General features: G+C 39.8%; 1 pseudogene; it reads right to left on the reverse strand.

The window, feature by feature from the left end:
• LOC107769669 (chaperonin CPN60-2, mitochondrial-like) overlaps nucleotides 1–779 on the reverse strand; it is a 1,756-nt pseudogene extending 977 nt beyond the window's left edge.
• Between the last annotated feature and the right edge of the window lie 71,310 nt (nucleotides 780–72,089).

Below are 72,089 nucleotides of genomic sequence, written 5' to 3' on the forward strand. Positions count from 1 at the left end.
TAGTGGGTCGTCGAGTTCACATTTCTGATTCTTCTGATTTGTGATGAAGTATGGTGAAATGTAACCTCTGTCCAGCTTCATCCCTTCAACAACTTCCAACTCATTGAACAGTGTCTTTCCATCTTGAATAGTGATGACTTCCTCCTTGCTTACTCACTCTATAGCCTTTGCAATTGGCTCACCAATTTCTCCTTCTCCATTTGCAGAGATAGTCCCAACCTGTGCAATTTCCTCTGATGTGCTGATCAACCGTGCTCTGCTTTTCAGGTTTGTTACAACGGAATCTACGGCCATGGTGATACCCCGTCTAAGGTCCATTGCATTCATACCAACTGCCACTGACTTGCATCCTTCAGCAAATATTGCTCGGGTGAGGACTGTAGCACACGTGGTACCATCACCAGCAACATCATTTGTGGCATTGACAACTTGTTTTACGAGGCTTGCACCAACATTTTTTATTTTGTCCTTGAACTCAACACTTTTTGCGACAGTGACACCATCTTTTGTTACTTTGGGTGCGCCCCAACTTTGTTCAATCACCACATTACGTCCCTTTGGACCCATAGTGACTTTAACAGCGTCAGCAAGTTCCTCAACCCCTTGAAGCATCATATCCCTAGCTTCAACTCCAAATCTAATATCCTTTGCAGCATAATTTCTACTCCAATTTAACCTGCCACCAATCTGTGGGTGCTGGTTCTTGCAACTCTGGCTTTGGAAGCAAGATTTGCTACAAAACGATACATTTTTTTTGCAACTGAGAAAATGTTGGTGAGAGAGACTAGAGAGAAGTGGGCATTGCCTTTTATCATTTTATTGATCTCCACAAACTTTTTTTTGCATCTACACATGTGATTGCTTGCTCCATTGTCCAAATATCACGAACTACAATCATCCTTATCTTCTTCCTTGAGTGCCAACAACAACGTTGACTCATCTTCTTCTTTCTTGTCATCAACAAGGTTAGATTTCTCTTCAACTTTGTTACGACATTCCCAAGAATAATGGCCAAATTTATGACAATTATAATACTCAGTTTTTTATTTGTTATACCTTTATCAATTATTTTCTTGATAGCAGCTATGTCTTCTTCCTTTTCTTTGTCCACGACCACGACCTCTAAATGTTTGGTGGATTTTAACTTCATTGTTGAAGTTGTTACCATTACTTCTTCCTCTTCCATAACCTCCACGACCTCGTCCTCATCCTTGTCCACTCCCTCAATAGTTTTTTTCACTTTCATAATCCTTAAAGGATGCATGAGTTTTAAGATGTTGCTTCAGTGACACTTCTTGTCTCCTCTAAATTTTTTCTTTATGGACCTATAAAGAACCCTCCAATTGCTCCACCGTCATTGAGTCTAAATCTTTAGACTCCTCAATAACACACATCATAGAATTAAATTTAGTTGTTAAAGTGCGAAAGATCTTTTCCACCACGCGAACATCTTCTATGTCTTTCCCGTATCTTCTTAATTGATTCACAACAGCCTTCACTTTTGAATAATAATCTGAAATGTATTTGGATTCTTTAATTTTTAAAACTTTAATATCAGCCCTTAGATTTTGAAGTTTTACCTTTCTTACTTTATCAACTCCTTGGAGAGAATTTTGTAAAATCTCCCAAGCTTCCTTTGATTTTGTATCATCTGCCACCCTCTCAAACATCGCATCATCCAAACATTGGTGGATGATCGTAAGGATTTGTTGATCCTTCTTCCTTTTCTTTGCCAAGACATCTTTTTCATTTTGAGGCAGAGTTTCCTCATTATCGGATTTTGCATACCCTCTATCTACGATTTCTCATACATCTTGGGAGCCAAGAATGACTTTCATACGTAGACACCATTTCTCATAATTTTCTTTTGTAAGACGGGAGTACTGAAAAGACAACGGACCATTATTCCTCATGGTTCTGATATCATGTTGTTGGGAAAAAATAATATTTAGCCCCGGAATAATACCCATGATAATAACAATACCTCAAGAGAGTAAAACGACACCAAATCTTTTAACGGGGTAAAATACATTATTCAAGCGGAGTAATATAATACCACTATAATATATATTACAACTCGATAGTGTCAAGAGACTACTACAACTTCGAAAGAAATAACACTTTTTATTTTATAGACCTCACTACAATATTATTCCCACTCTATTTATCTCACAGACTACAATCTGTGGATGACTCTCACTGATTTATGTTTCTCTCTGGTTTTGGTGTGTTGAACTGAACAAACAAAGCTCCTATTTATAGGAGTAATGACCCCCATAGAACCAATCAGGAGATTGGATTTGATATGCAAGTTGGATATTGTAATTTGCAAATCTAAAACCAAATCTGTTACACAACCAATTTGCTGGATCCGCCTACCTTGCCTTTTGTTTAGCCAATAACATTTTTTCTTTCTTTCTTTATTTTGTTTCTTTTATTTAGGGACCCATCAGAAGATACTGTAATTTCGTTTCAGAATAGTAGTTGAAAAAGTTTTCGGATACATTATACTTATTTTCAATTTAGATGACACATTTTATTTATTAAGAATTAATTTAACTAAATTTTAAAGTTAAACTAAATTAGTTCAACTTAATATTTTTAAATTAAAATTTGGATATTCAATAACTATACGAAAAGTATTATACGTTGTAATTTTTCTCATGTCAATATGATAAAAATATATATTTTAAAATATTGGTCAAACTTTACACAATTTGACTGTACATGTCATTTAAATTGAAACATAGGGAATAAGTGTAATGCTTTTTTCACATTTCCTTTTAGCTTGTTGTCTCTTTTCAACTTTTTGACAAGTGAGGTCCAAAAATCAAGATCACCCACTTTCAATGCCATTCTTGCAAATCACCCAATAGTTTTTGGCTGAAATGGAATATTGTTGGAGATTAATTGTCTCATTTTCCATGTGATATACTAATAGTTTTCTACAATCACGAATTTAAAGTTTTAATTTGACTCATGTACTCAATGAAAAAGTAAATAAATAATGATAAAAAAGATTGTTTAACAAAGAATTTAAAGTCTGGATTCTTGGAAGATGCAAGAGCTGTAACCTCTCTCTCGTCCTACTTACTTGTCACTTTGACCTTTTTACACACTGTTTAAGAAAATATTATTAAGAATAAAAGTTAGTATTAGACTAAATTGTCCTTATTTATTCTTTGATCCTCAATCTTTTTAATTCTTATAAGAATATTTATTAGAGTAATGAAGATAAAAAGAAAAAATTGTTAATTATTTCTTGGTTATCTAATTCTCTTGTTAGGAGGTTGGTTGAACAGTAGAGAGATAGGAAGAAAGACCTGCACATGATGTTTATTGACCTAGAGAAAGCGTATGACAAGCTTCCTAGAGAAGTTCTCTAGAGGAGCTTAGAGGCAAAAGGCATGTCGGTTCCACACATTATGGTGATTAAGGACATGTATGATGGGGCTAAGACTCGGGTTAGGACAATGGGAGGCGACTCTAAGGATTTTCCGATTGTTATGGGGTTACACCAAGGTTCTGCGCTCAATCCGTTCTTATTCCCCCTGGTGATGGATGTGTTAATACACTACATTCAAGGGGATGGGCCATGGTGCATGCTATTCACTGATGACATAGTTTTGATTGATGAGTCGCGAGCCGGTGTTAACGAGAGGCTGGAGGTTTGGAGATAGGCTCTTGAATCTAAGGGTTTCAAGCTTAACAGGACGAAGATAGAATACCTGGAGTGTAAGTTCAGCGCTTAGTAAGGGGAAGCAGACATGGATGCGAGGCTTGAATCACAAGTCAACCCAAGTAGAGGCAGCTTCAAGTACCTTGGGTCGGTTATCCAGGGGGGAGGGGAGATCGACGAGGATGTCACACACCGTATTGGGGTAGGATGGATTAAGTGGATGTTAGCATCTAGAGTATTGTGTGACAAGAGAGTTCCATTGATATTCAAAAGTAAGGGTCACAACCCGGATTTTTCACCCTCAGGAGTCGTGATGGCGCCTACTCGTGGAAGCTAGGCAAGCCAAATATTGTAAAATCATTACCTTCCTTTTATTAACCATGTTCAACAATTTGAAACAATAAGTGATTAAATAGCGGAATAAATTAAATAACCAGAAATACGGAAGACGAAAATCTTAATAATTCAACCAAACACTGCTACATAATCTGAAGTACAATACTACCCAGAATTTGGTGTCACAAGTCACGAAATATCTAAGAATACTACAAATAAGTTCTGAATGAAAATACATAAGTTTATCTCTGAATAAGTAAAAACAGAAAGAGAAAAGGAAGAGACGCCAAGGCTCGCGGACGTCTGCATGACTACCTCAGGTCGCCTGAATGGACTGAAGACAGCACCCTCACTGCGGTCCAAACGCTCCGGTATCAGTATATGCATATAGTGTAGAGTGTAGTATCAGCACAACCGACCCCATGTGCTGGTAAGTGCCTAGCGTAACCTCAGCGAAGTAGTGACGATGCTAGGGCCAGTCTACCAAATAAACCTGTGCAGTTAAATATATACAGCGGAAATAGAAGCAGATAATTACAACTAAAGTTGGGCGGGGGAAACATGCTACGGGGAGTAACAGATAACAACAGAATAATAGTAGAGAAATGTAAGGAATGCCATAACTCAATTACCAGCAAAAGATAAGGAAATAAGAACAAGTACACATGTAATACTGTTGCAGGCGTGCAACCCAATCCCATTTCATATAGTATCGTTGCAGGTGCGTAACCCGCTTCCATTTCATAAAGTACCGTTGCAAGCGTGTAACCCGTTCCCATTTCATATATTACCGTTGTAGGCGTGCAACCCGCTCCCACTTCATGTTTTACCATTGCAGTCATGCAACCTGCTCCCATTTCATGTATTACCGTTGCAGACATGCAACCCGCTCCCATTTCATTTATCAACATCAATCATAAAAGAATACCGGGAAGGGAACAATAGCATAATAACAATATCCCGGCAAGGGAACAATAATATTACAACAACATCCCGGTAAGGGAACAATAATATCACAACAACATCTCGGCAAGGGAACAACAATATCACAACAACATCCCGGCAAGGGAACAATAATAAAATTCTCATATGAAGCACGAATAAACCACAATGGAGTGATAAAAATTACAATACAAGACTCACAGGCATGCTTGACACCGGCGTATAGATACTCGTCACCATGCCTATATGTCATACTCCACAGTTAACACGTAGCAAATAAGACACGACTTCTAAAGTTAAGGTTAGACCAAAACTTACCTCAAACTTTCACGGTCAACTAAAGCCTCAAACACCGTTTTTTCTTTAGAATTCGCCTCCAAATTACTTGTATCTAGTCCAAATTAATTTAACAACATCAATATATACTAAAGAATTCATACCCAACGCTTAATTATATGTTTTCTATCATTTTCCCCAAAAAGTCAAAAATCGACCCTTGGCCCGCTTGGTCAAAATACGAGGTTCAGACCAAAACCCGATCACCCATTCACCCACAAGCCCGAATATACAATTAGTTTCTGAATCCGACCCCAAAAGAGGTCTAAATTCCAATTATTCAAAAAGCCCTTAATCTACCCAATTCCCCAATTTCTACCATTAAGAATCATGATTTAGGCCTAGAAATCTAGTGGGTGTTAATGGAAATTGAAGGAAACAAGTCTAAGAATGCATACATATGGCTTTGTGGTAAAATCCCTCTTCAAAAATCGCCCAAGTTCGAGTTTAAGTGAAAACGTTATGAAGTTTTGAAGAAATCCCGTTTTGCTACTATTTTAAAATAACTGGGCAGGGAATCTATGCGCTCGCACACGATTGGATGCGTTCGCATAGAACAAATGGTGACCCCCAGAATTAACTCTATGTTATCGCGGACCTACCTATGCAATCGCATAGAACAAATGATGACCCCCAGAATTAACTCTATGCTATTGCGGACCTACCTATGCAATCGCATAGAACAAATGATGACCCCCAGAATTAACTCTATGATATCGCGGACCTACCTATGTGAATGCATAGAACAAAAACATGGACGCCAGCAAACAGCAAAAACACCATATTTTTTAAGTTCGAATCACCCCGACGTATATCCGAAACTCACCCGAGCCCTCGGGACTCTAAACCAAACATGCACGCAAGTCTAAAAACATCATACGGACTTGCTCGTGCGTTCAAATCGCCAAAATAACATCTTAAACAACAAATTTAGCATAGAAATCTAAGAAAAATTTCAAAACTTTCAAAGCATCAAATTTCACAACTACGGGTCCGAATCACATCAAACGACTTCCGTTTCTTACCAAATTTCACAGACGCATCTTAAATGTCTTATTGAACATGTACCGGACCCCGAAACCAAAATACGGACCCAATACCATAAATTTCAAATATAATCAAAATTTCAAAAACTCTTATATTTTCAGTAAAATAATTTCTTTCAAAAATTCATTTCTCGGGCTTAGGACCTCAAAATTCGATTCTGGGCATACGCTCAAGTCCCATATTTTCCTACGGATCCTCCGGGACCGTCAAATTACAGGTTCGGGTCCGTTTACCCAAAATATTGACCGAAGTCAACTTAAATTCAATTTTTAAGGCCAAATTAACATTTTCATCACATTTCCACATAAAAGCATTCTGGATATGCACCCGGACCATGCACGTAAATCGAAGTGAGGAAAAAGGAGGCTTCTAAGGCCTCAGAACACAGAATTTACTCGTAAATCAAGTGATGATCCAAAAGGTCATCACAGTAAGTTCTATAAAGCAGTGGTTAGACTGGCCATGATGTATGGAGCTGAGTGTTGGCTTGTTAAGAACTCACATATCCAGAAGATGAAGGTAGCAGAAATGAGGATGTTGAGGTGAATGTGTGGGCATACTAGACTGGATAAGAATAGGAATTATGATATTTGGGAGAAGGTGCGCGTGGCTCCCATTGATGACAAGATGCGTGAAGCGGGGATCAGATGGTTCGGGCATGTTCAGAGGAGAAGCCCAGATGCTCCGGTAAGGAAATGCGAACGGCTGGTTGTGGAGGGCACGAGAAGAGGTAGAGGGCGGCCTAAGAAGTATTGGGGGGAACTGATCAGGCAGGATATGGCGAGGCTCCAGATTTCCGAGGACATGGCACTTTATAAGAACATGTGGAGAGCGAGTATTAGGGTTGAAGGTTAGGAGGTAGTTGAGTCTTGCCTTACGTCATTACTTTGAGAGACTAGTTTGGTAGGGATACTATTTTGCTTTTGCTTTGTATCTTTCTTTTTGCTTTCATGTTGTTCCTATTTTTCCTATGATTTCTATCATGTTACTAATATTATCTCCTTTTGTCTTTTTGTCTTGAGCCGAGGGTCTTTCGGAAACAACCTCTCTATTCCCTCGAGGTAGGGGTAAGGTCTGCATACACACTACTCTTCTCATACCCCATTAGTGGGATTTCACTAGGTCGTTGTTGTTGTTGTTGTTATCTAATTTTCTAAAAATAGCACTTTTAGAAATACAGTCAAACTGACCGCAGTTAATCGACCGAGTTCGGTTGGTCAAAAAACAGGCTGAAAATCCGACCAAAGTCGGTCAATTTTTGAAATATTTTTTTTTCAATATTTTTTTTACAAAATCAACCAACTTCGGTGGAATTTTTTTTTTTTGTGTAAAAATGCGGGAAACTATTTTTGTATCTCGCGAAATTTATTTTTCAAGGAACTGACCAACTTTGGTCGATTTTTCATTTAAAAAAATTAAATTAATATTTAAAAATTGACCGAAATCAATCGATTATTTCGGCTGGTCATTTTAAAAAACCTACCGATTTTGGTCGATAATTTTATTTTTTTAATATAACCAACTGACATACATAGTGATTTTCGCGCGAAAATGCAATTAAAGAGTATAAATAAAATAAAATGAACTCAAGCATGAACCAGGTCTATACATAGTGAACACAGACACAGGCAAACTTTGAGCACAAGGAATGCAAGTGAGGGAGATAAGCTTAAATAGTTCTATCTGATATCTCCTGAACGAAAAGGTTGCATAAGTGATAAGGAGAAAGACTCCTTACTCGAGAGAGTTGTATCCTAGATAAGGGAGGAGTTAGAAGTTGAGGATAACTAGAACTCTTCCACTAAGGAAGAGTATATCATTGGAACTCTAGTTATTTCCTATTCTACTAACTCTATATATTTCAAGATGTTCTCATTTTACATGCATGCACAAATGCTGAAGTTAAACGTGAGTTGAGAGCAAAATAGCAAGGCATTTTGCAAGCAATTCTTGTGTGATTCAAGTGTGCGAAACTGAAGCTACATGAACTAGATAGAAGAACTAGTTCCAAGCGTCTGTATGATATTCTAGTTCAATTGTAGTAGGGCATTTCAAATTGTACCTTTCAGCTTTATCTAGAAACAATTGTATTAGGTACTCTGAGTATTGTATTAAAGTTAGAGTTAACTTGAAGTTGTCGCAACAGTTAGAGGCTGGTCGCCACAACGGGATTAGAGGTAATCCTTAGGTTTATAAAGAGTTTTGTAAATATTGTTTTGGCTCAGTGATCTAATGAAGTGTTGGGGAAAATCCTGCTGAGTAGTAGGTTGTGATTTTTTTACTTTTTAAGCCAGGTGTTTTCCACGTAAAGATACTTGTGTTCTTTACTTTCCGCATTTATTATTTTCGCAACAGTAGTAAAAGGAATACATAGAAGAACTACATCCTTCTACAATCTATGCATGCGAAAATTTGACACCACACAAATCACCCCTCTTGTATGGCATTGAAGTATAAAACATCAGCAGCCTTCGTAAAGCTGCTAGTGTAACGTGTTCCAAAGAGAGAGTTTAAGTGATTAAAAAGTATGGCCTTGCATATGAACTCTCAAACCAAGCCCAAGCATTTTTTTTCCGAACGAAACTAAAGATTTTAGAATTTAGACCTTTCTATATTCTTTCTTTTTTGGGAAAGAGATGGTGCAGCGTTTCGCTTCTTCTTGTAACCCATAGCAGCGGTACTTGAAGCAGAGTTTAGGGATAGTAAAAGTATGTTCATACAGTAGCAATTCACATGATGTCTTGGGTGAAATACATCTAAATCCTGCAAAGGCTTTAAAGGACTTAAATAAGGCAAGTCTTTGCAAATCAAATGAGGCTACAAATCAGATTATTCAAGGTGAAGTGTGAGCGGTAATTTGATTAGCTCGAACGACACGAGAAGTTGAAACTATGCTCAAAACTCGAGTTCAGTTAAGTTTTCTTCCCTAGGTCGATGGCTTAGATAGATTGTGCATATTATATGTTTGCTTGCATTTATTTTCAGAATAAACTACATCTATATTTGTTAACCCTTATGACGGAAACCAATTAAGTTGTATGATGTGTTGTAGTTATTTGCTTGTGTGCAATTATTTGCTAGCTGACCTCCCCTTGCGTGAGTGCCGCAAGGGACAGGGTTAGCTACCCCACCTTTGTAGGGACTATTGTTTGTTGGAGAGACAAGCCGATACTTCCCCGCCACGTGAACTGGAGCGCAAGTACTGTTACGCAACGCCTTCCTGATGATCTTTGGAAGGGCAACGTAAGGCTAAGCAACCGATGTCAGTGCGGTTGCTGTCCGCCAATGAGGTCCTCGCCGCACGCTAGACTAGATTGTCAGTGCCGTGCGGGAAAACCAATGTCGTGGGCAATTGCGGAAGCGTGAGAGAGAATTGGGTTTTGAATGATGATGATGATTTTATTGCTGAATGAAAATGCTGATTACAATGATGTGGTGTCGAGGGGAGAGACACCAGAAAATGCTGATTGAAATGTTTGATTGTTTGGTCCCCCTTAATAATGCTTAAAAAAAATAAACCAACATTACAAGACTAGTCCTAATAAAGCTGTAGAAGCACACTGAAATGAAAATGATGAAAACTAGTCTATGATTACAATGAAAAAGACTTAGATTATTACAAGGAAAAACTAAGTCCGCTGGCAGCATCTTTGGCTTGCGGGTCAGGGTCTGCGCGCGCGTTGCTGTGGGCGCGCGCGACACTTGATGTGCTGGCCTGAGGCTGGGCACTGGTGCTTGGCATCAGGGTCTGTGCGCGAGGCGCTGTTGGAATGGGCCTGCAGCTGGGCGCTGGCGAGGCATCAGGATCTGCGCGCGCGGCATTGTCAGGGCGCGCGGCGCTGTTGTCAATGGCCAGCCCTTGGGCGCTGGCGAGAGGCATCGGTGGGGCGACAGAGGCACATGCGCGCTTGTCACTTGGCGCAGCCAAGACCACGGGGCCGACCATGGCGCTAGGCATTGTGAGGCTTGCTAGGCCGCCATGGGGCGCGGCCAAGGGGTCATGGGGCATGTCTGGAAAGCAGCCCATGACATTCTCCCCCACCTGAGTTGGCGCCGTCCTCGGAGCCTTATGATGATGATGATGGTTGTTGGATGGGAGGTCTGCGCCCCTCTGTTGTTTGAGCTTGCTGTTGTAGCGAAGCAATGATTTCATGCGGCTGACATGGAAGACTGGATGGATCTTCCACCAGGATGGAGTTTTCACCTGGTATGTGGACTCCCCAATGCGTTTTTCAATGGACAGGGGCCCGATGTATTTTTGTTGCAGGCGAGGGTCATGGGTCCTTTCTGCAAACAAGTACTGCTTTGGGATGCGTAGCATTACTTTATCCCCTGGTTGATGTTGGGAAAAGCAACGCTTTTGTTCGGTGAACCTTTTTGCCCGCTCTTGGGCCCTGGTGAGATAGCTCCGCACTATCTCCATGTTGCGCTCCCATTCGCTCGAGAAGTTGGCAGCTCGAGGAGATTTCGGCATGGTTGATGCATTCACCGTTTGCGGGAGAAGCGGTTGCTGTCCGGTAACAATTTCAAAAGGGCTCTTGTTTGTATGATGGCTCTTTTGAGAATTGAAACACAGTTGAGCAGCATCCAGGAGCTTCACCCAATGTTTCTGTGATCCGGTTGCGAAGTTGCGGAGATATTCCTCCAGCATGTCATCGAACCGGTCTGTCTGGCCATCCGATGGTGGATGGATGTCTGTGTTGTGACTCAATGTTGACCCAAAGCACCTGAAGAGATGGGTCCAAAAGTTGCTAGTAAAGCGTGAGTCGCGCCTACTAACAATGTTCTTGGGCAGGCCCCAATGTTTGACAATGTGCGAGAAGAAGAGTCGAGCTGTATCTTCTGCTGAGATGTTTTGCGGGGCTGCTATGAAAGTTGCATAGTCTGAGAACTGATCTATGACAACCATGATGGATGCAAGATTGCCGACTTGGGGCAATCCCGTGATGAATCTGAGGGAAACACTTTCCCATGGTCTCTGAGGGACATGTGATGGCTGCGAGGGTCCCGGCTGTGATGAGTGATCCGACTTGTCCTTGTGGCATGGCTGACAAGTCTTCACACGATGATGAGCGTCACCAGTCTTTTGAGGCCGATGACATGATGGCTGATTGTTGCTGCGAAGGGTAGCCTGAACCTGGGGTTCATGTCTGTTGACTACCTTCTCCAACTGCATGGCCGAGATGTTTTCAGCGGCCATCTTTATGGGAAAGCATGGTATGGTGCAGGGTTTGGCCCCTTTTTCTCCCATCATCAGGAGCATGTTGGCATATGGTACCGGAATGGTGTTGGTTTGCCTCATGAACTCCAAACCCACTATGATGTCGAAGTCATCTATGATTGCGATGCGCAGGTCGATGCTTCCTTTGTATGGGCCAAGTTTCACTGGGACATTTTTAGCTGTTCCACCCAATGTCTGGGGTGGTGAGTTGATAGCCTTGACGCGGCCTTTGCTCTTTTGTACCACAAGACCTAGGCGCTCTACTTGCGTTGATGACAAGTAGTTATGGGTGGCACCCGTGTCTATCAATGCGTGAAGGGGCTTGCCGTTCACTTCCAATTCGACGAACATTAGGGTCCTCGCTTGCTTAGGAGGTCCTTCGTCCATCTTTTCTTTCCCTTTCCTGGTGATCGGGACTGATGTTTTCTTAGGAGGACATGCACTGGTCCCCGCTAAGGCATGTGGGATAGAGCCAACAATTGCATTGAAGGCGCCTACCTGGTTGTCTTCTGATGTGTCTGATGCATCTGTCTCATCCTCGACAGTCTGATGAGCATTGACCTTGATGTTTGGGCATTCATTGTTCCAATGTGCCCCGCCGCAATGACGGCATTCTGAGGGAGGCTTTCTCCCCTGATTGTTGTTGATGGATGCAGCACTGTTGCTGTTGGAGGGAGGAGTCTTAGTTTTGGATGCACTCCGATCTCCCCACTTTTGCTTGGGCCACCATTGCTGGGATGGTGCCCGTTGGAATCCCCCTCGGACAGACGGCTGGGGCCTGTCGTTCTGAGTTCCCAAATGATAGTCGCCAAGGCATTCTGCAGCTTGAATGGCCTTGGGCAGGGTGTCTACCCGTTGTCGCTGTAGTTCCATACGGGCATGAGGTTTCAAACCTTCTATGAATGCGAAGAGTTTGTCTTTGTCCCCCATGTCGCGTATGTTTAGCATGAGTGCGGAGAATTCGCGCACGTACTCCCTCACTGATCTGGTGTGGCGGAGGTCCCGTAGCTTTCTCCTTGCGTTGTATTCCACATTTTCGGGAAAGAACTGCAGGCGTATGGCTACCTTCAATTCATCCCATGTCTGGAGAGTATCTTCACCGGCCTTGATGGCTTCGTATTTGACCCGCCACCAAAGTTTGGCATCGCCCTGAAGATACATGGCAGCAGTCGCTACCTTTTTGGATTCCTCCAAATGGCCGACGGCATCGAAGTATTGTTCGATGTCGAAGATGAAGTTTTCCACTTCTTTAGCATCCCGGGATCCGTCGTATGGCTTTGGCTCCGGTATCTTAAGCTTTTGTGGAATGGGGGTGAGGTTTGCTGCACCCCTGATGTGATGATCGCCTTCTCGAAGTAGGCTCTGTAAGGCAGCATTGACAACATTGAGCTTGTCAGTCAAGTCGTTTATGGTTTGCTGCATGGCAGTTAGTCTGTCTGCCTCATGTTGCTGATGGGCTAAATCGTCGGCACGCTCCTGTTGGAGGTCCTCAAATTTGCCATGAATATTGGCAGTTTCAATGGCTGTCGTTTGTCGGTCCTCGTCGGAGTCACGACTGATGCTTGCAATGTCATTTTCGGCCTGCCGCATTCGGCGGTCCAGGTCGTCCAACCTTTGCACTAGGTTGTTGCTTTGATCAGGCACCGTTTCTACGATGGGTCGTAATCGGTCAACCGTCTCTTCTAGGGATGCTAGACGCTCCCCATGATTCACCATGGTCAGAAATGGTGATGATGGCAAATGTTCCCTCGTCCGATGTCGAGCCTAGGCTCTGATACCAACTGTTACGCAACGCCTTCCTGATGATCTTTGGAAGGGCAACGTAAGGCTAAGCAACCGATGTCAGTGCGGTTGCTGTCCGCCAATGAGGTCCTCGCCGCACGCTAGACTAGATTGTCAGTGCCGTGCGGGAAAACCAATGTCGTGGGCAATTGCGGAAGCGTGAGAGAGAATTGGGTTTTGAATGATGATGATGATTTTATTGCTGAATGAAAATGCTGATTACAATGATGTGGTGTCGAGGGGGAGAGACACCAGAAAATGCTGATTGAAATGTTTGATTGTTTGGTCCCCCTTAATAATGCTTAAAAAAATAAACCAACATTACAAGACTAGTCCTAATAAAGCTGTAGAAGCACACTGAAATGAAAATGATGAAAACTAGTCTATGATTACAATGAAAAAGACTTAGATTATTACAAGGAAAAACTAAGTCCGCTGGCAGCATCTTTGGCTTGCGGGTCAGGGTCTGCGCGCGCGTTGCTGTGGGCGCGCGCGACACTTGATGTGCTGGCCTGAGGCTGGGCACTGGTGCTTGGCATCAGGGTCTGTGCGCGAGGCGCTGTTGGAATGGGCCTGCAGCTGGGCGCTGGCGAGGCATCAGGATCTGCGCGCGCGGCATTGTCAGGGCGCGCGGCGCTGTTGTCAATGGCCAGCCCTTGGGCGCTGGCGAGAGGCATCGGTGGGGCGACAGAGGCACATGCGCGCTTGTCACTTGGCGCAGCCAAGACCACGGGGCCGACCATGGCGCTAGGCATTGTGAGGCTTGCTAGGCCGCCATGGGGCGCGGCCAAGGGGTTATGGGGCATGTCTGGAAAGCAGCCCATGACAGTACGCAGGGTCATTATGTGCAAAACTTTTTAAAAAGTTATTTCTTGAAAATTAATTCAGTTTTTAACTTAAGTTTTAAATAATAGTTTTTGACTTAGCTTTCAGTTTTAGTTTCACTTATCAGATAAAGACTCAATTTTCAGCTTCAACTTTAAGTTATCAGTTTATATTCAATTTTCAGAATTAGTTTCAGCTTTCAGATTATTCAGTTCTGTTATGTGAAACGTCTGCTCTACGTGCTGCACTTTATTATATTTGTATATCGCCCATGCTAGTCTTGTCCTCCGCTGAGGGGGTTATCAATGAGACTTTTTGGGTATACTTAGCCCGTTTGAGCCTGCCATATCATGTGGCAGGCGTTGAGTGCACATGTGATAAAGTTCATGACTAGAGGCAAGCTTTCAAGAGTCGGAGTGGAGGCTCTATTGATAATTCACTCCAGTGGTAGCAAATTTTTTCTCGAAATTTTATTTATTTTAGATATATATATTATTCCAAGAAAATGTCGCAAACTTTCATGTATTTAGCTTTCAGTAGAGGTTCATGACTTGATAATGGGTTTAGTTTTGTAGATATTTATCATTTGATTCGTGATTCAATTTCCTTCAGACAATTATGTTTATAGACTTTAATTTATCTATAACTAACAGGGTTCTCTCAACAGGTGAGGTAGGATGAGAGCCATCAGGTCCCACATGGGCAGATGCTTGTCTAACGAAACGGTGCCACGCGATATCGTTTCGTAGAATTTTTTTACTAAATATATGTATAAATACTACGAAAAATGGATAAGTAGGAAAAAATGAAACTATTTAACATGAATTGTCTCTTGGTGTATTAGTTTGTGCTTGATTTTGTTCTAGAAGGTCAAAGGTTCAAACATCAACTAGCTTATTTTTTTCCAAATATTTGAGAGAGCATGTATGGTTAAAAATTGTGAAAGTGGAATTGAACCGAGAACCTTTTATAACTTGATTTGGATGAAGTTTGATATGAAATTGAAAATGTATTTAAACATGAATTTTGGGGCATGTTTTGACATATTTAAAAGTCCTTTTTTTCTCCCCTTTTTCAGCTAAAGAGTCCCAAATGGCCATGATTTGGCCCAAAAAGAGGTCTTAAGCTTTGGAATTTGAAGTTTGAATTTTTAAAATCTCTCAAAAACTAAATTAATTCTATAAACTAATATATATTTGAATTTTTTTTCGCCTTCCAAAATTTATGGCCAAACGCATGCTAAATGTACACAACGAAGATCAAAAAGGTTAATATGGAAACAATTTATTTGGCTTGATACTTTTTTTTAGTGAAAGTATCTTGCCTTGATGGTCACTGAATAGCAAAGCTTGCGGCCATATTGAACGAACAAGATGCTAAAATACTGAAGGAAAGTAATTTTACTAACAGCTTGTTTGGATGGTTGTTACCCGTTATATTGTATCGTATTGTTATTTTAAATACGATGTTTGTTTTGATTGTTACTTAAATTTTATTGTATCGAATAGTTAAATTTGTAGTTACATAACGACGAAATGTGTCACTTTATGTAATGACCGATTTGGTGTAGTCATGTCGTTACCTTGTCTTTTTCTGTCAATCTCATCCTTTATTATTATTAAATAATTTTATTTTATCATTTACCCTACCTTTTTATATAGTAATTTTACCCTGTATCATAATTATTCTTTATACAGTCAGATCTTTCTATAACAACATCTCTATGTAATAACACTTCACTTTAAAAACCAAGCTTTTTCGGAACCAATTTTCATGTTATGATATAATATATGTTCTTTTTAACAACACTTTACTATAACAGCCAAAATATTTCGGAACAAACGAGACTGTTATAGAGAGGTTCGACTGTAATATTACAAATTTATTCTTTATATTATTGGTCCGTGATATCATGAAACGATGACAAACGATACAATCTATTCAAACACTGTATTTTTCAAACAATACAGTACAATACAATACATTACGATACGATACATTATGAAACGATGCGTAACAACCATCCAAACAAGCTGTTAAGAAAGAGTTTGAAAAGATATTTTTTTTGAGTATTAAGTTCCAAAGTCCTTCAACTCTTTTGCTCCCCTTGTACCTCTTCAAAGTTAGTTTTTCAATTTCATCAAAACGTGTTTTTGTGTTTTTTATTTACTTACCACTTTTGTTTAAACTAATCGTTCCAAAATACTTGCTATCACTACTTAAAAAAAGGGGAAACCAACTGCCAAAATCAACCAATGTTGGTCGGTAATAAGCAAAATTTGACCGAAAACTGACTGATTTGTGGCAGTCGGTAGAGCCAACCGACCGACTTCAGTCAGTATTTTCCGATCGATTTCGATTTTAACTTCTAAAAAGGAAAAAAAAATCCGAAAATATCGACCGAAGTTGGTTGGTATTTTTAATTATTTAATTAAAAAATTCACCATTTGAAATCGAACCGAGGTCTGTACTGTGGCATGATACTATTCTACCACTAAACCATTGGTACATTTTGTTTAAGATTGTCTTTTATTTTATTTATACTCTTTATTTGCATTTTCACGCGAAAATAACTGACCGATGTCACTATTATTTTTTATGATAATAAACTCTATAGTTTTCATAAGAATAACCCCTATTTTAACTCAGGACCAGGTTCATTAGGTTATAAATATCTCAGTCCAAAGTGAAAAGCACAACCTATCTTCCCCTTTTTGGCATCATCGAAAAGTTGCATAATTATGTTAGATAACCAGATTTTAATAAATATTACTCATGGCTACTGGGTCTACTTCAAATGCAATCATAGAGTCAAGCCTCACTTATCAATCTAATGATATTATCCATCTAAGAAGTATCAACAAACAATTAGAGCACAAAAACAGTTGATTATCATTGATACTAGTCATCCACAAAGCATAAAGAGAAATAAAGATACTGGATTATGAGCAAAAAGAACAAAAAAAAATCCACCCAGGTCACTGGTTTGTCTAACTAGGCTAGAAAGATCTTAAGGCTGGAAAGGACCAATTTCTTGGTTCTTGGCTTGAAGCAGTTTCAGCATATCATGAAAAATGCCTTCATTCTTCTCCTTCTCATTTGCAAGCTCAGCTCTGAGAATATCTCTCTCAGTTTCTACTTCTGCCAACCTCTTCTTCAGCCTTTCAATTTCAGCATCCTTAGCCCCTCTCTCTTGCACCAAGGCTCGCACGTTGCAGTTCATAGGTACCTTTCTGGATGAACTAGGTTCTTTGGGATTAGTGTGGACATCATAGTCACAAACAGTCAAAGTGTTTTCCCCAAAATGGTCCTTGCTTGTACCAACTTTTAATTTCTTGATGGGTACCTTGAAGTGTGCGAGTATAGCCCAGTGAGAATGAAACTATAGGGTATGGCATGAGTTTTGGTGCCAGTCAGAACCCTATCAAGAAGATGGATAATAAACTCAAGCCAATTGATTTGCCTTCCACTGTCCCGACATTCCATAATGACCAGTTCTATGAATGTGGCAATGTGCCTTCTTTCTTGCCTGGGCAGCACAACCTTGTTAATAATTTCAAACAACACTTTGTGGGGTGGCTTCATCTCACTTTTGTATATAGCCTTGGGTTGAAGCTCTTCTTCATTGTCACCAAACTTTATTGTAATGGCAAGTGATATGGGGAGGTTTTCTACGCTTGGCCATTTTAGCTTTTTGTAATCATTATACCCTTCAACAGATACTCCTAGAATTTATCCCAACTCTTTGTCATCAAAACTCACAGTCACCCTCTTTACCACACTGGTGAGTCTGCCATTTTTTATCTCACAAGTTGCCATGAACTCCACAATCTCAGTTCTAGCAAGCTCTCTCTCTCTTCTTCTTCTTCTTCTTCTTCTTCTTCTTCTTCTTCTTCTTCTTCTTCTTCTTCTTCTTCTTCTTCTTCTTCTTCTTCTTTCATCTCATGTTTTAGAACTAAATTCTGTGTTTCGAAGCCTAAATATCTTAGTTTAGCCTTTCTCGATTTGCATGCACAGTCCAGGTGTTTTTTCGGAAGGCTTATATGTTAAAAATTGATAAAAATAAGAATTTTTGCCTTAAAAGTTAAATTGAGTTGACTTCGGTCAATGTTTTGATAAAATGGACCCGGATCTGTATTTCGATGGTCCTGATGTGTCCGTATCATAATTTGGGACTTGGGCGTATGTCCGGAATCAAATCCCGAGGTCCCTAGCTTGAGATATGAATTTTTGTTGAAAATTCAAAGTCTGAAAGTTTAATGGTTTTTTAGAATTGGCTGATGTTTGATCTTGTTGATACCGGGTCTATATTTTGGTTTTGGAGCCCAGTGTAGGTCCATTACTTGTTTTTAATATTTGGTGAGAAATAAAGTTAGTTTGACGTGATTCAGACGTTCAGTTGTGAAAATAGAAGTTTTAAAGCTTTCTTGAAAATTTCATTTGATTTGGTGTTCAATTCGTAGTTCTAGGTGTTATTTTGGCGATTTGATCGTGTGATCAAATTTGTATGATGTTTTAGGACTTGTGTGCATGTTTGGTTTTGAGCCCTGAGGGTTGAGGTGAGTTTCGGATAGGCTACGGGCTAATTTGAACTTAGAAAATCTAATTTTCTGCAGTTGCAGGTGCCTTCTGGTTTCCTTCTTCATGTTCACCAAGATACACTCGCGAATGCAAAGTGTAAACTGGGTTGGGAGGTTCTTCTTCTACGCGAACGCGAGACTAAGATCGCGAACGTGGAGCACTAGGTGTGACAACCCGGCCAGTCGTCTCATGAGTTACCACTCCGTTTTCCCCATTTATGCTTCCTTATGCTTTGTTATTCATGTTTTTTGGTATCGGGTTGGTCGGATCGAATCCAGAATGATTTTGGTAAGGATGGAGACACTTAGTCTCCTCTAAGAAAGTTTAAGTTGAAAACGTCAACCAGATGTTGACTTATGTGTTAGAGGGCTCGAAAGTGAATTCTGATGGTTCGGTTAGCTTCAGGAGGTGATTTGAGACTTAGGAGCGTGATCGAAATGAGTTTTGGAAGTCCGAAGTAGATTTAGGCTTGAATTGGCGAAGCTGGTATTTTGGCGATTTTCGGTTGGTAGGTGAGATTTTGATATAGGGGTCGGAATGGAATTCTGAGAGTTGCAGTAGTTCCGTTGTGTCATTTGGGATGTCTGTACAAAATTTCAGGTCATTCAGACGTGGTTTGATAGGGTTTATTTTATCAAAAGCGAAATTTAGAAGATTTTGGAATTCTTAGGCTTGAATCTAATGTAATTTTGGTGTTTTGATGTTGTTTTGGGAATTCCGAGGGTTGGAACAAGTTTGAATGAGGTTTTGGGGTATGTTGGTGCCTTTGGTTGAGGTCTCGGGGGCCTCGGGTGAGTTTCGGAGGGTAGAACAGATCATTTGAAGTTGAAGAAAGTTGCAGGTATTTTACTCTTCGCGTTCGCGAGTGGACCCTCGCATTCGCGAAGAGTCAGCGGAGGAAGGTGGAAATTTAGCCTTCGCGTTCGCGAGGCAGGCTATGCGTTTGCAAAGGGCTACGAGATTGTGCATCATGTTCGTAGTTATGGCGTCGCATTAGCATAGAAGGAATTGGCCAGCTGGGTTTTCAGATATTTTGTTCATCGCGTTCGAGAATGTCTGTCTGGGTAAAGCATCACGTTCGCGATGGGGTGGTCGCGATCGCGAAGAGGAATTTTGGTCATCGAAATTTTTGTGCTTCGTGAATGCGAGGCGTTGACCGCGTTCGCGAAGAAGGATTTTCAGGCCTGGGCAGAAAGTTTAAAGGGTCATCTTGTTCGCAAATGTGGGTTTATTTCTTCCATAGTTGGTCGTTTTTGGAGCTTTTTGAAGGGGATTGAAGAGGTATTCAAGGGAAATCACTTGGAGGAAAGATTCTTGGACTTAAAACTCGTTTCTAATGTGAATTCCACCTAAATAATCATGGAAATTAAGCCAAAAATTGAAAAACTAGGGCTTGAAAATTTAGACCTTTGATTGAGGATTTGAAGGACCATTTGAGGTCGGATTTCAGAACTTCTGATATATATGAACTCGTGGGGAGATAAGGAATCTATTGATGTAAAATTTATTAAATTTCGAGACGTGGGCCCGGGGGTCGGGTTTTGGTAATTTTGGGATTTGTGTCATATATTGATTGTTTTTGCTTGGGCTTCGTTCCCTTAGCATATTTTGACGTCCTTGTTCTGATTTTGGATAGATTCGACGCGAGTGGAGGCCGATTCGAGGGGAAAAGGCATCGCGAGCTAGATATTTGACCGGTTCGAGGTGAGTAATGATTGTAAATGATGTTCTAAGGGTTTGAAACCCTGGATTGCATATCGTAATGCTATATTGAGGTGAGGCACACACTTGATGACGAGCGTGGGGTCGTGCACTATTAGGGATTGTGACTTGGTCTATCCCGATTGATGGATTTACCGCATATTTGACTGAAATCTATTTGTTGTCATCATTATTTGGGTTGAATGCCATATTTGGGCTTCGTGCCAACTATTTGAACCCTTCCGGGATTTTTACTGGTATTTTCCTTACTGTTTTGACTTTATACTTGAACTCAATCATGTTATATTTCACTGTTTTCGTACTCAGCCATGTTTACTCTATTTTAACACTTAAATGATCTTTTAATTGATAATTGGGCTAAGAATCACTGTTTTACTGTTGCCCGAGGGGCTTGTGAGGATTTTGACTGAGTAAGGCCGAGGGCCTATGTTGTGAGGAAACATTTGATACTGATATGAGGCCGAGGGCCTGAGATATGTACGCCACAAGGTGGCTTGATTGATATGAGGCCGAGGGCCTAATGATGATGCCACGAGGTGGCTTGATATTACGTTTGGGCCGTAAGGGGCCCCTCTAGGAGTCTGTACACCCCTAGTGATCGTGAGTACCCATTATGATGTGAGATTGAACCCGAGGGGCTGGTATTGTTCTATGTGATTGCCCGATGGGCTGGTACGGTTCTGAGATGTTGCCCAAGGGAGGATTTGTTGATACTGTGCCCGAGGGGCAAACCTTTATGTGTTTACTTTTGATAATTGACTGTCAATTACCTGCTTAATTATTGAAAAAGGCTTTTCATGAAACTACGTTTGAGTTAAAGAGTTTTACCTATCTTTTACTGGTTTACTGATTTAATTGTTTTACTGCTTCATTATAGAATTCTTTATGCCTTACGTGAATTCTTGCTTTCAGTCTTTATTTACATTTGTTACTCACTGAGTTTGAGTACTCACTTTACTCCCTGCACCCCTGTGTGCAGATTCAGGCGTTGCGGATACTACTAGTGCGAGTTGAGAGCTCCCGATAGATATCGGAGTCCACAAGGTAGCTGCTTGACGTCCACAGTCCCGTGTTTCTCCTCCTTTATCATTTCTATCTATTTTCAGACATTTGTACTAGTTTATAGACTTAGCAGACTTGTACTATGACTCATAGATGTTTATGACTAGTGACACCTTGGTTTAGGGCTGTGTTGGGGTTATTTTCAGCAAATTATGTTTTTAACTGCTTAAACCTTGGTTTAATTGACTATGCTTATTAATGTTTCTTAATGTTTAGTTTCTTAGAAATTGAACTGGGAGTAGTTGGCTGGCCTTGTCTTCACGAGAGGCGCCATCATGACCGAGTCCGGGTTTGGGCCGTGACAAGTTGATATTAGATCCTAGGTTACATAGGTCTCACGAGTCATGAGCAGGTTTAGTAGAGTCTCGCGGATCGGTACGGAAACGTCTGTATTTATCCTCGAGAGGCTGCAGAACCTTTAGGAAAAACATCATATTCTTGAAATTCTTGTCGTGTGAACTTGTTGATCCGAGTACTATACTTTTGTTATTCTATTTTTTCACAAATGGTGAGGACACGCGCTACTAGTCAGGATGAACGACCACCAGTACCACCAGATCACCAGAGGCCGAGGACATGGCTGTGGTTGTCGTAGGGGCAGAACAGCTAGGGCAGCACCTGCAAATCCACCAGCTGCCCCAGTTCAGGATTAGGTCCCTGTTATGGGCGCTCCAGTAGCACCAGCTCATGAACCAGTTGTGCCCATGGTGATTCCGGGTCTTCAGGAGGCATTGACTCAGATCTTATCAGTTTGCATTGGCCTAGCTCAGGCAGTTTTAACCACTACAGCGGCATCTACTTCTCAGGCCGGGGGAGACAATCAGACTCATGTCGCTCACACACCTAAGCAGGTCGTGCAGGGACTTCAGACGCCGGGGGCACATCCAGCCCAACCGGTTGCAACTGCTCAGGACTATGTAGTTCCTGCTATGCCGGAGGATGAGCAGTGTAGGTTGGAGAAGTTTGGTAGACTGTAGCCTCCGACCTTTAGTGGTGCAGAGGGCGAGGATGCCCAGGGTTTCTTAGATAAGTGTCAGAGGATCTTCGTACAGTGGGTATTCTGGAGACTAGCGGGATCGCTTTCACTACTTATCAGTTTTCAGGAACTGCCTTTACTTGGTGAGAGACTTTTGAGAGGCGTAGGCCTATTAGTGAAGCACCCCTTACCTGGTAGCAGTTCTCTGTTCTCTTTATGGAGAAGTATGTGCCGCAGTCCCGCAAAGAGGAGTTGTGTAGGGAGTTTGAGTGGTTGCGTTAGGGATAGATGATGGTGACGTAGTACGAGATGAGGTTCTCCGAGTTAGCTCGTCATGCTATTTGGATGGTCCCGACGGATAGAGAGAGGATTAGGAGGTTTGTTGATGGCCTCACTTATCATCTTCATATTCTCATAACTAGGGAGGTTGTGGATATTGTCCGTGAGATTGAGTCTGTTCGTCGCCACGAGCGAGAGGAGAAGGAGGCCAAGAGGCCTCAAGGATCTAGTAGTTACAGTGGTACTCCTTCGAGGGGTCAGTTTTAGCACGACAGAGGCCGTCCATTCAGGCATGCTCAGCCAGCTCGCCTAGGTTATCGTGCAGCATCGTCGGGTCATGGTCCTCACAGTTCTCATCAGGGCCAGTCATCACTTAGTTCCCTTCCAGCTCAAAGTTTGTCCGGTGCTCCATCAGTTCAGGGCTCTTCTATGCCGAGTGCATCTGCTAGTCACTCTGGTGCGAGGGGTTCCCTTTAGTCCCCTTCTCCGGCACCTAGGAGTTGTTATGAGTTTGGAGAGATAGGTCACATGTGGAGGCAGCATCCTTGTCGTTTTTCTTGTTCATCTCAGTAGAGGGGTCAGTCATCGGCTTCAGTGCCAGTTACTTCACAACCACCCGCCCAACCAGCTAGGGGTGGAGGTCGGTCAGCTAGGGGTCTCCCCAGAGGGCGAGATCGATCAGGTGGCAATCAGGGTCATTTCTATGCACTTCCAGGCAGACCCGATGATACTGCTTTAGATGACGTTATCATAGGTATTGTTTCAGTCTTCCACAAAGATGCCTCTGTATTATTTGATCCTGGTTCTACTTTTTCTTATGTGTCATCATACTTTGATCGTTATTTGGGTACGCCCCGTGAGTTTCTTACTTCACCTGTTCATGTATCTACCCCGATGAGCGATATTGTTGTTGTAGACCGTGTGTACCAGTCATGTGTGGTGACTATTGGGGGTCTGGAGACCCGAGTGGATATGTTATTATTGAGTATGGTGGATTTTGATGTCATTTTGGGCATGTATTGGTTATCTATGTGTCGTGCTATTCTGGACTGTCATGCTAAGACAGCCACATTGGCTATACCGGGTGTGCCACAGATCGAGTGGCGAGGTGTGACTGATTAGGTTCCCAGTAGAGTGATCTTATTCTTGAAAGCCCAGCGTATGGTTGGGAAGGGTTGTCTTTCGTATCTACCCTTCGTGCGGAATGTCGGTGCTGAGACTCCCAGTATTGATTATGTTCCAGTTGTGAGAAATTTTCTCGATGTGTTTCCTGCAGATCTGTCGGGCATGCCACCGAATAGGGATATTGATTTTAGTATTGACCTAGTGCCGGGCACTCAACCCATTTCTATTCCATCGTATCGTATGGCACCAGCGGAGTTGAAGGAATTAAAGGAGCAGCTTCAGGAACTCCTTGATAAAGGGTTCATTCGGCCTAGTGTGTCACCTTGGGGTGCCCCGGTTCTATTTATGAAGAAGAAGGATGGCACAATGAGTATGTGCATTGATTATATGAAATTGAACAAGGTAACAATTAAGAACAAGTATCCTTTGCCTCGCATTGATTATTTATTTGACCAGCTTCAGAGAGCGAGAGTGTTCTCCAAGATTGATATCCGTTTAGGTTATCACTAGTTGACGTTAGGGACTCGTATATTCTTAAGACAGCGTTCAGGACCCGATATGGTCATTATGAGTTCTTGGTGATGTCTTTTGGGCTGACCAATGCCCCATCAACGTTCATACATTTGATGAACAATGTGTTCCGACCTTATATTGACTCGTTTGTCATAGTCTTTATTGATGATATTCTGGTATATTCACGTAGTCAGGAGGAGCACGCAGAGCATTTAAGAGTTGTATTGCAGAGATTGAGAGAAGAGAAGCTTTATGCAAAATTCTCCAAGTGTGAGTTTTAGCTTAGTTCAATGGCTTTCTTGGGGCACGTGGTGTCCAGCGAGGGTATTCAGGTTGATCCGAAGAAGATAGAGGCGGTTTAGAGTTGGCCCAGACCATCCTCAATCACAGAGATTCGCATCTTTCTTGGCTTGACAGGTTATTATCGCCATTTAGTTTAGGGATTCTCATCAATCGCATTGCCCTTGACCAAGTTGACGCAGAAGGGTGCTTCATTTGTATGGTCGGACGAGTGTGAGGAGAGATTTCAGAAGCTCAAGACAGCTTTGACCACAGCTCTAGTGTTAGTTTTGCCATCAGCTTCAGGTTCATATACTATGTATTGTGATGCTTCGAGAGTTGGCATTGGTTGTGTATTGATGCAAGAGGGTAGAGTTATTACTTATGCTTCTCGTTAGTTGAAGCCCCATGAGAAGAACTACCTCATTCATGATTTGGAGTTGGCTGCCATAGTTTAGGCGTTGAAGATTTCGGGACATTACTTGTATGGTGTGTCTTGTGAGGTGTTTACTAATCATCGTAGCCTTCAACACTTGTTCAAACAGAAGGATCTCAATTTGAGGCAGCGGAGGTGGTTGGAGTTGCTTAAGGATTATGATATCACTATATTGTACCATCCGGGAAGGCCAATGTGGTAGCCGATGCCTTGAGCCGAAAGGCGGTGAGTATGGGGAGTTTGGAATATATTCCAGTTGGGGAGAGACCTCTTGCAGTTGATGTTTAGGCCTTGGACAATCGGTTCGTGAGGTTGGATATTTCGAAGCACAGTCGGGTATTGGCTTGTGTGGTTTCTTGGTCTTCGTTAATGATCGCATCAGAGAGCGCCAATATGATGATCCGCATTTGCTTGTCCTTAAGGATAGAGTTCAGCATAATGATGCTAGAGAGGTGACTATAGGTGATGATAGGGTGTTGAGGATGCAAGGCCGGATTTGTGTGCCCAATGTATATGGGCTTCGGAAGTTGATTCTAGAGGAGGCCCACAACTCGCGGTATTCCATTAATCCGGGTGCCACGAAGATGTATTAGGATTTGAGGCAGCACTATTGGTGGAGAAGAATGAAGAAAGATATTGTGGGATTTGTAGCTCGGTGTCTCAATTATCAGTAAGTGAAATATGAGCATCAGAGACTGGGTGTCTTGCTCCAGCAGATGGATATTCCCGAGTGGAAGTGGGAGGGGATCACTATGGACTTTGTTGTTGGACTTCCATGGACTTTGAGAAAGTTCGATACTATTTGGGTGATTGTGGATCGGCTGACCAAGTCCGCGCACTTCATTCCTGTGTGTACTACCTATTCTTTAGAGCGGTTGGTAGAGATCTATATCCGGGAGATTGTCCGTTTGCATGGTGTCCTAGTTTCTATCATTTCAGATAGGGGCACTCAGTTTACTTCACAGTTTTGGAGGTCTGTGAAGCAAGAGTTGGGTACTCAGGTTTAGTTGAGCACAACTTTTCACCCTCAGACGGACGGGCAGTCCGAGCGAATTATTCAGATATTGGAGGACATGTTGCGTGCTTGTTTCTTGATTTCGGAGGGTCATGGGATCAGTTTCTACCGCTTGCAGAGTTTGCTTATAACAACAACTATCAGTCGAGTATTCAAATGGCTCCATATGAGGCTTTGTATGGGAGGCGGTGTAGATCTCTAGTTGGTTGGTTCGAGCCCGGTGAGGCTAGGCTATTGGGGATAGACTTGGTGCAGGATGCGTAAGAGAAGGTGAAGGTGATTCAGGAGAGGCTTCGTACAACACAGTCAAGGCAAAAGAGCTATGGTGATAGGAAGGTTCGAGATGTGTCTTACATGGTTGGTGAAAAGGTTCTATTGAAAGTTTCGCCCATGAAGGGTGTTATGAGATTTGGGAAGAAAGGGAAATTGAGTCCTCGGTTCATTGGGCCTTTTAAGGTGCTTCGGAGGATTGGGGAGGTGGCTTATGAGCTTGCTTTGCCACCCAGCTTGTCGAGTGTGCATCCGGTATTTCATGTATCTATGCTCCGGAAGTATATTGGGGATCCGTCTCATGTTCTGGATTTCAGTACGGTTCAGTTGGATGATGATCTGACCTATGATGTGGAGCTAGTAGCTATTTTGGGTCATCAGGTTCGATAGTTGAGGTCAAAGGATATAGCTTCAGTGAAAGTGCAGTGGAGAGGTCGCCATGTGGAGAAGGATACTTGGGAGACCGAGCCGGAGATGCGGAGCAGATATCCTCACATGTTTGAGGCTTCAGGTATGTTTCTTGATTCGTTCGGGGACGAACATTTGTTTAAGTTGGGGAGGATGTGATAACTCGGCCAGTCGTCTCATTAGTTACCGCTCCATTTTCCCCACTTCTGCTTCCTTATGCTTTGTTATCCATGTTTTGTGGTATCGGGTTGGTCGGATCGAATCCGGAATGATTTTGGTAAGGTTGGAGACACTTAGTCTCTTCTAAGAAAGCTTAAGTTGGAAAAGTCAACTGGATGTTGACTTATGTATTCTAGAGGGCTTGGAAGTGAATTTTGATGATTCGGTTAACTTCGGGAGGTGATTTGTGACTTAGGAGCGTGATCAGAATGAGTTTTGGAGGTCCGGAGTAGATTTAGGCTTGAATTGGCGAAGTGAGTATTTTGGCGATTTCCAGTTGGTAGGTGAGATTTTGATATATGGGTCGGAATGGAATTCCGAAAGTTGCAGTAGTCCCGTTATGTCATTTGGGATGTGTGTGCAAAATTTCAAGTCATTCGGACATGGTTTGGTCGGGGTTTTGATCAAAAGCGGAATTTAGAAGTTTTTGGAATTCTTAGGCTTGAATCCAGTGTAATTTTGGTGTTTTGATGTTGGTTTGGGAGTTCCGATAGTTGGAAAAAGTTTGAATGAGGTTTTGGGGTATGTTGGTGCCTTTGGTTGAGGTCCCAAGGGCCTCAGGTGAGTTTCGGAGGGTTGAACAGATCATTTGAAGTTGAAGAAAGTTGCAGATTTTGGTCTTTAGCAGTTGCAGGTATTTTACTCTTCGCGTTCGCGAGTGGACCCTCGCGTTCGCGAAGAGTCAGCGGAGGAAGGTGGAAATTTAGCCTTCACGTTCGTGAGGCAGGCTGTGCGTTCGCGAAGGGCTACGATATTGTGCATCGCGTTTGTAGTTGTGGTGTCGCGTTCGCATAGAAGGAATTGGCCAGCTGGGTTTTGAGATATTTTGTTCATCGCGTTCGCGGGCGAGGAAGCGCGTTCGCGAAGGTCTGTCTGGGTAAAGAATTGCGTTCGCAATGGAGTGGTCGCGATCGCGAAGAGGAATTTTGGTCAACGGAATTTTTGTGCTTCGCGAACGCGAGGCGTTGACCGCGTTCGCGAAGAAGGAGTTTCAAGCCTGGGCAGAAAGTTTAAAAGTTCGTCTTGTCCGCGAATGTGGGGTTTATTTCCTCCATAGTTGGTCGTTTTGGAGCTTTTTGAAGGGGATTGAAGAGGGATTCAAGGGGAATCACTTGGAGGTAAGATTCTTGGATTTAAAACTCGATTCTAATGTGAATTACACCTAAATAATCATGGAAATTAAGCGAAAAATTGAAGAACTAGGGCTTGGAAATTTAGACCTTCAATTGATGATTTGAAGGACCATTTGAGGTTGGATTTCAAAACTTTTGATATGTATGGACTCGTGGAGAGATAAGGAATCTATTGATATAAAAATTATCGAATTCTGAGACGTGGGCCTGGGGGTCGGGTTTTGGTAATTTCGGGATTTGTGTCATATATTGATTTGTTTCGCTTGGGCTTCATTCCCTTAGCATATTTTGATGTCCTCGTTCTAATTTTGGATAGATTCGATGCGAGTGGAGGCCTATTCGAGGGGCAAAGGCATCGCGAGCTAGAGATTTGATTGGTTCGAGGTGAGTAATGACTGTAAATGATGTTCTAAGGGTTTGAAACCCCGGATTGCACATTGTAGTACTATATTGAGGTGAGGCACACGCTTGATGACGAGCGTGGGGTCGTGCACTATTGGAGATTGTGACTTGGTCCGTCCCGATTGATGGTTTTACTGCATATTTGACTGAAATCTATTTGTTGTCATCATTATTTGGGCTGAATGCCATATTTGGGCTGAATGCCAACTATTTGAACCCTTCAGGGATTTTTACTGGTATTTTCCTCACTGTTTTGACTTTATACTTGAACTCAATCATGTTATATTTCACTGTTTTCGTACTCAGCCATGTTTACCCTGTTTTAACACTTAAATGATCTTTTAAATGATAATTGGGCTGAGAATCACTATTTTACTGTTGCCCGAGGGGCTTGTGAGGATTTTTGACTGAGTAAGGCTGAGGGCCTATGTTGTGAGGAAACATTTGATACTGATTATGAGGCCGAGGGCCTGAGATATGTATGCCACGAGGTGGCTTGATTGATATGAGGTTGAGGGCCTAGTGATGATGCCACAAGGTGGCTTGATATTATGTTTGGGCCGTAAGGGGCCCCTCCAGGAGTCTGTACACCCTCAGTGAGCGCGAGTAGCCATTGTGATGTGAGATTGAACCTGAGGGGCTGGTATTGTTCTATGTGATTTCTCGAGGGGCTGGTACGGTTCTGAGATGTTGCCCAAGGGGAGGATTTGTTGATATTGTGCCCGAATGGCGAACCTTTATGTGTTTACTTTTCATAATTTTCTGTCAATTACCTGCTTAATTATTGAAAAAGGCTTTTCATGAAACTACATTTGAGTTAAAGAGTTTTACCTATCTTTCACTGGTTTACTGATTTAATTGTTTTACTGCTTCATTATAGAATGCTTTGTGCCTTACGTGAATTCTTGCTTTCAGTCTTTATTTACATTTGTTACTCACTAAGTTGGAGTACTCACTTTACTCCCTGCACCCCTGTGTGCAGAGTCAGGCGTTGCGGATCCTACTAGTGTGAGTTGAGAGCTCCCGGCAGATATCGGAGTCCACGAGGTAGCTGATTGACGTCCGCAGTCCTGTGTTTCTCCTCCTTTATCATTTCTATCTCTTTTCAAACATTTGTACTAGCTTATAGACTTAGTAGACTTGTATTATAACTCATAGATGCTCATGACTAGTAACACCCTGGTTTAGGGTTGTATTGGGGTTATTTTCCGCAAATTATGTTTTTAACTGCTTAAACCTTGGTTTAATTGACTATGCTTATTACTGTTTCTTAATGGTTAACTGCTTAAAGATTGAACTGGGAGTTGTTGGCTGGCCTTGTCGTCACGAGAAGCGCCATCACGACCGGGTCCGGGTTTGGGTCGTGACATGGGGGCCTGCTCTACGCGAACGCGGCCAGTCGCACGCGAATGTGTAGTGTATTGAGGTGGGGGGAGGGAAATCAGGGGTGACTCTAAGCAAACGCGAGTCCTATCTCGTGAACGCGTGAAGTCTCCCACAATCGTGTAAACCATTAAGGCGTAGGTCTTCGTGAACGCGCCAGTATTCACGCGAACACGATGAACACTAATGCCCAGTAATAAAATAGTCCCATTACGAGATTTTTGGCCATTCTTTCAAAATTTCAAAACTAGAAGACCTATTGGCAATTTTTCCAAGATATTTTCTTCCCCAATTTATTGGTAAGTGATTCTAACCTACTTTCTTTCAATTACCCATTACATTTCATGAGATTTCAACTTAAAATCTTAAATTGGGGGTTTAGGTAGAATTAGAGATTTTTGTATAATTGGAATTTAGACCTTGAATTGAGGTCGAATTTCAAAATAAATTACATCATCGGGCTCGGGGGTGAATGGGTAAATGGATTTTGGTCCGAACCTCGGGGTTTGACCAAGCGGGCCCAGGGTCGATTTTTGATTGTTTGGGGGAAAGTTTGGGGAATCTAAATTTATGCATTGTAGTTGATTCCTTTAGCAATATTTGATGTTATTGAGTTAATTGTGGCTAGATACGAGTGGTTTGGAGGCGGATTTTAGGGGAAAGGCCCAGGTAGAGCTTTGAATTTACTACAAAGTGAGGTAAGTGTTGTGTCTAACCTTAACTTGAGAGAATTAAGAACCCTCGGACTATGTGCTATGTGAATTTCATGTGAGCGGTGTATATGTGAGGTGACGAGTGCTTATAAGCTGCTGAATTATCTGTTTTCCCTGATTTTCCATTTTTCCTTAATTATTTCCTTTCTTGTCTTAACTATTATATGTTCTAAATGTTTTCTATGCTTAACTGATACTTCTTAATCATTATCTCCTTCTATTAACGATGTTAGTTCTTCCATAGTCTCATGATTCTCTACTATTTGCTTAAATTGACTTACTTGCACCTTCTAATTTTCAATTATAGGATTGGTCTCGTTGTGTAGTATTACTCGTGTAGATTTCTTTATTGTACAAGTTCCCTTTTGGTTCATTTTGGTATTTATTGATCGTAAAGGATTTGTGGTTAAACCATTGATTTGGTTGTGCTTTGAGTATTTGTTACTTATATGGTAGGATCGGGCTATACACCACAGTAGGTGTAATAAGAGTGGACTGATATGGTGGAATATGGTGAATATGTTCTATACGGTAGGATCGGATTGCATGCCGCAATAGGTGGAATAAAGGTGGATTGATATGGCAAAATAAGGGTGAATTGTAATACTGATATTGATATATGGTGGGATAGGGTTGTGCGCCCCAATATATTTATATACATTATCTCTGTTGTTAATGATATTACAGTGGATAATGGATGATTATATGTTATCTGGTGGGATCGGGTTGCACGCTGCAACAACCAATTTGTTTTCATTTTTTGAGCTGCATTGGTTTCCGGTATTTTTTTATTTGAACTGTTAAAGATTGGTAATTCTAAGCGACACGGGTTTATTCTTGAGGTTGTGGTTACTATTTTTAGTTGGTTGTTTAATTCTGTTCAGTATTCCCATTTTCTATCATTATTATATACTGCGTTCAGGTTATAGTGTAGGTGAACCGCCTTAGCCTCATTACTACTTAGTCAGGATAGGCTCGACACTTATCAGTACAAGGGGTTGGTTATATTAATACTACACTCTACATACTGTACAGATTTTGGAGTCGGTCCCATCGGTGGTTATGTAATGACCCGGCCGGTCATTTTATTTTCTAGAACCTCGTTCCCCTAAATAAGACTTACCATACGTTCTTTTACTATTTTATGACTTGCGGGGATGGTTAGTTCGGGGTTTGGAAGGGTTCGGGTTGAAATCGAAACACTTGGTTCCTTAAGGTTGGCTTAAAAGGCCAAGTTTGACTTCGATCAATATTTTGAGGAAACAACCTCGAAATCGGAATTTGACAGTTCTAATTGGTTCATATATAATTTCGGACTTGGGCATATGTTTGGATCAGGTTTTGGATGACCCAGGGGCGTTTAGGCATCTAGTAGTGAAAGTTGGTTCTTGAAGGTTTTAGAAGTTCTTTAAATTTAGTTTCGAGCGGGTCTTGGTGATATCGAGGTCCAAACGGAATTTCGAGACCGGGAATAGTTCTGTAATGTCATTTAAGACTTGCACGCAAAATTTCGTGTCATTCTGAGTAGCTTAAGTACGTTTCGGCGCATTGGATGTAAATTGAAGAACTTGAAGTTCTTAAGTTTGATTCAAATGGTTTTGGGGTGTGATTCTTAGTTTTGATGTTGTTTCGGGCATTCTGAGAGTTCGAGCGAGTCCGTTTTATGATTCCAAACTTGTGGGTATGTTCGGGCGGGGCCCGGGGGGGGGGGGGCCCTGAGTGTTAAACGGATGAGGCTCAGGTCAAGTTGAAGGTTTAGGACAACAACTGAAGCTCCCTAGTTCTGTCATAATCGCACCTACGCTTGGCCAGCCGAAGGTGTGGGCTTGCAGGTGCGAGCCGCGAGCCACAAGAGAAAGATTTTTAGGGCAACCGAGAAACGGCAGATGTAGAAGATTTGGCGCACCTGCGTGACCACAGGTGCGAGGGGCATGGTCGCAGGAGTGGATGGGCTCGCAGAAGCGGCTCATTTTGTCCGCAGATGCAGAGAGTGGCTAGGTGAGGAAAAGGCGCATTTGCGATGGCTTTTCCGCATATGCGGGACCGCAGATGCAGCCAAGGTACCATAGGTGCAAAATCGCTGGAGGCAGTGAGGTTCATTTAATACGGGTCTTAAGATATTTTTACACATTTCTCTCACTCTTTGGGCGAATTTTGGAGCTTCTTGAGAGGGGTTTTTACCTAGCTTTTGAAAGTAAGTAATTTCTACCTAATGTTGGTTAAATATATAGTTTATGGGTAAATATAACATGTAAATTAGTGAAAATCATAGGTTTAAACGAAAACCTAGGTTTTTGATGAAAATGAGATTTTACCACGAAAGTGGTTATGGAACTTAGTGAAAATCATATATTTATGTTCCTAAGGTTATGAGTAACAACTTTCTTCAAAAATTTCTGAAATTTGGGTACGTGGGCCTAGGGGAGAATTTTAGGAACCTTACATTTAGGGTTGGGTAATCACTTAAATAGTTAGAATATGAACTTTTGAACATATGTTGATTAGCTTTTACAGTATTTGAATAGTTTCGGATTGTTCCGCACTAATTTGAGGGTTTGAGCATAATCTTGGACCGTAAAGTAGGTCTTTATGACGACCCGGCCGGTCGTCTTAAGAATTAATGCCCTGATCCCCTATTAACTGTTTTCCCCGTGTTTATTTCTGCTATTTTGATTTGTCGGGATGATCGGTTTTGAGTTTCTGAGAGTTTTGGGACACTTAGTCCCTAAATGAGAGCTTAAGTGTTGAAAATTTAACAGTAGTCGGAATAGTGTGAACACGACCTTGGAATGGAATTTTGATGGTTCTGTTAGCTCCATTGGGGGATTTCGGTCTTAGGGGCGTGTTCAGATTATGTTTTGGAGGTCCATAGCTAATTTAGGCTTGAAATGCCGAAAAGTTGAATTTTGAGATTTTGATAGTGAGATTTTGATCCATAGTGTTGAATGTGACGCGTGTGCAAAATTTTAGGTCATTCGGATGAGGATTGGTAAACATTTTGATCGAAAGCGTATTTTTAGAGTTTTGGAGTTCTTAGGCTTTAATTCGTGGTTGATTCATCGTTTCGATATTGTTTTAGGTGTTTTAAGGATTGTTATAAGTTTGGACAGGGGTGTTGGACTTGTTGGTGGCTTTGGTTGAGGTCCCGAGGACCTCGAGATGATTTCGGATGGTTGACGGAAGGATTTTGAGTTGGGAGTTGCAGCTGAAGCTATGAATGTTGTCATAACCACATCTGCAGTTGAGAGGCCGTAGGTGCAACTCCCATAGATGCGGAATGCAGCCGCATAAGCGGCAAATGAGGAAAGGGCCAGGAACCGTAGATGTAGCATATGAACCGCACCTGCGAGACCACATATGCGGACTTTGGGTTGCAGGTGCGGCGGAAAGGTTTTTAAGTGAGAACTGCATAAGAGGTTCCCCAACCGCAGGAGCAGTATCGCATATGCGATGGGTGGACCGCAAATGCGGGATTGCAACCCCTATGACCAGATTAACCCAGAAGGGTGCTCCGTTCCAGTGGACGGAAGAGTGTGAGGCGAGATTTTAGAAGCTCAAGACAGCTTTGACTACAACCCTAGTTTTGATATTGCCTACAGGTTCAGGGTCTTACATTGTTTATTGTGATGCCTCAAGGATCGACCTTGGAGCGATTTTGATGCAGGACGGTAGGCTGATTGCTTATGCATCCAAATAGTTGAAGGTTCACGAGAAAAATTATCCCGTCCATGACCTAGAGTTAGCTGCCATTGTTCACGCCCTTAAGATCTAGCATCATTATTTGTATGGTGTGCCTTGTGAGATTTATACTGATCATCGGAGGTTGCAGCACCTGTTCAAACAAAAGGATCTAAATTTGCGTTAGAGGAGGTGGTTAGAGTTGCTGAAGGACTATGATATCACTATTTTGTGTCACCCGGGCAAGGCTAATGTGGTGGTCGATGCTTTGAGTCGCGGGGCAGAGAGTTTGGGGAGTTTGGCTTATTTACCAGCATCGGATAGGCCTATGGCAATGGATGTTCAGGCCTTAGCTAGCTAGTTTGTGAGATTGGATCTTTTGGAGCCCAGTCGGGTTCTAGCTTGCGTGGTTTCTCGATCTTCCTAATTTGATTGTATCAAGGAGCGTCAGTATGATGACCCTCATTTGCTTGTCCTTAAGGACAAGGTCCAACACGGTGATGCCAGAGATGTGTCTATTGGTGATGACGATGTATTGAGGATGTAGGGTCGAATTTGTGTACCCAATGTTGATGGGTTTTGGGAGTTGATTCTAGAGGAGGCCCATAGTTCACGGTATTACATTCATCTGGGTTCCGCAAAAATGTATCAGGATTTGAGACAACACTTTTGGTGGAGGCGGATGAAGAATGATATAGTTGGGTTTGTAGCTCGGTGCCTCAATTGTAAGCAGGTGAAGTATGAGCACCAGTTCGAAGCTATTTGGGTGATTTTGGATCGGCTGACCTAGTCCGCGCACTTAATTCCTGTGTGTACTACCTATTTTTCGGAGCGTCTAGTAGAGATTTATATCCGGGAGATTGTTCGTCTGCATGGTATTCCAGTTTCCATCATTTCAGATAGAGGTACTCAGTCACATCACAGTTTTGGAGGGTCGTTCAACAAGAGTTGGGTACTCGGGTGGAGTTGAGTACAATATTTCACCCTCAGACGGACGGACAGTCCGAGCACACTATTCAAATTCTTGAGGATATGCTCCGTGCGTGTGTGATTAAGTTTGGAGGGTCTTGGGATCAGTTCTTACCATTGTCGGAGTTTGTTTATAACAACAGCTATCAGTCTAGCATTCAGATAGCACCATATGAGGCCTTATATGGTAGGCGGTGTAGGTTCTCGGTAGGTTGGTTTGAGCCGGGTGGGGCCAGATTATTGGGCACAGACTTGGTACAAGATGCTTTGGAGAAGGTTAAGGTGATTCAAGATAGACTCCGTATAGCCTAGTCCAGATAGAAGAGCTATGCGGACCGGAAGGTTCGTGATGTTTCCTATATGGTTGGAGAGCGGGTTCTGCTTTGGGTTTCGCCTATGAAGGGCGTTATGAGATTTGGGTAGAAAGGGAAGTTGAGTCCGAGGTTTATTGGCCCTTTTGAGATATTGAGGCGTGTTGGGGAGGTTGCTTATGAGCTTGCCTTACCTCCCAACTTGGCAGGAGTCCATCCGGTATTTCATGTTTCAATGCTCTGGAGGCATCACGGTGATCCGACGCACGTGTTGGATTTTAGTTCAGTCCAGTTGGACAAGGATCTATCCTATGTTGAGGATCTAGTGGAAATGGTTGGAGAGACAGGTTAGAAAGATGAGGTCAAAGAACATTGCATCCGTGAAGGTTCAGTGGCGGGGTCAGCCGGTCAAGGAGGCGACCTGGGAGACTGAGCAAGATATGCACAGTCGTTACCCTCATCTTTTCACTATTTCAGGTATGTCTCTATGCTCGTTCGAGGACGAACGGATGTTTAAGTGTAGGAGGATGTGACGACCCGGTCGGTCGTATTAAGAATCAACTCATCGATCCCTTATTGACTGCATTCCCCATATTTATTTCTGCTATTTTGATTTGCCGAGATGTTCGGTTTTGAGTTTCAGAGAGTTTTGGGACACTTAGTCCCTAAATGAGAGCTTAAGTGTTAGAAATTTGACCGTAGTCGGAACAGTGTGAAGACGGCCTCGGAATGGAATTCTGATGGTTCTGTTAGATCCGTTGGGTGATTTCGGGCTTAGGGGCATGTTTGGATTATGTTTTGGAGGTCCGTAGCTAATTTAGGATTGAAATGCCGAAAGTTCGAATTTTGAAGTTTCCGGTTCGATAGTGAGATTTTGATCCGAGGGTCAGTAGGGAATTCCGAAAGTTGGAGTAGCTCCGTAGTGTTGAATGTGATGTGTGTGCAAAATTTCAGGTCATTCGAACGAGGGTTGGTAGACCTTTTGATCGAAAGCGTATTTTTAGAGTTTTGGTGTTCTTAGGCTTTAATTCGTGGTTGATTCGTCATATTGATGTTGTTTTAGGTATTTTAAGGGTTGGTATAAGTTTGGATAGGGGTATTGGACTTGTTGGTGCCTTTTTTGAGGTCCCGGGGGCCTCGGGATGATTTCGGATGGTTGACGGAAGGATTTTGAGTTTGGAGTTGCAGCTGAAGCTATGACTGCTGTCATAACCGCATCTGCATCTGAGAGGCCGCAGGTGCGACTCCCGTAGATGCGGAATGCAACCGCAGAAGCAGCAGATGAGAAAGGGGCCAGGAACCGCAAAAGAGGCATATGTATCGGACCTGCGAGACTGCAGATGCGAATTCTGGGTCGCTGGTGCGGGGGAGAGGTTTTTAAGTGAGAACCACAGAAGCGGTATCGCAGATGCGATGGGTGGACCGCTTGCGCGGGATTGCTGGGCAGAACATATATATAGTTGCCTTCGCAAATTTGAGCTATTCTTTCACCATTTTCATCCGGGAAGTGAGCTTTTGGTTTGATTTTGAGAGGGAATTCAAGGGAACTAAGAGGAGGTAAGATTCTTGGAACCTAAACTTATTATTGAGGTGATTTTTACCATTATAAACATGGAAATTTAAGGAAAATCCGTGGTAATTTGGGGGTTAGGGCTTGACTAATTAGAGACCTTTGAGTGATGATTTGAGGGACCATTTGAGGTCCGATTTTGGTACTTTTGGTATGACTGAACTCGTGAGAGAGTGAGGATTCTGGAAATGTAAATTTTACTTTATTCCGAGACGTGGGCCCGAGGGGCGTTTTGATCATTTTATCTAATTTCGCATATTAACTTAGAATTTCTTTGTAGAATAAGTTACTTGAAGTGTTATTTATATTATGAAATTGAATTTATTAAATTTGGGCCATTTGGAGTCAAGTACTCGTGGCAAGAACGTGGTTTCGAGTTGATTTTGAGCCGATTCGAGGTAAGTAGCTTTCCTAACCTTGTGTGGGGGACCTTCCCCTTAAGATTTGGTATTATTATTAATTGAAATGCCTTGTACGTCAGGTGACGAGTGTGTACTTGTGCTAATTGTTGAAAATCTGGTTTTCATTAAGTAATTACTAGTATGTTTCTTTTCCTTTTTATATTACCTGCATTTAAAGCATGTTGTTAGCTTAGTAGATCCCCCTTGTCTATTTATTTGGGACTGTGGATGTGGGATTCTAGTAGATCCCCCTACACAGTTATATGGAACTACGGGACTGCACCCGGTAGATTCCCCCAGTATTGGGTATTTACATTTAGGACTACGGAATGGGATTCCAGTAGATCCTCGCGCACTATGAGTTGGACTACAGGACGGGATCCTGGGAGATCCATTGGATATGTATAATTGGGACTACAGGACGGTATCCTGGGAGATCCCCGATTGTTATTTTGGTGCTGAGCCGTATTTCTTTCTGTGTTTACCTTGCCTCTGTAATAGTTGTTGTTTCCCTTTATATCTTGTGTTACTTTTACTGTTGTATTTCTTTATACTATTCTGTTCTACACTGTCGAACTTTATATTTTATTTAACCTCAATAGGGCCCTGACCTTTCTCGTCACTACCCTGTCGCACCCCCCTTTTTTCCTTCCCTGGAAATCGGGTTCATGACATTTTGGGTATGGGACAACTCATACCTTTTGGGAACGGGGTTTGCATTTTTGAAGAGTCGCCACCTAACAATTTTTAAGGTGCGTTAGGGCACCTATAAGGTTCATCTGGAACTACGTTTGATAACCAGAGAAAGGGTAAGGGCTTGAAATTATCCTAAGGGGAAGGTGTTAAGCACCCCTCAGGATCCACTACTGTTGTTCCTGGCCAGACAGATTTTTGTGAATTTGTGCAATTAACAAATAAACACGTAGGGCTCAAATAATAAGGGATTTGAATTTAAACACACAAATATTTGAAAATGATTAATGAAAGCAAGGTTTTGAAAAGAGTTACAATTTAAGCATACTTATGAATGTAAAGAGGGTGTCCTAGGTTTGTTTGTAATATGGATCACATCAATGCAATACCCGATATGACACTCCTCAAAAGAGGGGCTACACGTGGTATTAGCGCACCGGTTATTATGTCCATATCTACCCTTTCCCACCCTATGAAGGTAATTAGAGTGAGGGTTGGTCTCGACCTCTATTGTATGTTGTTACCCGTCCCTCCATATGAGTCCCGGAGGAATTTAGGACTTCTATCCTATTAGGGGGGTTCTAGGCAGACCCTCAGGTTTAAAGGCAAAATACTAAGGCGACATATAAAACAGGTAGGACTGAATTTAAAAGAGGAAAGCACAGAAACAAGCAAAAGGCTCAGATATACGTCCACAAATAATGCATATAGACAGCATGACTTATATACAATTAAGGTATGAGTTTAAAAATCCTAAAGCAGGGGTGTTGAAGTGGTAACATCAGAACCGGATTTATTACATGACTCAGAATAGAAATCTAAATTAGGTTTGCCTACTGATTTTAACAGTTGATAATTAAACAAAGGCAGTTCCAGTTTTATTTAAGTTATTACTAAGGCTTGCCTAGGCGCAAAGCGAGAAGCAGCAGTTATTCAGAATTACTAAAAGACGGTTTGGAGCTTCTTCTTTACCCTAAGAGCATGTTGTTCTAGTCAAATGCAGAGATTATTACCAGTTATTTTAAACAGGATAATCAAGTGTGAAGCTATTTTTTACCTCTTTTATAATCAACAATTTACACTAATTGTAAATGCAAATAAGATCCTAAAACATGGAATCTAAAATGCAGAGTTCCTAGGGCAGGATTTCTAAGTGCACATGTCAGGAATGCAGATAATAATAAAGTGCTAATTATTAGCAGATTTTAAAACATGATGTTGTAAAGGTGCACATGCTGAAACAATGAACATGAGACCTAAGTGCATGATTTCTAATGCATGCATGAACCCTAAGCATGGTTTCTATTGCGCAATTAGGAACATAAACCTAATAACATGTTTTCTACCCTTAACATGCATATTTACCCTATCCTTTTTCACTAGCCCCCCCTCCCCCTAATACTTGTTTACAAATTATTACAGACCAAGTGATTGAGTTACATGAGAAATGCAAAATAGGAAGTTACAACTACAGGAAGCCTGATTCTGACATAGAGGTTGGGGACATAGAGGACCCAAATCAGAAACATACAATTAGTGTTAATCAAGTATATTAGGAGACATGCTAGTTAAGGGACATAAACATGAACAAGTAATTATGTTGATTACATTTGAACAAAGGAGGGTAGAATTTTAAGCATGTTGAGTAAAGCAGTAAATAAGAAGTACAATTCAACAACATGAGCCATTAAGTTAGTGCAGAAAGAGACAGGGATTGACAAACAAGGGAACACATAGAGTTGGGTTTCAGAATTTAAACTAAGAACATACCAGTTGAAGAAGCAAAGTGCAGAAAAAGTAAAGCAATCAGAGGTCCACAGTCTAGCCTTAGCTTTCAGCCAGCTAGACAAAGCAGTAGCACAAGTAGTGGAAAAGAAAGAGAGTTTGAATGTGTATGTGTGTGTTCGGACGTGTGTTGTTAATGAAAGACTTAGGGTATTTATAGTTTTGAAAATAAGTGGAAAATAAGGTAACAAGTAAAGGTTTAACTCAAATATGGAAGTAATCACAATTAGAATCCCATTAATACAAGTATTCCCCTTTAAACAAGGACTTACAGCTTAACGAATACTAACAGGGATAGCTTAAGGAAAGAAAATTAGTTTGAGAAAGATTGATTTTTACCATATAAGGGGGTAGTAAAGGTATAGAGTATATAATTGAGTCTAAGTACATAATATACTTAATTTTGAGGAAAGGATTCAGCAAGGATGAAGCACCACAGTAAATAAGGGAAAGAAATCAATTAACTTTAAACAAACAAGTAAAATTTAGGGGTTTATAAAAAAACCTTTGCAATCAACCATAACTTAAGGAAATCAAGATTAATCAAGAGGGAGTCATGATTCTGCACTTTGACATATAAATAGAGAAGAATGAACAGGAGTATCAGACATGCAATGTCAACCATATTGACAAAAGAAGCAAACTAGATAAACACAAACATACAGCAGCAACATGAGTATGCTAAGGGCCTAGTGGTAAAAGAACCCACTCGAAACATGGTAATCAACAAGTCATGGCTAACATATAGAACCAGAGTGGAAAACCAAACTAACAAGTAAAGAAGGTCAGAAACAAGCAAAGAAAGCCTTTAAACTCACAGTAATAAGTGAAGAAAAACTTTAAGAAATTAGGCTTTTAAAAAAGTTGAGTTAAAAAGGGGTAAGAACTCAGAATCATTCAAGACAAACAAAGAAAAGGGATCTAACCATAAAGAACCCAAATCGAAACAGGTATACATACAAAATAAACAAAGACAGTTCTAGATCCCCAGACAAACCAAAAAAACTTAGGGTTTTCAGCACGATGAACCAGGTAGAAGAAAACATAAACAAACCGTTGAAACATAGTAAAATCATATGACAACACTGAAAATCAGAGGAGAATTCATTTTAAAAGAGATTAAGAAAACCCTAATCTTTGAAGACGAAGAGTCATTTTGAAAAACATCGGAGAAACCTTTGAGAACAACAACAAAGGTTCATAATATATGCAGATCTAAGGCAGATCTGAAAGAAGATGGGAAAATCTTTAAAGCTAGGGTTTCAGAGAACCTAGAAAAAGTGAGAAAACTTCGAAAAGTTACCGATCTAGCCGGAAATGTTGCAGATCTTACTAGAACGGCCATGAATGGCCGGAAAAAGACCATGGATAGAAGTTGATCAAGGATTGGACTAGATCTCTTAGAGATATTTCCATAAAATCACAAAAGCGGGCCACCAGGAGACGTAGGAGACAAGTACACGTCTAAAACAGCCATGGGAGTCCATGGATTGAGTGAGGATCGAAGGGGATTAGGGTTATTTTGGGGTGGCGGCGGCTAGGGTTTGAGTGAGTTTGCAGAGAGAATTGGAGAGGAAAGGGGATTCAAGGGTGGCAGGTTGGTAGGAAATGAATTAAGTTAGGGGGTCGTTTGGGTTTATTTTAGGAAGTGGAAATGGGGACCGTTGATCTGAATGATCAACGGTATAGATTGAATGGGGTAGGTGGGTCGGGTTATAAAATTGGGTTTGGGCTTGGTCCGATGGATTCAATTGGGTTGGGAATTGGGGTTTGATTTAGGCTATAATTGAAATACAATTTTGGCTACAAGTTAAATAGCCACTTTTTCCCTTTTAATTTATAAAAATAGTAAATAGTTTTTGAAAATTAATTTAAAGGCTAAAATAATTTATAATACATAATTAACAATATAAAAACACAGGACCCAATTTTATGAATATAAAACCTAATTAAACCTTAAAAGGGCTAATATTGCAATTATGTGCAATTTTAGCTTTAAAAATACTAAATGAAATTGTAAAAATATGTGAAAATTAATTTAGCCATATTTTGGCATAACTATAAAAATTCAATAGATGAATTATCAAAAATAATAATTTTGGAAATAATTATTGGGATTTTATGGATAAAAAAGGGGGAAATAAATCAATTAAAAAACCTTTAAAATTATGGAAAAATAATAAAACCCTTGTACATGCTTATATATGTATACATATGCTATTTTGAAGGTATTTTGCATATTGAAAATATATAGGAAAAAATTGGGTATCAACATACCCGACCGAGGTTAGGCTTGACACTTACTGAGTACCGCTGTGGTGTACTCATGCCCTTTCTGCGCATGTTTTTTATGTGCAGATCCAGGTACTTTGACTTAGTCCTATCACCCTTGAGGCGAGGCGAGTGCTCCAGAGATTTCGAGGTATATCTGTCGCGTCCGCTGACCGAGGAGTCCCTTTCCATTCTATCTTGTAGTGATAGCCCTTCTATTTTCTTCTGTTGATGTAGACATTCCGGAGTTAGAGAATTTTTATTAAATTCGTAGCATGTGATTTATGGGTTTCCGGGTTTTGGAAAAAATGTATTGGTTTTAAGAGTTAATATTTTGTATAACGAGTGGCACTTTAAACGCTGTTTTATTACTCTATTCCCGTTTTAAATTGTTTTCTTCCGCAAATTTAGTTTATCTTCCACATTTTAGATTACCTAGTCGTAGAGACTAGGTGCCATCATGATGGTTCACGGAGAGCGAACCGGCATCGTGATAGTCTTGAGACGAGGTAAGTCTCTTTTCTAACCTTGTAGGAATTTATCCCATAGGTGAACTAAATTAATATGTGTTGTTATTTGTGGAGGGGCTACGTACGTACGAAGTGACAAGAGTCTATACGTAGCTACTATTCCTGCTATGTCCGGGTAGCTTTAGGCTTACACCATGCTTTGTGGATACCGTTATTTGATTATATTTACTAATTGTATCGAATGGAAATAAGTTGAGGATTTTTAAGAATTCAAAAGCTTCAACTTGAATTGTCTTTATTTTGGAAAGAATCAAGAAAGGATTATGATTTATTGATAAATTTATATTTGACCGCGTCACAAGTATATTCCGCGAGCGGGGTGATTCTTTCCACTACTCTCATGGGAGCGGTCCATTCACCTCGCAGGTTCGTAGATGCATCTATGGTTCGTGTCGTTCGATCTTAAGCAGTGCACAATTTACATTTATGTTGTATCGGGTCGTACGTCCTCGGTAGAATTCGTGCGTGATAATAGAACTGGAAGTCCCTTTCATAATTGGTATTAATTCATTATTTGAGAGATCATTTTTTTAAATGAAGGAACTGATTTGGATTCTTAAATATGGAGAAAGAATTGTTCAGTTATTTCTTATTCTGAGTTTTATTGTTATCTCTATATATCATGCTTAATTAGAATTTCATATTATCATAATGTTGGCCCCTTAGTTACTGGGTACGTATGCAAATTACTCCTTCGAGGTTAGACTATATACTTAATGGGTACGTATTATTTATGTACTCACGCTACACTTCTGTATTTAATTGTACAGGATATGAGGCAAGTGCAGCTGGTTACCAGTCCGGCGCGTAGATTTGATCCCCACCTCGAGACTTCACTGTGAGCTGCCTTTTGAGCCGTTTCTGCAGCAGTTGGAGTCTTCCTCATGTTATATTTTTTTTGTCTATTTCCTTTCAGACCGTAGACTAGTATTCCCTTTTTATATTCTACTAGTATGCCCACATATTTGTGACACCAGGTCTTGGCACACATACTAGTAGACTTGTGATTTTAGATTTGTTTTCATGATTACGATTTGCACTCATTTGCTTTCGTTTAATTATTTTACATTTGCAAATTTCTAAATCTTTTAACAAACGAGAAAATGTTATCCACTTAGTAATTTATTAAAACAGGAAACCACTAGTTTGATCAATGTTAGCTTGCCTAACAACGGTGTTAGATGCCATCACGGACTATAATGGAATTGGGTCGTGACAGGTTACTAGAGATCTCGGATTGGACAGCTTGCGGTGACTTGAGGTACAGCTGCTCAGCTCTCCCAGCTCCTGAAGTCCCGTCTTTATTTTATTTATCTATGTATTCTCATTTAGACAACTTTGTATTTATTTCAGACCCTTGTATGTATTAATCTAGAAGCTCATGCACTTGTGACACTGGGTTCATGTATTTGTAGCAGATGTTTTACGGTTTTAGATTCCGTATATATTTGGATTATTGCAGTTAAATCAGTTCTTCTTTATTAATTAGATTTAAATTGTTAAAAAGGATAAGATATTCTAATGTTGGATTGCCTAGCAAGTGAAATGTTAGGCGTCATCACAGTCCCTTCGGTGGAAATTCCGGGTCATGACATTCACTCTCTTCTTCCTCCACCACTTTCACTTTTCTAGACTTCAAGGCAGACCTAGTTCTTTTTTCCAAGGTAGAAGATTCTGCTGATTTTGTTTTCACAGGAGACTTCTTTTTGGAAGGCTTGATTTTCTTTGCCTTTGGAGTCACAACCTCCACCTATTCTGCCTCCTCCTCATCACGAAGGACCAGACATGTCTCCTCAATTTCAACTTCCTCAACAGGCTCAACCATCTTTTTCTTTCCCTTTGCAGCAACTTTTCATTTACTTTCTTTCAAGGCCTTCTCAAGCTCAGCCTCACTCTGCTTCTTCTGACTTCTTGTAGCTCTACCTCTTGTGGGAGGAGTTTCTACAAGGATATAAGAGACAACCTTTCTCTTTTTGTTTTCCCTAGCAGTACCAGGAACTTTAACTCCTGAACTCTTTTTCCTTTTAGGATTGTAACAGTCAAACACACTTCGCAATAGGTCTTCGAGGGGTTCCTGCACAGATGGAATAGGTTCTTGAACATTCTTCCCCAATCTAACCAACTCCTCAGTAGCTTCTCCAGACACACTTCCCTCTTTTCTCTCACACTTTCTTCTTCTCCAGCAGATTCCTCACTCCACACTACCATAGCTCTTGTTTCTTCAGTCAAACCAACTATTACGACCAAAACACTCACGCAAGTGTACGCGATCGACAAGTAATGTAGTAGTAAGTAAAGTATCGTTCCCACGAGGAATTGTGATCAACTTATCGACTGATGTAGACTCAAACAATTATCAATTCAAGCTAAATTATCACAAAATATATAAAGAATCAATTTACAATTTACTTAGTAAGTAAACAATAATTCAACACAAAATTACTGCACCAATTTCACAATATGCTTATAACAATTTGGATAAATATATTCCCTGGTCATGGACTTGCTAGAAATTATGCTACTATTTTAGCTTTAAATGGATTTATTGAATTATCCGGGTTACTGATTATAGGGTTAATAATATTCATAAGAATCTTTCGAGTTCTTATGCATCTATTCAAGTTAAATTAATACCTATATGTCTATGGTATTAATATTAGCAATAATGCATTTACAACTCCTATTTTTCAACCAAATAAAGCAATTAAGTATATGTCTATCTTAATTGCGAATCTTTCATTCGATGCCCAGGATCCGGATCTTGCTCTATTTGATTCTATATGCAATCAAGAATTTCCTTTTTCAAGTTTAACTCAAGATTCGTAAATAGTATTTTACTGTTAGCTACGCAAAAAAATAATTAACAGCAGAATCAAATAAACAACCCATAATGATAAATTCAATATCTTCAATCTAAGCTTCAAATAACATAATTATCTAACATCTATGACCCAAGAATACTAGAGTTTTTAGCTGCTCATATTCACATAAAAATCAACAATAAAAGTCTTAAACATAATATAAACAAACAAATAGAAGAAAGTTTAGAAGAACTCTTTGAATCCTTGCTCCAAGATGTTGTTCTTCTTCTCCTTTTTTAGCTCCAAGATGAAGCTCCTCCTTCTTCTATGGCTTTTTCTCCCTCAAAATCTGATCTATCTAATAATGGAGCTTTTACTTTATGGTAGTTTAGTGGATTACTCCCAAATTGACCAATTTACCCCTCAATAATTGCTTTTCCGGATAGGACTAGCACGGGAGAGCATGACCAGCGCACATCCCGCGCATATCGAGTTTCTTTCTGTCCAAATCACTGAACTAGCGCGGGAGCGGATGACCAGCGCATGACCCGCGCTAGTGGGGTTTTCTCTTGTTAAGATGTTGCGGCTCAACTTTTCGTCATTTGACTCCATTTTTCACTTGATTACTATCATAAATCCTCATTTGTTTATTGAATTCCTGTGAGACATTAAAGTCATGATTAGAGCCAATTTTTGCATTATTTGAATATTTACAATAGTAAACCATCCTTAAGTTGAGCTAAAACATAGGCTATATTAAACAATTTAGCCTATTATCAACACCCCACACTTAGCTTATTGCTAGTCCTCGAGCAATCCACTATATTCTTTTTAGAGAATTCTTTACTCAACCATTTCCCCTCACGCATTACACCTAGAACATTGTACATACTTAACACCTAGCAGTGAACAATCCTAGCCTTAAAGTTGTCTCTCAAGTGCTATGCAATATTCAAGCTTCCTCAACTTACTCTTCACAGAAGTCAAGATTTGCTTTTCTGTCACAAGTCATATGCCCTCACCATCATGCCAACAAGAAATATTTGGTAATTACTCCGCACATTCAAGTCATATACTTATAATAATCAAGGAAATCACTCACTCTCACAAAAGAGGTCACATGCATGCAATTGGTACCATAAGCTTGCCCTTAATGTAAATCTCTACTAAGGTAGGTTAGCTCGATCCAAAATTAATTAGGACTTTTTCGTGGTTGTAATGTGGGCTAAAGGGACGGGTAAGATGTATTTAGGAATAGTGACTCAACCCCTAAGCACTTTAACACATCACACGAGCAATTTTCAGCAAATATTCTTCAACCCACTTCTCATTTATACACAATATCATCCCACAAATACGCCCTTCTTCTTTAAGCACTCTATTAATTCATTCCCACTAGCTAGAGCAAAACACAATGTAATTATCTCTTTTTTTTTGTCACTCAATTTCTGCTAGTAGTGTATTCGTTTACAACATAAGTGCACCTTTCATCCTTTTATTGGTTCCACTCAAAAGCCACCCCACACTTATTTCCTTATTACTTCTTTTAGCGCTCTTCTCACAATTAAAGTGCTTTAAGAGGTAAAAGGATCAAAACACTGTCAATTAAGAACAAAAGGGTATAGGCTAGTAATGCGGGTGCCAAACAAAAAGTCTGAAGGCTCAAAAGGGTTAACTAGGGAAAAATTTTATTTTTAATAAGCAATTAAGCTCAAAAAGGTCAAAGAAAGCCTAACATCATTTTTCAAACCGAGCATCACCTCAAATTTCGCTTCAACTCACATACCGGGCAAGTTCTAGACACAAGTACAATACATGGACTACACAAATACTCACCACACATGGCATATGACTCATTCCAGATCAGCTCATCAAGACACTCCATTACGAGCATTCAATTTAGTACAAACATACAAATTAAGGCACTTTCAGTGAGATTCAACAATTATGACTAAGCGTTACACTCTAGGGTCTATTGTGTTCAGGTGTGTCAACGCTATGGGTTCACTTTTCTATAGCTAACTCCTTATTTTATTCTACAAAATAAAAAATATATAAAAACAAAAATTAAAAACTACCTATGCTCGGTTCAAGATAAACCCTTGGAAAAGAACCGTAGCTTAAAGAAAAACCAAGGGGGATTTGTTATACTACCTAAAAATAAAAAATAAAAACAAAAATCTTTTTGTTGTTTTCTATAAGCTCAGTCCCTCAAGAACTCCTATCTAAAAGAATCCGTCATCGGGCCGCGCCAATATAACTACTAAAAAAAATGTTTAAGAACAGACAACAATTACTCGAACAATACTAAATCACCAAAACATTATATATTGTACCACAGCACCAAAACATTCCAACAATCCAAAACAATTGAAACAACCTAAAAATCCATAATAATTACTACCATCCAAAACATTTAAGAACAGTTAAACATATGTTTAAGGGAATCCTCCACCCCACACTTAAAGCGAGACATGTCCCCATGTCTTTCATTATAAACAAAAGATGAAGCAAAGATACTTCCCCGAGGAGTCACTCCTGGTCGGAGACAGAACCGGTATCCACATTGCATGCCCGACCAATTGCACGAAGCCAACCCAAGAGCCGGCTTTCCATTTTCTTCTGCTGATCTTGCATTTCATCAACACGTCTCCCTAGAACTGTCACTGATGTTTTAATTTCAGTGATTTCCTGCTCCATGCGGTCTATCCTTTGTCCCCGACTAGCCCTAGACGATCCTGCTGCATCAAAAGCTTGTGGTTGTGCAGGTGGTGCATCTTCTCCCATCTCCACATCATCAGCTCCTTCTTGTTGGTCCTCTCCTTCCTCATCGTCACTGTCATCAGAATCAGGAGCAACCAATTCAGCTGGATGTACAATTTCCTTACCTGTGGTGACCATTTTAGCCATGACATGATTGACTTTAGCTAGTCGTCCATCTGCAGCAAGATTGTTTGGTACATTGGCTCGAGGGCACAGTAGGGTGATAAGAGATGGGTAATACAACCCGTAGCGTTGACCTCTAACCCTTTGGAACATTTCTTTATGTATAAACAATGGCACATCAAACCATCCCCTATTCATGAAACACCATATTAAGCAAGCTCGAGGGATGTTTACTTCAGACAAATTCTTGGAAGGCAAGAGACGGCTGTTGATGAAGTACAACCAATATTTGGCCTCGAATTTCAGGGCATTAGCGTGGAACTTGTTCCCATATTTATACCATTGGATATCTGCATCTGGGCGACAAATTATGTCGGTGAACGTGGACAATGGTATTAGCTTGCTGTTATATGCCTGGAACATATCCATTTAATCTTCCTCCACTGGGTTAGCCTGTACACATCCCGAATTGTTTCTATAGATGCATTGACTTGTCGCTTTCGGACTGTAACATTGTAGTTATCATGTTTCAGAAGGTTGGCATAATATTCCCTCACTAGCATTACATTCGCCGCGATTGGCTCCTCGAAAAATATGTCAAGCCCACGCCTCCTCAATTCGTTTGTTATGTTGGGACAATTAATAGCCAAAGCATTTGCATCCATTGCTTGTTCAGGCACTATTGTTTTCTCCTCCTTTTTGTTAAATCTGTCATGTGCCTTGGCTGACACAAACTTTTGACTGTTGAATGGCCTAGTATCAACTGATTTTCTGGGCCGTCCACCAACATTTGCTGTAGCTGGGCGTTTGGATGAGGAACTTGATGCTAGGCGTTTACGAGGGGCCATGGTACCTGCAAGTAGTTTAGAGTTAGCCCTATTCAATTTGGTGACCAAACCGGGCTACTTAGACTTCACCACATAGTTAGTCACATCACTTCCTCCAAAGAGGCATTTTTTCAAACACATTGTGAGCATGTTGAGTTACAAGCTTTTTCCAACCCTATGTCACAATGTATTCACCATCAACCAACCCAATTACTACTTTACACCACCATACTCCTAATTTTTCACTTCCTCAACCCAACCAAATATCAAACATATGTTTAAATCTTCTATAAATGCTATATTCTAATGTTAAATAAGAAAAAATTTAAGAAATTATCCTAAAAATATACAATCTTGACAACCACATAATAATTTTACATAATAAAACTAAACAAGGAAAAAAAATGAAGACATTATACTAAATATATGCAAAGAAATTGAAAATCGAACAAAAAATAGAAAATTAAAACTATGTTCACTATAAAAACAAAATTAATCTGAAAATAAACTTAAAAATTAACTAATAAGAAGAAGATGAAGAAGACATACCTTAGAGGAGATGGTGTATGGGGTGAATGAGGAGGTGGGGAGATTTGATGAAGAAGAAGAAGAAGAAGAAGAAGGAGAAAAAGATTAGGGTTTTGTTGGGAGAGTTGGGAAGAAGAAGAGGTGGGGAGTGTTTTCAGATTGATTTAGTAGAATGGGGGTTTTTAGGTTGTGGGGGGGGGTGTATTATTAAGTTAAAGAAGTAAAAAAAAAATTCAAACGAAGTTACCTGTGACTAGCGCAGGTCATGCGCTGGTTATACGCTCCTGCGCTAGTCATTTTTTTCCGAGGCAGACTAAAACCCGATTAGCGCGGGCTATGCGCTAGTCATGCGCTCCCGCGCTAATCACCGAAGGTCAGGGCAGACAGAAACCCGATTAGCGCGGGCTATGCGCTGGTTATGCGCTCCCGCGCTAATCACTGAACGTTTCTCTTGGGTTTTTTTTTAACATATAGCCTCTCAAGAAGGCCAAGTTATAAATTCTCATTTACAAACTATATTTACAATACATTTGTGGGTTGCCTCCCACACAGCGCCTGATTTAATGTTGCGGCACGATGCCATATTGCATTATACATCAATTAAATCTAGTTAGGTTTTGTGACGTTGAATGTCACCACCCCAATAGTGTTTAATTCGTTGACCATTTACCAAGAACGTGCCTGTTGAATTAATGTTTCGCAATTCAACTGTTCCATGAAGAGTTACACTTACTACAACAAAAGGGCCTGCCCAATGGGACTCAAGCTATCCAGGAAAAAGCTTTAGCCTTGAGTTGAACAAGAGAACTTCTTGACCCGGCTCAAACTCACGATGTTGGATGTGTTTGTCGTGCCACTTCTTGGTCTTTTCTTTATATAACTTGGCATTTTCATATGCATGCAACTGAAACTCATCAAGTTCATTGAGTTGTAGCAGTCTTTTTTCTCCAGCTAAGTCCATATTCATATTTAGCTTTTTGATTGCCCAATAAGCTTTATGTCCTATCTCAACAGGCAAATGACATGCTTTTCCATAAACCAACCTGTATGGAAAAGTACATATTTGAGTCTTGTATGCAGTTCGGTAAGCCCACAATGCATCTTCTAACTTACCGGACCAATCTTTCCTATTTGCGCTCACAGTTTTCTCCAAAATTTGTTTTACCTCCCTGTTTGACACTTCAACTTGACCACTCGTTTGAGGGTGATATGTAGTAGCAACCTTGTGTCTTACACCATATTTTGCTAGAACATTTTTCAACAATTTGTTGCAAAAGTGTGTTCCTCCATCACTTATCAACACCCTTGGAGTTCCAAAGCGTGTGAAAATGTGATTCTTCACAAAACTTACCACTACCTTCTCATCATTAGTAGGAAGAGCAATGGCCTCAACCCACTTAGACACATAATCAACTGCAACCAAAATATATTTGTGCCCATTAGAATACGGAAATGGTCCCATAAAATCTATTCCCCAGACATCAAAGAGCTCTACTGCCAAAATATTTTGTAAAGGCATCGCGTGCTTCTTCGTGATCGTTCCAGTTCTTTGGCACCTGTCACAATTTTTAACAAAAGCATGTGCATCTTTAAATAATTTTGGCCAGTAAAAACCTGATTGCAAAACCTTTTGTGCAGTTCTGTCTCCACCATGATGACCTCCATAAAGAGAAGAATGACAGTCATGCAATATTGCATTCATCTCCTCCCCAGGGACACACCTTCTTACCAATTGATCTGCGCATTGCATGTATAGAAAAGGCTCGTCCCACATGTAGAATCTCACATCATGTAAGAACCTTCTTCTATGGTTAGCTGTGAATTCTGGTGGAGTCACCCCACTTGCAATGAAATTTACATAATCAGCATACCACGGGGTTTCATCCGAAGTGATGGCTAGCAAATGTTCGTTAGGGAATGTTTCTTTGATTGATTCTCCTTTAGTGACATGGCCTCTATTTTCCAGCCTGGATAAATGATCTGCAACCTGATTCTCTGTTCCCTTTTGATCTCGAATCTCCAAATCAAATTCCTGCAAAAGTAGAACCCATCGAATTAACCTTGGCTTTGCATCTTTCTTTGCAAATAAATACCTTATAGCTGAGTGATCTGTGTAAACTATGACTTTGGTCCCCACTAGATAGGATCTAAACTTATCAAATGCCCATACTACTGCGAGCAACTCTTTTTCAGTAACAGTGTAATTCATTTGAGATGGATTAAGAGTTCTACTCGCATAGTGAATGGAACAAAATATTTTCTCTTTCCGCTGCCCCAAAACAGCTCCAATGGCTATATCACTTGCATCACACATCAATTCAAATGGAAGTTTCCAATCTGGAGAAATGATAATCGGTGCAGTAACTAATCTTCGTTTCAGCTCATCAAATGCTTTCAGACAAGCATCATCAAACTTGAAAGATGTATCTTTCTCAAGAAGCCTGCACAAAGGAGATGAGATTTTTGAAAAATCCTTGATGAAACGACGGTAAAAACCCGCATGGCCTAAGAAACTGCGAATGCCTCTAACTGATGTTGGTGGAGGTAATTTTTCAATTGCTTCCACCTTTGCTTTATCCACCTGCAATTCATTCTTGGACACTTTATGCCCTAGGACTATGCCTTCTCGCACCACGAAACGACATTTTTCCCAATTTAGTACCAAATTTGTTTCTTCACACTTAGCAAGGAACTTATCAAGATTCATTAAACATTTATCAAAAGAACATTCAAATACAGAAAAATCATCCATAAATACTTCCACAAATCTTTCAACCATATCAGTGAAAATAGCCATCATACACCTTTGAAAAGTCGCAGGTGCATTACAAAGACCAAATGGCATTCTTTTAAATGCATATGTCCCATACGGACATGTAAATGTGGTCTTTTCTTGGTCTTCTGGGGCTATAACAATTTGATTATATCCCGAGTAGCCATCCAGAAAATAGTAGTATTCTTGCCCGGCTAATCTATCAAGCATTTGGTTAGTAAAGGGAAGGGGAAAATGGTCTTTTCGGGTGGAATTATTCAATTTTCTATAATCTATGCAAATCCTCCACCCAGTAACAGTTCTAATGGGAATCAAATCATTATTTTCATTTGTCACTACGGTCATGCCTCCTTTCTTTGGAACACATTGGACTGGACTTACCCATTTGCTATCAGATATTGGAAATACAATACCTGCATCAAGCCATTTAATCACTTCTTTTCTTACCACCTCTTTTATGTTCGGATTTAGGCGGGGTTGTTGTTCTATGCTTGGCTTGTGCCCTTCCTCCATGAGAATTTTATGCATGCAAAATGCTGGACTAATACCTCTTATGTCAAACATTGTCCACCCAATTGCTCTTTTATGCTCACGTAGTACTCTTAACAATTTCTCCTCATACAATTCAGACAAGTCAGCAGAAATAATTACAGGTAACGTTTCAGAACTACCCAAATAAGCATAATGAAGTGAGAAGGTAAAGACTTTAATTCCAATTTGGGAGCTTCTTCAACTGAGGGCTTCAGAGGAGGACAATCTGGCCTGTTCAAAGGTTCAAAGGGATTTAAACCTTTTATATATTCACATGTTGCATTCAAAGTATGTTTCATCTCCTCAACCTCATCATTAATCTCCAAACTTTCAAACAACACAATTGCTTTTTCTAAAGATCCTGCAAATATACACTTGGGGTAATAAGTTGTTCATCAATCTCCATGACAGATATCATAGACAATTTTTCATACTGCCGAGGAAGTTGAATTGCTTTATTTACATTAAAAACAACTTCCTCGTTGTCAACTCTCATGATCATTTTTCCTTCTCTTACTTTAATTATAGCATCACCTGTAGCCAAGAGAGGTCTTCCCAATATAATAGGAACTTTTTCATCGGCCTGAAAATCCAAGATAATGAAATCAGCCGGGAAAATAAATTTCCCAATTTTCAGTAGCACATCTTCTATCACCCCTTCCGGGTAAGCTATGGACCTGTCTGCTAGTTACAACATCACCGTGGTGGGTTTTGGAGCTCCCAAACCCAATTGTTTGTACAATGACAATGGCATCAAATTTATGCTTGCTCCCAAATCACAAAGTGCATGGCCTACATCAACATTGCCTATTCTCACAGGGATAGTAAAGCTGCCAGGGTCCTTAAGCTTTTGAGGAAGCTTATTTTGGACCCTTGAAGTGCACTCTTCAGTAAGTGCAACTGTTTCAAATTCAGTCAGTCTCCTCTTGTTAGCCACAATGTCTTTTATGTATTTGGCATATTTTGGAATATCACGAATCGCATCTACCAACGGAATATTCAATTGAATCTGACTCAACATAGAGAGAAATTTGTTGAACATGCGATCGTCATTCTTTTTCTGCAATCTTTGTGGGACAAGTGGTGGTGGCCTTGGAACATTCACAGGTGCTGAAATTGTATCATCTTTCCTTACTTCTTATGTTGCTTTGGGAATCAATTCACCCTCAGGTACATGCTTGTCTTTTCTCTTCTTTGGAACTTCTTCTAATTCCCTTCCAGTTCTAAGTGTAATTGCACTAACTTGCGGATTTTTCTCTGTATCACTTGGAAGAGCACCTGCAGGCCTAGTATTTTGATTTGCAGCTAGTTGTCCCAATTGTCTTTCAAGATTTCTAAAATTAGTTCTAAGTTGTTGATTGTCTTGTAACAATTTCTTCAACAAATCATTTGTATTTTCTTCTACCTGCTGGGGTGGCCTTTGTGGTTGATTAAAATTTCCTTGGGGTCTATATTGATTCTGATTTGATTAATTTCTACCCCAATAGAAATTAGGATGATTCCTCCAATTTTCATTGTAAGTGTTCCCATATTGTGCCTATTGGTTCATCGGCCCTCTGCTTTGTTGCCCCACATAGTAAATAGATTCAGGATTCGTTGGGCACATGTCACTTGTGTGATTATCGCCACACATTTCACAACAAATCGACATTTGTTGAACCTGCTGCATTGGTTGTGATGGTCCCATTGTCATTCTGGTAATTTGATTTGCCAATTTTGCTAAATCTGCTCTCATGGCGAAAATGTCATCCAGTTCAATTAACCTTGCTTTCTGTTTCATTGCTCTCATTGGTTCTCCTTCACCTTGCCAATTATGATTATTAGCAGTAAAGTTATTCAGCAGAAGTTGTATTTCACTGTATGGTTTTGCCATGCAACTACCTCCACAAGGTGAATTAAGATTCATTTTGGAAGTTTCGTCTAATCCATCAACAAAATTATGGCCCAATACTTCATCAGTTTGACAATGATGAGGACAATCCCGAAGTAGTTTCTTGTATCTTTCCCCAGCCTGGTGAAGAGTTTCACCATCCCGTTGTTGAAACCCAAGAATCTGACTCCGCAAAAACTTTGTCTTTTTGGTGGGGAAAAACTTGATTAGGAATTTCTTTGCTAAATCATCCCAATTGTGGATTGAATTAGCTGGCTCTTTTTGCAACCATTCTCTAGCATCCCCCAATAATGAAAAGGGAAATAAGGTCAGCCTGACATAATCCTTGGAACCATTTGGATAATTGTAAGTATCCGTTATTTCCAAAAAATTTTGAATGTGCCTTTGTGGGTCTTCATGAGATAGACCAACATATTGCCCAGTAGACTGTATCAGCTGCACCATGTACTGTTTAAGCTCAAAGTAACCGGTGATTTTAGGCTTCACAATGGCCTGAGTCATATTAGCAAGGTTTGGCCTTGCTGCTTCTATCACCGCACGTTCTTGATTACCTGCCATCACTGTTGGCTGTGGTTGAACTTGAATGTCCAACTCTCTTTCTGTTCTGTTTCTAGCTTCCCGCTCCTTCCTTGTTCTATGAATTGTTCGTTCAATTTCAGGATCAAAAGGGAAGAGGTTGTTTGTGCTTCTACTCCTCCGCATTCAAGAGAAGAGCCTGTGCAACACAAACAAAGTAGATGGAAAATTTAGGTTTTTATTAACAGCTAATAAAATCTTAAAACAGTCAAGTAGCTAATTTCAATTCCCCAGCAACGGCGCCAAAAACTTGTTGTGACCAAAACACTCACGCAAGTGTACGCGATCGACAAGTAATATAGTAGTAAGTAAAGTATTGTTCCCACGAGGAATTGTGATCAACTTATCGACTGATGTAGACTTAAACAATTATCAATTCAAGCTAAATTATCACAAAATATATAAAGAACCAATTTACAATTTACTTAGTAAGTAAACAATAATTCAACACAAAATTACTACACCAATTTCTCAATATGTTTATAACAATTTGGATAAATATATTCTCGGGTCATGGACTTGCTAGAAATTATGCTACTATTTTAGCTTAAAATGAATTTATTGAATTATCCGGGTTATTGATTATAGGGTTAATAATATTCATAAGAATCTTTCGAGTTCTTATGCATCTATTCAAGTTAAACTAATACCTATATGTCTATGGTATTAATATTAGCAAGAATGCATTTACAACTCCTATTTTTCAACCAAACAAGGTAATTAAGTATATGTCTATCTTAATTGCGAATCTTTCACCCGATGCCCAGGATCCGGATCTTGCTCTATTTGATTATATATGCAATCAAGAATTTCCTTTTTCAAGTTTAACTCAAGATTCGTAAATAGTATTTTATTGTTAGCTACGCAGTAAAATAATTAACAGCAGAATCAAATAAATAACCCATAATGATAAATTCAATATCTTCAATCTAAGCTTCAAATAACATAATTATCTAACATCCATGACCCAAGAATACTGGAGTTTTTAGCTACTCATATTCACATAAAAATCAACAATAAAAGTCTTAAACATAATATAAACAAACAAATAGAAGAAAGTTTAGAAGAACTCTTTGAATCCTTGCTCCAAGATGTTGTTCTTCTTCTGCTTTCTTAGCTCCAAGATGAAGCTCCTCCTTCTTCTATGGCTTTTTCTCCCTCAAAATCTGATCTATCTAATAATGGAGCTTTTACTTTATGGTAGTTTAGTGTATTACTCCCAAATTGACCAATTTACCCCTCAATAATTGCTTTTCCGGACAGGAGTAACGTGGGAGCGCATGACCAACGCACATCCCACGCATATCGAGTTTCTTTCTGTCCAAATCACTGAACTAGCGCGGGAGCGCATGACCCGCTCTAGTGGGGTTTTCTCTTGTTAAGATGTTGCTGCTCAACTTTTCGTCATTTGACTCCATTTTTCACTTGATTACCATCATAAATCTTCATTTGTTTATTGAAATCCTATGAGATATTAAAGTCATGATTAGAGCTAATTTTTGCATTATTTGAACATTTACAATAGTAAATCATCCTTAAGTTGAGCTAAAACATAGGCTATATTAAACAATTTAGCCTATTATCACCAACATGAGTGGGTGAAGATTCAGTCACTCCTTTTCCCATTCCCCTCACAGCATCTTGAATGCTCTCACTCTCTCTTTTTTCTCTTTTTATTTTTACCATCAACTTTTTCAGACTCAGTGGTCTCCACCCCAACCACAGTTCCTATTAGAACAAACCTATTTTTTAGATTTACAGCAACCTCAAAGATGATTTCAGAAGTAATTTTCGAACCAAATATTACCTGCTCTATTTCAGAAGAAACAGATTCTTCCCCTTCAGTTGCAGACTTGAAGGAATCTTCAGATTTTTGGGATTCATCTGCCTGACTTGCCTACAGTTGCTCATTGATTTTCTTGATTTGTTCTCCTCTAGCATCTACTTTCGAGCAGTCATCTTAAATCTTCCTTTCTTATAAATAGGTATCGTTGAGTGTATGGTTGAAGGAGTGGGTGTAGATTCTTTGGGTAGTGATGAGGGATGTTCAGAAGTGTTAGCCATTGATGGTGCAAGAAGATGATTATGAGTGTTTGGAAAATAAGAGAAGATAGAGAGAATTGTTTGGCAGTTGTGAATTAGAAGTGAAGAAACAACTAAGGCCTAATTAATATAAAGAGGAAGAGTTTAATTGGGTAACGACAGCTTTTTCAGAAGCTCAGAAGTCTAATCAAACTGGGAAACAGTTTGAAAAGACGTTGAAGACTCTCCCTAGAATCTAAGCACTTATTGCATTTTGGAACTCTATTTGGATGAAACTGGTTCATTTCGTAACAGATAAGCTTAAGGAGGTTAGGATTAAATGGGACTTTCCTTTCGATCATAATCCAAATATAATTATTCCAAGATATGCAGAGTGGAGAGTACGTACCATATAATCTTGATGAACCAGGTTTTTCACTAAGAAATCTCTTGTGTAAGTCTGAATTTTTCAAGAAAATAAAGATAATATCATTATAGATTAATGAGATATTTTAGCATATGGCACAAGAGTATACTGATGAGAGTATGAGACTGAGCAAAATCTAATCTAATTATATATAAAGTGCACAAATTTCCTAACTAAATTTTTGAGTTAGAACCGGTTCCTCGTAGGTGATCTTAATCATCCCTAATTCTAACCTGTTCTTTTCAAAGTGATCTCTACTTAGAGCTTTTGTGAAGATGTCAGCTATTTACTTGTTAGTATCACAAAATTCCACAATAATCAAACCCTTTCCATAGTTGTCCCTCAAAAAGTGATGTCTAACATCTATGTGTTTAGTTCTCTTGTGATGAACCAGGTTCTTGGTCATACTAATTACATTAGTGTTAACCAACATTAATTCCAAAGTCCATTAATTGTTGTTTGATCAACAACAATTGAGCACGACATGAAGCAGGCAGCAACATACTCCGCTTCAGCAGTAGATAAGGCCACAGAATTTTGCTTTTTGGTGGCCCAAGACACAAGACATGAGCCAATAAATGTGCCATACCTAAGGTGCTCTTTCTATCCACAAGAAACCCTACATAATCAGCATCAACGTATCCCACCAAGTTAAAATTACTACCTTTTGGTACCATGGGCAAAGGTCAGGTGCCTTTTAGGTATCTCAAGATCCTCTTGACAGCAGTCAAGTGAAACTCCTTTGGATTTTCCTGAAATCTAACACATGGGCCTACACTAAAAATAATGTCAGGTCTACTAGCAGTAAGATATAACAAAGAGCTGATCATTCCCATATACAACATCTGATCAACAGATTAACCAGGTTCATCAATATCTAATTTTTTGGTTGTATAGGTGTGTCGATTTCTTTGGAATCTTCCATTTTAAACCTTTTAAGCAACTCTTTTCACATACTTTTGCTGATGGATCATAGTTCTATTTGAATTTTTTTAATTTGTAAGCCTAAAAATAAATTAAGCTCACCCATCATGCTCATTTAAATGCACTCCCCATCAGTTTAGCAAAGTCTTTACTTAACTTATCAGTAGTTACTCCAAAGATTATATCATCAACATATATCTGAAATACCAAGAGGTCCTTACCTTTGTCTTTCAAGAATAAAGTATTGTCAGTTTTACCTCTCTTGTAGCCATGCTCAAGCAAGAATTTTGATAATCTTTCATACCATGCTCTTTGAGTCGGCTCGAGCCCATAAAGTGTCTTGTCAAGCTTTTACACATAATATGGGCATTCATTCCTTTCAAATCCCGGAGGTTGCTTGACAAATACTTCTTACTTCAGATAGCCATTGAGGAAGGCACTCTTGACATCTATCTAATGGAGAGTGAATTCCATGTAAGTAGCAAAGGTTATAAGGAGTCTAATTACTTCCAATCTTGCAACTGGAGCAAAAGTCTCATCATAGTCTATGCCCTTCTCTTGACTATATCCTTGAACCATCAATCTTGCCTTGTTCCTTGTAACTGTTCCATCTTTATCAAGTTTGTTTCTAAAGCCCCATTTTGTTCCAATTACTGATCTATCCTTGGGTCTTGGTACGAGATGCCAAACTTGACTTCTCTCAAATTGGTTGAGTTCATCTTGCATTGCATTCACCCAGTATGCATCCTGCAAAGACTCAGCAACATTTTTAGGTTCAATAAGAGATAAAAAAGCATAAAAGTACACAGATTCTTCAAAGAAGATCTAGTTTTACTTCCAGAAGTTGGATCAGTAATTATGTTCTCAACGGGATGAGAATTTTGATACTTGTAAGGTTTCACAACCAACTGGTTTTGGCTAGATGTTCCTTCAACATTTTGTTGCTGAGGAACATGTTCATAGACAGGTTCCCTCAAGGTTTAAGGATCAGTTCCTCTTTGTTCAGTTCCCCCTGTCAAGTTGCCCTAGGTGGAAGGACCTATTCCATCACTTGTTCCTTCCTCTAGTGCAGCTTCAGTCTGGGCTGTGGTTTCATTTGATTTTCTTACTAGCCCAATTGCTTCATCATCATATTCCTGCCTCTCAGAAATAATATTAGTTTCATCAAAAATCTTATAAGCTTTACTATATGAAGAATATCCCAAGAATACTCCCTCATCACTTCTGGGATCAAACTTACCTAGGAAGTCTTTACCATTATTATGCACAAAGCACTTGAATCCAAATGCCCTAAGATGGGTGGCTTTCTCCCTTTAAGTAACTCATAGGGAGTCTTCTCAATAAGAGGTGTAGTCATGCATCTATTTATGATGTAGCATGCAGTGTTCACAGCTTCTTCCCAGCGCTATGGGGCAATTTACTAGAAAAAAGCATAGTCCTATCCATTTCCCTATTCTTTCTTTCAACTACTCCATTTTGTTGTGGAGTCCTAGGAGCAGAAACATTATAATTTATGCCATGCTCATCACAAAATTCAGCAAATTTAGCATTCTCAAATTCAGTACCATAATAAGACCTAATTGATGTAAGTTGATTACTAGTTGTTTCTGAGTTTTATTAACAAAAGAAGTGAACATGTCAAATGATTAATTTTTAGATGTTAAAAGCAATGTCCAAGTAAACCTAACGTAATCATCAACAAGCACCATGACATATCTCTTACCACCTCTGCTCGGTGTTCTCATTGGTCCACAAAGATCCATATGGGCCAGTTCCATCGTCCTAGTGGTGCTTACAATTTTCTTGCTTTTGAAAGAGGATCTTACCTTCTTTTCCCTTGCACAGGCCTTACAAGTTTTATTTTCATTTGAACTTAATGTTAGGCAGCCCTATCACCAAGTCCTTGGAGACTAGTTTGTTGAGTTGACTTAGACTGACATGTCCAAGTCTTTTGTGCCAAAGGAGGGGAACATTATCCAACACACTTAAGCAAGTGAGTTCATTTTCAGAAAGAGTATATTGATCCAAAACATATATGTTGTTCCCTCTTTTTTCCTGCAAAACCATCTTGTTAGTGGTAAGATTAATCACAAAGCATATTGTAGAGGTGAATGCTACTATGTTACCTCTATCATGCAGTTGTAATACACTTATTAGACTATGCTTCAGTCCATCTATCAAGTAAACATTCTCAATAGAGTGAGAATTAGTCTTACCTACCTTTCCAGCCCCAATGATCTCAACTTTATTCCCATTTCCAAAGGAGACATTACCTCCTTTAAGTTCCTCAAGTGAAAGAAACTAGTTCTTGCTTCCTGCCATATGCTATGAGCAGCCACTATCCATGTACCATATTTGGCTGTTCCCCTTCACTTGGACCTGCAAAAGGAAATCAGGTATTAGTCTTAGGAACCCAAACTAGTTTGGATCCCTTTCTATAGGCAAAAGGATGAATCAAATTCTTTTTAGCCCAACTTGGTAGCATATTCTTCCCTTGAACAAATTCTTTGTTCTTTTGACCTGCCTTTTCTTTTGTAATGCATTCACTTTTATAGTGACCTGTTTTACCACAGTGTGTGCAAATCTTGTTCTCGGGAAGTGTAAGGTACTTGTTTTTGGGATCCCACTTAGGTTCAGGGTTTTTAAAGCCAAGTCCTCTTCTGTTGTTATTGTGGTATTCTTGACATTGCTTAAATCCTCCTTTAGGCTTCTTGCCTGCTCATCTCTTTTGTACAACTTATCTTTCATTTTACCACTTTTTCTTCTAGAGTGAGTAATGTGTGATCAACTATCTTTTTACCTATTCCTAATTTCAATTTTACATTTTTAGATCTAAGTTCTAGGACAGTTGTGTGAAGTTCATGAACCTGGTTCTGCAACACAGCATTTTCAATTTCACTAGCCCTAAGTTCTAGGTTTTTTCACTTATCTTTTAAAACCACACATTCTTTTGGTAGTTTTTCCTTTTTATTATTTACATCCTCATATTCATCAATTAGCTCTAGAAGCAACTCAGATAACTTTTCTTTAGACAAAAATTTAATTTTGTCTTTGAGATCAGAGACACCTACCTCAGCTTCTTCATCAGATTCTCCAATGGTCATACGTGCCTGTTCATCATCATCATCATCATCTGAGATTTTATCTAAGCTATCTCCCCAAGCAGAGACCATAGCTTTGATTCACCCTTTGTTGTTGCTTTTCTTGGGTTGAACATGTTCCTTCGTTCAGCTCTTTCCTTCTTCCATTCAATTTCTCACAAAGGATAATTCTTGATGTGGTGATCATTCTTTCCACTCTTGTAGCAGCCATCATTGTTTTTCTTCTCATAAACCTTTGATTTGTTGTATTCACTACTTGAAGAACCTTTTCCTCTCCTCAGGTACTTCTTGAAGTCTTTGGTGATCATAGTCATTTCAACTTCTTCCAGATCAGAACCTTCAATAATTCTAAGAGCCAAGCTCCTTTCCTTCTTAAGTACATCCATTTTCATAGTCTATCTCCTAAGTTCATAGGCATTAAGATTTCCAATTAATTCATCTAATGGAAGAGTGACTATATTCATTGATTCCTGGATGACAGTGATTTTACTCTCCCAAGTGATAGGCAAAACACTAGTCAGTATCTTCTCGTCCCTTTGTTCTTCAAGAATAATCCTTCCAAGAGATTTTAGCTCATTTGTCAGTGTAGAGAACCTTGTGTACATTTCTTGAATGGTTTCTCCTTCCTTCATAGCAAAGCTCTCATACTAAGAGTACAATAGAGTTCTTCTGCATCTCTTCACCTGAGGTGTTCCTTCGTGAGCCACTTGCAGTGTGTCCTAAATTTGCTTGCAGTGGTACAACCTTGGATTTTGCTATACTCATCTGGACCAAGTCTATAAACAAGCCATTTCTTGGCTTTAGCATTCTTCTCCCACTTTCTCAAGTCTTCGGCAGTGCAATCCGCTCTTGTCTTTGGAACATCTACTCCTTCAGCATTTTTCTTCAAGGTAGCCAGTGCACCATCGGTGACAATGTTCCATAGCTCATAATCCTCTCCTATAATATGATCTTTTATCCTGTTTTTCCACCAAGAGTAGTACTGGCCATTAAAGAGTGGTAGCCTAGCAATGGATTGCCCTTCCCAGTTTTCAGGTGGTACGCTCATGTTGATATTCTTCTAAGATGCAAGGCTCTTCAAGGATAACCTGCTCTGATTCCAATTGATGTTTTATACTTCAATGCCACACAAGAAGGGGGTGATTTGTGTGATGTTCAATTTTCGCATGCACATATTATAGAAGGACCTGGTTCTTCTATGTGTTCCTTATAATACTGTTGCGGAAATAATAAATGCGAAAAGTAAAGAACAAAAGTATTTTTACATGGAAAACACCCGGCTCAAAAGGTGAAAAAATCACGACTTACTACTCAGTAGGATTTTTCCCAACACTTCACTAAATCACTGACCCAAAACAATATTACAAAACTCTTTGTAAACCTAAGGATTACCTATAATCTCGTTGTGGCAACCAGCCTCTAGATGTTGTGATAACTTTAAGTTAACTCTAACTTGAATACAATACTCAAAGTACCTAATACAATTTCTTTTAGATAAAGTTGAAAGGTATAATTTAAAAAGCCCTACTACAGTTGAACTAGAGTAAAAGACAGACACTTGGAACTAGTTCTTCTATCTGGTTCATGTAGCTTCAGATTCGTATACTTGAATCACACAAGAATTGCTTGCAAAATGCCTTGTTATTTTTCTCTCAACTCACGTTTAACTTCAGTGTTTGTGCATATCTGTAAAATAAGAACATCCTGAAATATATAGAGTTAGTAGAATAGGAAATAACTAGAGTTCCAATAGTATACTCTTCCTTGGTGGAAGTGTTCTAGTTATCTTTAACTTCTAACTCCTCCCTTATCTAGGATAGAGTTCTCTCAAGTAAGGAGTCCTTCTCTTTATCACTTCTGCAACATTTTCGTTCAGGAGATATCGGATATAACTAATTAAGCTTATCTCCTTCACTTGCATGCCTTGTGCTCGAATTCTGCTTGTGTCTGTGTTCACTATGTATGGACTTGGTTCATGCTTGAGTTCCTTTGTTAATCATCAAAACAAACTTCACTTCGGCCAACAGCTACACTTTCCACTTAGAATGTTTAAATAGGACTTAAATATTCACATTATCTATCTATATTTATACTATATTAAAAGTACAAAGGTCCTTAGAGAAATGTCGTTTGTCTTTTTTACCCTTTAAAAATTAATTTTATATTGGACAAAATAATCATTTAGTTATTTTACTAATATTTAAGAGTTTAAAATAAAATCAACTAAATGTTTTATTATTAAATCTAACATAAAGTCCTATTTAGGTTAGAAAAGCACATCTATGAAAAGAACCCAAGCAATTTGTTCGATCATACAGCCTCCACTAATCACCCTTTATTATTTATTTTCCAGATTACTCCATGCCTAAATTCACATGTCAAAATCTCTAAAAGGATCACATTAAAAGACCAAGTCATTCAAGGACTATTCTGTATTTTGAAGCAATCTCCCAGCACTTCCAACTTTTTTTTGGTCTAAAAGATAGAGTTATATTATAGAAGATCAAACAAGTACAACATAACTGTTAAGTAGATGCATAAGAGGCATCGTTTGTACAAAACTCGAGTTTCTTACCAGGTCTTCCGTATGGGAACCGTGACTAGTACTAGAGTTAAAAGTAGATAAAACACTACTATTACTAATTGGCACACTCATAGGTAAAGCACTACTATTATACAAAATATTTGAACCAAAGAGTGATTGTGTTGAAGACCTAGAGTCATTTCTAATTAACCTTCTATGTAATGTGCCCTGTTGATCTTGTTGGTAAGAAGGCATAGCAAAATTTGGTTGTCTTCCAAAAAGTATGCATGGCTCCTGTGCATGCATGGCTCCATATCTTGCTAGACTATCTGCAATACAATTTTGCTCTCTTTAGATGCTTTGTAGAGGTGGACTATCCAGCTGTAGGAGTAATAACCTGCAGCCATTAATAATATTAGTGTATTGCATTGTAGGTGAGTTAAACATACCTATTATTGCATGTGCATCTGTCTCAATAATGAGTGGTTTGAGATATTGCTGTACAACAATTTTCAGTCCCATGAGGAGTGCAAAAAGTTCTGTTTGAACACTTGTTCCTTCTTTCGCGGTTCCTGCAAATCCTATAATCCAGTTGCCTTGTTGATTTCGAAAGACACCACTAATACCATATTTTCTCTTATTAGAGGAACAAGACCAATCGATATTTAGTTTATAAGTGGCTTGGTTTGGTGGATGCCATTTTATATAAAGGGGTGTCAGGGAATGATGTTTTACTGAAGGTTTGTTAAGAAATAATATTCAGCTACCATTTTTATAGTAAAAGGTATGTTTAGATAGATTTTTTGATGTTCTAATATTTGTTTATTTCTTATAATCCAAAGCTGCCATAATACAAACGGAACTATTGTTGTATAAGGAATGTTGTATGGGGTTTATATTAAGGGTGAGTGTATATTATCATTTTGCGACATAGGAAAATTAGTGGTTGTAGTTTGGACCTTAAAGACAGTCCAAAGCTGTCTTGAATTACGACATTCTTGAAATAAATGAATTATTGTTTCAGGGGCCATATTACACTGCTGACATATGGCTGAATTGATGATACCTAGTCGTGTAAGATACACAGCCATTGGGAGTCTGCCATGACAAAGTAACCATAAGAAAAAAGAAATTTTTGGTGGAATGTGAAGTTTCCAAATCCACTTATATGAGTATGTTGTATGTGTGCTAGTAGGATGTGTAGTATTTATTAAAGAATTGTACATAGTTTTTTCAGAAAATATACCATTCTCTGTTAGATCCCAATATATTTTATCGCACATTACGGGCGTGATAGGCATATAAATATTAGTGATTAAGGATTGTAGCTGTGTTGGTAAGGTGAAAGGTAATGTATCTAAATGCCAATTATGATTGTAATAATAATTTGAAACTAATTTTGTTTCCTCATGTTGTGGCAGAGGTCCATTTATATAGTTAAGAATTATGTAATTTTGGTTGATCCAAGGATCGTTCCAAAACTTAACATGTTGTCTCATCGTAAGATTCCATTTATACCATAAGCGACAGTAGGACCATCCTTTCATAATATTACACCAAGTAGAGGAAACTTGTATTTTTATTAAATTTTGGAGGCGTAAATAAATATGTAATAACACTTGTGTCCACAATTGGTGTGGATTGTTAAACAATCTCCATGCAAGACTTGCATGTAATGCCTGGTTTTTAGTACTCAAGTTTTGTATTCCTAATCCCCCTTGGTGTATAGGTTGTGTGATTGTAGACCACTTAATTAGATGAAGTTTTTTATTTTGTGGTGTTGTGCCCCAGAGAAACTTGCGTTGATATCGATTTAGGTATGTTATTATATAAGCAGGGATTTTAATAAATTGCATCAGGTGAATAGGAAGGTAGTTTAAAGTAGATCTAATTAAAATAGTCCTTCCTGCCTTTGATAGAAAATTTGTTTTCCAACCTGCTAATTTGTTTTTCAAATTGTCTATTAGGAATTGGTAATCCGTTTTTGAAGGTTTATTTATGAAAATAGGGAATCCTAAGTACTTTCCAAAACTCTTCCCTTCATTCATATGGAACAATTGAAGAATAGTTTGTCTTATATTAGGTTTGCAATTATTTGAAAAATAAATTTTTGATTTCTCATAATTTATAGTTTGACCAGATTGATGTGTAAACTGAGTAAGAGTATTAACAATTGATTGGCATGTATTAGCAGTAATTTGTGATGTAAGAATAATATCGTCAGCAAATAATAAATGGGATAGTTGAGGTCCCTTTTTGCAATTGCAGTTGCCTTGTTGATTTCGAAAGACACCACTAATACCATATTTGCTCTTATTAGAGGAACAAGACCAATCGATATTTAGTTTATAAGTGGCTTGGTTTGGTGGATGCCATTTTATATAAAGGGGTGTCAGGGAATGATGTTTTACTGAAGGTTTGTTAAGAAATAATATTCAGCTACCATTTTTATAGTAAAAGGTATGTTTAGACAGATTTTTTGATGTTCTAATATTTGTTTATTTCTTATAATCCAAAGCTGCCATAATACAAACGGAACTATTGTTGTATAAGGAATGTTGTATGGGGTTTATATTAAGGGTGAGTGTATAAGTTGGTGTAACCAACTTATATTATCATTTTGCGACATAGGAAAATTAGTGGTTGTAGTTTGGACCTTAAAGACAGTCCAAAGCTGTCTTGAATTAGGACATTCTTGAAATAAATGAATTATTGTTTCAGGGGCCATATTATACTGCTGGCATATGGCTGAATTGATGATACCTAGTCGTGTAAGATACACAGCCATTGGGAGTCTGCCATGACAAAGTAACCATAAGAAAAAAGAAATTTTTGGTGGAATGTGAAGTTTCCAAATCCACTTATATGAGTATGTTGTATGTGTGCTAGTAGGATGTGTAGTATTTATTAAAGAATTGTACATAGTTTTGACACATAATATACCATTCTCTGTTAGATCTCAATATATTTTATCGCACATTACGGGCGTGATAGGCATATAAATATTAGTGATTAAGGATTGTAGTTGTGTTGGTAAGGTGAAAGGTAATGTATCTAAATGCCAATTATGATTGTAATAATAATTTGAAACTAATTTTGTTTCCTCATGTTGTGGCAGAGGTCCATTTATATAGTTAAGAATTATGTAATTTTGGTTGATCCAAGGATCGTTCCAAAACTTAACATGTTGTCTCATCGTAAGATTCCATTTATACCATAAGCGACAGTAGGACCATCCTTTCATAATATTACACCAAGTAGAGGAAACTTGTATTTTGAATAGGAAGGTAGTTTAAAGTAGATCTAATTAAAATAGTCCTTCATGCCTTTGATAGAAAATTTGTTTTCCAACCTGCTAATTTGTTTTTCAAATTGTCTATTAGGAATTGGTAATCCGTTTTTGAAGGTTTATTTATGAAAATAGGGAATCCTATGTTACAACCCATATCCACATGTGTTAGTTCATGCCATATATTAGTTAACATAAATCCAAGAAGGAATTATCTTTGAGATGATAATAAGTCAATCATATTGGTCTTAAGTGATACAAGAGTGTATAAGGGTGATTAACCAGTATTAGAAGTTAAACGAATCAAGGATGTTGTAACTCGTATTTTCAGGTAATCTGGCGGTGCTTAATACACTCAAGAGGTTATTTATTAAGTTATTTTAATCATATAATATCCGTATCATAAGTCTTGAAGTCAAACGAGTGATGAAACAAAAGTCGACAAAAGTTGTCGCAACTTAGGTTCATAATTTTACTTAAACATTAGGTCAAATGTTTCTAATCTTTTCTCATAATTTACAATGAATTACGGGCTGATCTACCCACCAAATTAAAGATATATGAGTCTAGTTTCCAACTCATTAAACCGTTAATCTATACGATCTCGGAGTAGAGAGATATTCGCGTTTTCGCGAGACTGCACCAAGCACCTCTCTATGGGGCCCACTAAGTCGGTTTAAGATATTTGGACCTATATAGGATGACTACAACCCGTTTTAAGTCATTTTTTTCACTATTTTCAGACCTTAGAACCCTAGGAACATCCTCTCAAGGTTCTCTCAAGATTCAAGACCCAAAAAAGGGCAAACAACACAAATCAAGTGTCGGGAATTCCGTGGCGCTAGTAAGTCTCTTGTTCTTCTTGTTGTTGCTCATTTTTGTGTCATTCCAGCCCGTGTGGGAGGTTGTTTTAAAGGGTTTATGTTCTGTAAATACTCCCTCATGTTCTTAATATCAATCCTAGGTGATTTCAAGCCTTCTAAAGTGATTCTAGTGCCGAAAAACACTAATTGATCGCTAGTTTCGTTTTTTTGTTGTGTGGCAGCATTGGAGGGATATTTCATGGAAATTTAAGGTCAAATTGGAGTTGTTCTTTCTGTATAAAGGTAAGGAACCTCTTACTCTATATGTATTTAAGATTATCCAAGTTGCGGCTAAGCCATTGAAGCTAGAACTTGTGAGATATATATCGAAAGGTTTGGTAGTAATGTTATTATTTTGTGGACTGTTTTGCATTGTTGTTGGGCTGCGTATTTTACTACTATCTTGTGGAGTTTTGGAGGAGGAAGGGTGTGGGGAAACACCATATATATGTAGGGTTATGGGCTGATAGTTATTCGTAACATTTCCAGATTGTTTGACACGACTACGGTGGTCGTCGTATGTATGGAGTGATTAGGCTGTGTGTGGACTATATTGGGAGGCTCAATAAGTTTATTATTGATGTTGTTTGGGCTGTTTGGTGACTGTTTTGAATAGTGTGAGGTCATATATATAGGGGAGGTGCTGTCCGTTTCATCGTAAAATAGGTTGTGGTCGATACATAATAGTTATGACGCTTAAATGATAACGATAGTATCATTTCTCTTATTGTAGACTAAGGAGTTTTGACAATTGCATAGCTTGAGATTGGGGAAGTATATACAAGGTATGTGAGGCTATCCCTTTCCTTCTTTTGCACGACTCCGATTGCACATAATGTAATGAACGATCTTCCAAGATACTCTACTCTTAGAAGCTAGCAGTACTTACATTGTTTTCCCTCTTATGGAACGATTGATGTTAATGTTGCTTCTCTTAGTCTTATGTTATCAATGTTGTTGGTACTTCCTAATTCTTATAAGGTTCATAGTGAAGAGTTAGTCCTAATAACGTGTACAGAGGATACCGACCTTACGTCACTCCGAAAGGTTTAGAATGTGATTCCATGAGTCGAGCATGCATTATATATATGTATCTATTTTACTCTACCGAGCCACGCTATAGTTGGCCGGGTACGGCACCTACTGTGCAACCACTGATCAGTTGGGTTTTACCGAGCTCCACGTGGCCGGGTACGATTCTACCGAGCCTATTATGGCCGGGTACGATATGATGATGATGATGCCCACAGAGGCGAATGCTTTAAAGGTTTATGTATTTATACATATGTATCATGCATTTCATGTAAGTAGCCCTCAGAGGTACTAAGATGTTACAGGTGGTATATTCTTTATCCTTGCTTACATTACTGATCGTATTTATGGTTCCTTGCCTTACATACTCAGTACTTTATTCGTACTGACGTCCTTTTATTTGTGGACGCTGCATGTCGTGCTGCAGGTCCTGATAGACAGACAGGTGCAGCTCCCCCACCACAATAGACTGTCCAGTTCAGCGGTGATTGGCGAGATCCCTTCTCCGGACTTGCCTTGGTCTTGGTATGCAATTTTTGTTATAGACATTATGGGTATGTCGGGGCCCTGTTCCGGCTATGTTGCAACACTTATGTTCTTTTAGAGGCTCATAGACAGGTGTCGGCTCATGTATAGTTTGGTATGCCTTGTCGGCTAGTTTTTGTTGTATAGTCTTTCATAGTAGCGTGGTAGCTCATACCTTACATGTAGTTTCTTGATTGTCTGGTCATCCCCTGCTATGTATATTCATGCCATCATATTTTATTGCTGGTTGTCCATGATCTAGGTCTACCATTTATATTGATCTCGTCAGCCTTAAAAGATAATAATGAAGGTTAGATGAAATGTACGTTGGTGCTCGGCAAGTGTGGTCGGGTGCTAGTCATGGCCCTTCAGTTTGGGTCGTGACAAACTTGGTATCAGAGCAAGTCTGTCCTAGGGGTTGTCTATGAGCCGTGTCTAGTAGAGTCTTGATTATGGATGTGTAGCGCGCCACATTTATAATCAGGAGGCTACATGACATCTAGGGTTGTTACCTTCTTCCTGAATCTAGATCGTGCGTAGAGTTGAGTCGTAAGTGTTTGTCTCTAATATTCACCTTGTTTTTTTCAGTGATGCCTTCGACTAGGAAGCAAACGATTAGTAGACGGCTTGATACAGCAGCGGGAGAGGGTACCAGTCAGGTGCCCCAAGTCAGAGCAGGACAAAGTGAGGCTCAAAGTGAGATGCCCTCTCATACCTCATCTACTCCATCTCCTCCAGAGGATATTAGAAGGCACCCAGCGCCTCCAGTTCCTCCGTCTGGTACTCCAGACCAGGATATGCAGAGTGCTTTGCAGTTATTGACTAGCTTGGTAGCTGCTCAGGCTCAGAGGCAGAATACAGGTGCTGTTGAGAAACCAGTTAGTACAAGAGTTCGTGATTTTATTAATTTAGACCCTCCAGTGTTTACCGGATCAGACCCCAAGGAGGACCCACAGACTTTTATTGACCAGGTTCATCGTACACTTCGGGTTATGCATGTTAGTGATACAGAGGCAGTAGAGTTGGCTTCTTATCGGTTACGGGATTTAGCGGTTCTCTGGTATGATAGTTGGGAGAGATCCAGGGGTCCGAACCCTCCTCCAGCTATGTGGAAGGAATTTTCTGAGGCCTTTCTTCGTCACTACTTGCCAATTGAGATACGACGAGCTAGAGATGATAAGTTCTTGAACCTTAGACAAGGTAATATGAGTGTGTGAGAGTACAGTATGCAGTTTGATTCTTTGGCAAGGTATGCTCCCCATATGGTGGCCGAGATGAGTGATAGGGTGCATATGTTCGTGAATGGGTTGGGACCACATCTAATAAATGAGTGTACGACAGCCTCCTTGGTGGAGGGCATGGATATTTCCCGTATTCAAGCTTATGCCCAGACCCTAGAGGATCGTAAGCGCCAGCAGAGGGCAATTAGGGAGCAGGATAGAGGCCAGCATAAGAGGGCGAGATTTGCAGGGTATTCTGATGACTTCAGAGGCCGCATCAGGCCACAGTTTTCGAGGAGTTCGGCGCCACCTGTAGCTAGTGCTCCTCCACAGTTTCAGAGGCCTCAATATGATCGATCCTATTCTGGTCCAGGTCAGAGTTCGCGGGCATCTGGCTCGCAACATCCCAGGGATACTAGTCAGATGAGACCCCCAACACCACATTGTGATCAGTGCG

The sequence above is a fragment of the Nicotiana tabacum genome, chromosome 16 (assembly GCF_000715075.1).
Source record: "Nicotiana tabacum cultivar K326 chromosome 16, ASM71507v2, whole genome shotgun sequence".
In the NCBI taxonomy this organism is placed as follows: domain Eukaryota; kingdom Viridiplantae; phylum Streptophyta; class Magnoliopsida; order Solanales; family Solanaceae; genus Nicotiana; species Nicotiana tabacum.